Source organism: Cupressus sempervirens, chromosome 4, assembly GCF_028749045.1.
Source record: "Cupressus sempervirens isolate cs-2001-9-10 chromosome 4, ASM2874904v1, whole genome shotgun sequence".
In the NCBI taxonomy this organism is placed as follows: Eukaryota; Viridiplantae; Streptophyta; class Pinopsida; order Cupressales; family Cupressaceae; genus Cupressus; species Cupressus sempervirens.
Genome location: NC_143121.1, coordinates 381832412 through 381904500, shown reverse-complemented (window position 1 = coordinate 381904500; position 72089 = coordinate 381832412).

Genomic DNA, 72089 nt, shown 5'->3' with positions numbered 1-72089 from the left:
GTGTCTTCATTTATTCTTTCATTGATTACTAACATGCGACCTTTGCAAATGCTTAACACATATGTAGGCAAAAGAATGAGTTTGAGTCATAAATTGCTTGAGGACAAGAAAATTTGAGAGGGGAGGACTATGATGTCCCCATCAATAAGATCAATATAATTAAATAAATAATAATAATATAATATTAATAATGGTATAGTATATTAATATAGCAATTAAGTATCATACTAAGTGATAAAATATAATATTTATATTAATAATATAAATGGGTCAGTGCAAGAAGTTGGGTCTCACTTTTGGCCAAAAATTGGAATTGTTTTTCCTGTTTTTGAAATTTTTTGTCAATTGATGTCAAAATTTGAGGCATTTAGAGATTGAATATTAAAAAAATTTACAAATAAAATTTTTTGTGTTCACAATCTAGTTTTTGAATATGTAATTTATTTTTGTACCCATATGATAGATGGTTTTTTTGGTATAGATCTTTAAAAAATACTTTTTTTAAAATACCTATTTCAGGACTCTACAACTCTCGTGTATAGATACCATAATTTGACACAAATAAATGAATTTTCATAAATATTTTTAAAGGGAGTTACCTAATACACCTTAGATTGATGATAATATTTTTTCTTTATTTTTTATTGAATAATTTTTTATTATTAATTATTAATTGGCTATAAAGGTAAATTTTAAAACATCTCATGTACGTACACCATAATTTGATCAAAATTTTACTTTTTTCAAAAAAAAAAAATCTCAAAAGAATTGTATGTAGATTGATGACAAATAAATTAATTTTTCAAAAATTATAAAATAGAAATGTTATTAAAGTTTTAGTGAATGTCATTTTTTAATGTTTAAGGAATAGTTTTGATTAATAAATGATGGAAAAATAGTAAATAAACTAATAACACTATAAAACTTAGATTTTTGAAATCAAAATAGTAATACCTATAATGGGGACGACTATATAAAAATTATGACAATCCCTAAAATTGTTGATTAAATGCCTTAGAAAACAAATGGATCATAAAGTCATGGCTTGGTTGGACCAAGCCTATGCCATGCCAGTCCCCAATGCAAAACCGCATGCAAAAGTCATAGCCATTCCAAATTCTTGCTCATGTCTCAAGAATCAGGCACACGATTTGTAATTCAAAAATTGGGTGCTCAATTACATATTAACCATTGCAAGAATTGGGTACTCGATTATTTTAAAATTGGGTACCCAATTCTTTTAAAATTGGGTACCTAATTTTTAAAAAATTGTGTACCCGATTTGTAAACAGTTGGGTACCCAGTTTTTAAACAATTAGGTACTCGATTCTTATGTACTTTTTGGGCCCCAAAAGCTACCCCACAAGCCAACTTTCAATGATTGAAATGATTGAATAATAGTTTCAATCTATAATAGTGAATTCTATCATAGTTACTCTATTTTCTTGTCTTCTTCTATAATTTACAAGCTATTGATTCAAATTCAAAAATGGTGCAAACATGGGATCAAAAAAATGAAGAAAGAAGAATGAAAAATTTCTGACAGATGAGGAGATTACAACAAATAAAGAGAATGTAGCATGACATCAATGAGAGAGAATACAAAAACTTAGAGACTTGAACAATGTTTGAAAGGAGAAAGACATTGAGGATACCACGATGGATGAAGAGGCCAAAGAAGAGAACCCAATACAAGAAAATTCAGGAGCACATTCTAATCATGCATTCAATATATGTGTGTCTCCAAACCCTCAAATTTTTTCTCGTGATGAAATTGGTGATTTTCTAGAAGCATGTTATGATTTAAACAATTTAGATTTTCTTCATGAGAATAAATTGTCAAATGATCATGCACAAAAAACACCAGTGGAAATGCATGCCCAGAAAGAAATTACAAGAAAAATTGAAAATGAGATTCAATTTTCAAATAATAGTGAAAATGAAATGTCAATTGAAAATTAAAATTGCATGAATGTAGACATAGAAACACCAACTATTGAACAAAAATGTCAGAATGATAGTAAAGTGTCTGAACATAATTTTCATATTCTTAATGATGTGCTAGATAATCTTGAGGGATTAGTTTTATGGAGACAAATTAGGACACATGCTTATAGATTATATAGACATTTTTTTTATAATAAGAAATTTAGGTTTCAATGTTAGTTGATGTTGCAACTAATTAAAATACAGTCTAAAATGCAAAAAGTAATGAGAAGGTTAGGAATGAATGCGAAATCCAAGAATAAAAATGAGTCTTAAAAACAAGTTGTATCCACTATTGCTAGTGCCTTTGATGTTATCGGAAAGAGAAGTCACTCTAAAAATAAAAATGCGGCATAGTGAGCAATAACAATGGCTTTAGTTAACAAATCAACAACTAACAAAAGATTGATTAGCAACATAAGTGGATATCTTAATGTGAATTGTAAGACTTTAGAAAGAGCTGTAAAGAGAAGGGTTAACTTTGAATGTGATCCAACAAATATTTTGTGGACTTCTTGTGGTAGACTCCTGAGATGTGGTATGAAACTTACTAGTGAAGTCAAAAGTTTGGTTGAAAATTTTTTGCACGATAATACAAGAGTATTACCTAATTCAAGAGATGTTCTTAAATTGAGAATTGGATTAAAAATATGTGATCCACATCTTAAATAGGTTTTGGACATGACTCAAACTAAATTGTTTAGAAAATTTGTAGATGGTAAGGTATTACATATTACCATTAGTCACAGATCTTTTGAAAAGTGTAAACCATGGTATGTAATGATTAACAAGAAAAGAATCACATGTTGTAAAACTCATATTAAATTTCATTACCATTATGATGTATTTCAATCTATATGTGGTACCATGCATAGTAAAGAAATGTTGCAGGAATGCGGTATAAAAATACCACCTCAAACTATAAAGTGTTGCATATCATGTTTGTTTTGTAAGCCACCTAATGATCAATACTTTCTTTTCAATGCATGTCTTTCTAGTACATGTGTTATGTGTGGCAATATTTCTTTGTTTGATGAATGTTTGCATGAAAGTGCTTTGACTACTTTTGGACAACTATTAGTTGAGCTAAAAAGATTCAAAACTATTGAATACCCATCGAAGGATGGGAAGATTGGAAGAAGGTGTGATCTAGTTACAAATAAAGTTAGTTGTCATGCATTTGTTGATGAGTTTAAGAGTGTGATCATACCAAAATATGTTAAACAATCTCAATATACTAAATGGCTTGATGGAAAATTTCACATATGTAAGAATACATTTCCAATTGGTACTATACTTTCAATTGTTGACTTTGTACAGAACCACACACTTGCACCCTAAGAAGAGGTACAACCACAATATTACAATTCAATGCAAGTAACAATTAATGTTCATATCATTTATGGGCATGCACCTGATAGTACAAAGGAGGATCAAAAAACATTGAGTACCATTTTGATATAAGTGATAATAAACTCCATTCATCTGAGTTTGTTCAATATTGTTTCATGGTATTTTATGATAATTTAAAAGAGAGACAAATTCAAATGACACAACATTGGATATGGTCAAATAATTGTACAAGACAATTCAAGAATGCTAGAATGTTCTATTGGTTGAGTAGGACACATAGGAAAACTAACATCCAACATGTGTGGAGTTTTTTTGAGGCTAGACATGGTAAAGGAGAACATGATGCTGCCAGTGCATGCGTGAAGAGAGCCCTTAGTAGAGAGCAATTAAAATTTGAGGAAAAACCTAAATTCAAAAATGCACATGAGATTGTCAAATGGTGTAACAAATATTTATACATGGAATCAAATAAGAACTCTAAAATCAAATGTTTCTTCTACCTAGTTGAAGAGAAGAATATCCTTTCAAGATATGACTATGATACAATTAGTGGGTTAGTGAAATGCCATTCATTTAGGAGTTTATATTATAACACTTGGACTATATGGACTAGTGAGCCTACTTGTTTTTGTCAATTTTTTCTTGCAGGTGAATGGGAAGAATGTGAGAATACAAAATGGGTTGAAGATTGGGGACAAAAATCATTAGCACCCACTAACATGCATTTTCAAGATGATATAGTAAATGAAGGCCAAAATGTTACTTTTACATCAGAAGACTATGATCATATTTTAGACCTAATTGAACCTGGTATGCACAATTTAATTAGATTTTGTTGTGATCTCATGCTTCAATTTATATAATCTACATATTTACTCATGTGATTAAAGTGTTTTTGTACTTTGTCTTATCTTGTAGGACATGTTTAGGCTATTATTGTGCCTAGTAATAACAATAAACAAATTGAGTATTGGCTAGCTAGATGTGTGGAACCTAAGAAAAAATTGATATGTCATCAAGTAGATGATGATGGTTTTGAGTATCCAGTTGGGGTTTTCATTGTAGCTGGCACCTGGCTACATAGATACCTAACAAGAAGAAATGGTTTACTATCATTTGAAGACTACCAATCTGAAAAGAAGATTTTACACTATTCTCATTTGGTTGTGGCAATGAATATCAAATTAGAAAGATACAAAGCGAGACTTGCCAATAAGGTATAATGGACAATTTCAATGGAGGAGCACAAGAAAATGATAGATGCATTGCAAAAGAGAGAGGATGCATATGGTATAGTGGGATGACTACATTTAAATTAAACACATGTAAATTTTTTCTTTATTGTGTTACTTTTATATATATACTTATATAATTTAATTACATGTATGTTTGCACTATCAATACCAAATTAGAGAACTTATATATATTCCTCTTATTCATGTCTCAATTACAATTTATGCAAATTTAAATGTTAAAGTGGATCAGGTATCAACATCTTGTGCAATTCCACATAGTGAGTACATAAAAATTACACATATATTTACATAGTTCAGATACCTCATTAATTTATGTATTTATTAACATGTGTTTTTGTTTTACAATTTTATTTTATAGGACCTCATTTGAAGAGATGTGTTCAACCAGTTTTATATTTGGAGTTCACTTCTATAAATTTATCATTGACATTGTCTTACATATATTGTGAAATATGTTGTACAAACAAATTTAAAAACAAGAATTTAATTCTATTTGAAAGTTAAAGGTGTGCACTTGACATTATTAATTAATTGTCAATTTTAGTAATGAACTCCTATTTTTTTCCATTACTTTTACATTCAATCATGTTTAAATTAATGTTTTTTTGAAGTTTCAAATTACTATTGATTGTAATATTGAACCCTTCACTTATACATGATAATTTAAAGATCATTACTCATTGTATTGATTATATGCTATTGTTATGTTGATAATTGAGATGTATGTTTACACATGTTAACCATGTTAAGTGAGAGGGAGGGAAGGAGGAAGAGAGGGAGAGAGAGGGAGGGAGGGATATGGGGAAGGTTATAAGTACTTGTAATTTATTAGAAAGGGGTTACATTAGGACACCTTAGGAAAAATTAGCACCTCTTAGCACCCCTTACAACACATTAGTTATTGTAGTCCTAAAAGTAATCTTTTCTAATGTGTCCTAGTACATTCTAATGTTTCCAAGAGGTTTTGATGGGTCATATGTGGTCATAAGAAAACTTAGGATCCATTATGACTCCTTGGAACCCATTCATACCGTTAACACACTTTATGAACCCTTAGAACACATTAATCATCATAGCATACACTTTAGGGTTGTAATGTGTCCTATTCAATACTTATTTTTCCTAAGGAGTTTTAGTGGGTCCTAAGTAGTTCTAGGAATCCTTGAGACTAATTATAACCTCCTGAGAACCATTATGACCCATTATGATCCTTTATAGCATATTAGTCATTATAGCACACCATTTAGAGGTCTAATGTGCCTTAATGAGTCATATATTCTAAGGGGACATTAGGAATTTTTAGGACCCATCAGTAACATTAGGTCTCATTAGGACACATTAGGGTAAACTCATAGACATTAGGACCCATTAGACCCCATTAAAACCTCTTATAACACATTAACCATTGCAAGGCATAGTAATGTGCCCCAAGTAGTCCTAATATCTCACAATGGATCATGATTGGTCCTATGTGGTTTAAAAACCCATTAATACCATTTAGGGTGCACATTATGACCATTTAAAACATATTAAAATCCATTAATGCCTCTTAGATAATCTTAAGGGGCATAAAACACACTAGTGGGTTATAATATGCCCTAATGGGTTCTAATGTGTCTTAAAGGGTTCTAATGTATTTTAAGTTATCCCATGACCTTTTAGGACCCATTAGGAACCCTTATAATCCATTTTGGGCCATTAGGAATCATAAGAACCAATAATAACCCCTTTGAACACATTCACATAAGCTACAATATTATTTCAAAAGACATTATAATAGTTCCTAAGTGGTTGTAATCAATCCTAATGTTTCTTCTTGGATTTTAAACTATGGTCTTAATATATCATGAAGGGTCATAATGGGTTCTTAGTGGTCCTAGGACATCTTAGGGTCTGTTAGGATCCCTTAGAACACATTAACTATAATAAGACACACAAATGGGATGTTAATGATTCTAATGTATCATAAGGGGTCATAGTGGATTGTAAGTGGCCCCATGTCCCATTACAAAACCTTAGAATATATTAGGACCAATTAGGACACATTAAAACTACCTCAATTGGTTATTTAATTACTTGGGATGTAAGAAAACCTTAGTCAAATTTACAAGGAACCATCTAGGTACATGACTTTCCTAGGTACATAATTGTGTGAACATATGTACATAGCCTTGATGAGAAAATGTGTGAAAGGAAGGGTATCATCTATCATTTCATTAAAAAAATCTTCAATCTTTACCTAAATTTTATAAATTTGAATTTTTGGGATGAAAAATATTTATAATAGTAGGTCAATTTTATTTGTGTGAATCTCAATGTATAAATTTAATGTGATATTTGTCCAATAATCTTTTTGGTATCAATACCAGTACTCTATAAATAGTTAAAATTATTGTTCATGTAGCATTTGTACTTACAAAATGTGTCATATGTTCATGAATAAAATATGTCGCAACAAAGAAAATGGTTTGAATACTTAAAAAATGATGAAACATAATAATATATACTATATACACTAGCATGATAAGAAGTTGTAAAAAAATAGTACATGGTCTAACATGTCATAACATGATCTACGAAGTCAAAAAATAAATATATTACAGTTAACTATCGTAATACAAAGTGTATCAAAATAAATAATATGTGTCATAGAAACATAATCTAAAGGTGCTGAAAAGACCTAATATATATGATCGAATGTCCTCTTTACTCCATGCAAAGAGGACTCAGATGGATCATCCTATGTAATATGAGTTGTCTCATCATGTGAGACACCCTTTGAGGTAGATGGATCATCCTATGTAACATGAGGCATGTCTCATCATGTAAATGCTTAATTGAAATGGGTTTCAAAATCTAGCTTGCAAATAAATTAAATATTCACAACATAATAAAATAAATACCACATGAGATGGGTATCCCTTTATAATGAGAGGAGGTACACTAGGAAAGCTACCAAATGCAGTAGTGGTGAGGTCTTGTAATCTACAATACATACATTTTTGAAATTTGATAAAGAGCATATCACAATATTGACCTCACAAGATGATGTAAGTACCTCCATCTAGCTAAGTCCCATACTCTCATCAACACTCATGACAACATAGTCCCAAAATTTTGGATACATAAACGTTGAGTCAAAATTATATATACATGAATAATTACAAAGTATGTAAACTAAAAAGTACATAATTTGTACACTACATTTTTTATACACTATAAAAACATGTATATATATCATACCTAAGTAGTCACCACTATCACAGATGTGTCAACAAGTATGCTAGCATGATTATCAAAAGATGGAGTAAAAAAAAACTATATCGAGGTCTGTCTGGATGAGTACGATCCATCTCCTGTTCATAAAATCAAAACACATAAAATATATACATAAGTTAAAATTGTTCAAATATAAGTTAATAACAATGTACATACATAAAAATAGTAAAAATTATTTATCTTTAGTCAAAAGTACATATAGTATGTATTTGAGGTTGTGCCTTAATGGTAACTGGATCAAGACCTTTGTTGACATCAAACTGTGTAGCACCGAACAATCCCTAAAAAATTAGATAAAAGGAACACATGAGCACATGTTATTAAATTTGAGTTTGAATGTACATTTTTACAGTGTAATTCAAAGTGCATATTGTATGAGGGATGCCAATGTCTGCAGGTCTTGAAAAAAGACTATACTACCTCCTAGGAGGAACAATATCATCCATCCTCTACTATTTCAAAAGTAAAAATTAATATAGTTAATAAAATTACACATGTATGTAGAAAGTAAATAATTATGTACTTTATATTTAAATTTTAATTAAAATTTTACCTACTACTCTTGACTATCTCTGGGCTCTCCCTACATGAGGTCAACAAATAATGACACATCAATCTCATCACTACCATCACCATGGGAAATGTATATGTCATCATCAAAATCAGCACCCTTAGCATAATGGTCATTGTGTGCTACATCAACATTGCTTTGGAGGCCTCTGCATATGCCTCCATAGCTAGTACAAATATGTCCAAGTGGACGAACATGTGTCACCTGTGTCCACTACTATACTAAATTGCCCAAAAGGCCATCCAAATAGGTAAGAGTAGATGAAACTTCTCGATAATGGTATGGAGATGATACAATGGGTACAAGAAGAGGTACAAGGGGTTGAGGTCATCTATAGTCTCTCATTCTATCACTCAGCTTTGCCCCCTAGGCCTATCCCAAGGCATCCCTCCACCAACCCCCTAAAATGATCTGATATTAAAATAATTGGGTTTCAAACCCAATTCAAAATCAACCCATAGCTTCCTAAGGAAGTACATGGGCACCTCATGATTAGCATGTGGTGGATGGTCAAATACCATCCACCACCACTCCAAAAAGTGTGCTACTATGCATGGATGTGTGCACCATCTAATAGAAACATGAGGCTTCTTCTTGTTAATCTCCTGACTCATATTAGGGTTTACAAAATATCTTAAAAAAATTTCTTTACCTATTTTGAGGTTATGGAGCTCTCTATATAATAAGCCATCAGAATAGAAGGCATGCATGTTTTCCCTCCATAATCTAAATGAATCAATATCATAATCCAGATGTTGTATGGAGGAGGAGGACTAGGTGGTCATGGAGGTGGCGATGGAGGTGGAGGTGGAGATGGAGGGGGTAGAGGTGGGGGTATGAGAGGGGGAGGGGTGGTAGTGGGTCCATCAAATATAATTTGAATATATGTTTAAACAACATAAAAAATGACAAAATTGTTATTTAATCAAATTTAAATCTAAAATATCAATTTTATAAATGTGCAGATCTTTAAAACCATATAAATTAAATAAAAAAAGTTAAACACTTAAGTAAACTTTAATGTTAAGGCTAATTGAACATTATACCGAATTTAAGTCTAATCATAAAATAATACTCGAAAAAACTATATTAATAAATCGACTATATAAATATGGTTCTTATGTTAGATATGAACTTGTTTTGTTTATGCAAGTTTAAGGGAACATGTTTTTGATATTAAGGAAAAGGATGTGAAAGTGCCCAATAGTTTAACCATTGTTTTGTTAGATTATGATCTAGATCCTAAATGGAATTAATTTATGAAATATATTATGGTGATTTTTATTATTATTAATATTTTATATTTAATGCTAGAGTAGTTATATTCTTATTCTATTTATTTTTTAAAGTCTTGTTGAAACAAATATTACAATTATATGTTTCTATCCTAGACCCCTAACTAACCTTATAGAAAGGGAAAATATATTTTGATACTCCTATAAGATTTTTTATTCAACACTATTTATGCATTTATTTGGCCTACTAAACTTGTGAGGAAATGCACAAAATCGTTAAGAAATATAAGGATAAGATGAGATAAAAATGAGGATAATTAAGATTGTGAGGCCTCGCCCCGACCCTTCGTAGCCTTAGTTGTTACTTTATCTTTTTTGTTACTCATGACTCGAGATGTCGAGACATTATCAAATACTTGAACATATCATATTATTTCATGTTGTGTGATGTTATTTTTAGATATTTAATGTTCGTCATTTAAGATTTTAGGTATATGTATGTTGATGAATTAAGTAAAATGTAGGATTAACACATCAATTTTGGAATCTTTATGATGAAGGATATAAGTAGGATGCAAGAAACCCTGATTGATGTATGTTTCAATTTATGTGATTCCTAATACGTATATACATGTGATTTTACGGGACTACTGATGTGTGCAATGAGTGTGCAGATATTTAGCCGAGAAACCCTATAGAGGAACATAACTGATCTCTATGTGCTAATTTTGGAAACCTTGTTGTTCGTAATTCAAGTATTGTATTGAGAGATGTATGTGTGTATCTTTCTGTGTTCATTGAATGTTAGTGTTCGTAACTATGTTCTTTTAGTGTCGCTTGACACTCGTGAATTGTTTGTGCTCTTTAGCGTGCTAGTTAGGGTTAGCTATGTAACCCATGGACCTAAGTCAATCTAAGTTAGTGTCAGTTTGCTAATTGGGTCCTTAATTGAGTTTAGTCATCCTTAATTTGGATTAGTACTTAGTCTTCGATGTTAGAGTAGTTAGATGGTCCTATTTTATTCCTAGATTTTGTTTGGCTCTAAACCTTTTTCCTAAGGCTTTAATCATGAAATTATTATACCCAAAGGGTATGGGTATGGGTTAGGGGTCTTTTCCAACCCCTAAGCCCCTTTTTTTGACTTTTGAGGCCACTCAAAAAGTCTCATTTTGCCTTTGTGCGAAAATTGAATATGACCATCATGAGTTACCTCACCTCCATTTTGTGTTTAACCATGGCATGGGTTGAATTAGGAGTTTCTAGATTTGTAAGTGGGTGGGAGAAGTTATTGATCCTTTTGGGTGGTTGAGTTTGAGGCTTATTTAGAGGCCTTTCTTGGACTAGTTGAGGTTGTTACCCAATCTCTACATTTAGAGAGGAGTTCTTGAAGATTGAAGCAAGGAAAGGGAAGCTCTACTCAAACTTTTTCATTGCCATTACCTCTTTGCGAACGTTGGAATTCTCATCTCCCTTGTTCATATTTCTTTCTAGTTTCATGCTTATGCTACCTTGTTGTTGTTTCATTGTGTGTATGTTTGTGGGTATGTTGGGAAGCTTTGAAAACCATGTATTTTTGGATGATTTCCTTTCATGTTTATGTTTGCAATTTTGAGATTTTTCTTGCATGGGTGTTTTGGTATTACTCACCCTTGGAGAGGGCAGAAGTGACCAATTTTGGGAAAGGTATGTTTAGTCGGACTCCAACCAGTGTAGAGTCTCTTCTCAAGATGAGAAGATGGAGAAAGGGTAGGGTGTTATGGGCCCCTACCTGTCAGCTTAAACCCTGTATGATTATGGTATGTTGAAATGGAAGAATGGAAGTTCTTGGTATATAGCCTCAATTGGGCATCTATTTGGTGTTGTGCTTGACTTCTCCTGGTTGGAAGAATCCACCTTTCCCTAGTTTTGATTCATTATAAATCCTATTGTGTAAACCATGTACGATTATGCTTGTTTGATTGTCTCTTGGTTATGCTTGGTTGTCATCCGATCAGATAATTGTTCCTCCATGGTTCTAGAGATGTGTTGCAGAAAACATTATAAATCCCTTGATGAGGGTTATGAAAAAAATTCAATTATATTGTTGAAATTTGGGATTGATATCCTATGTATATTGGCATTTCAAACTTTGTTGGATTGGCAACGAAGCCAGATTTTCTTCCTGATTCTTTCCCGGCTGAGCCTTTGAATCAGGTTTCCCAATAAAAATGGTGATTGAGTAATGTTACTTATCATGTGATTTGATTGTAATTTTAATTTAGATGGATAATTCATGTTCTTGATATGTTAAGGTTGAAATTAGGCTTTATGAAGTTTAAATAAAAAAGAAATTAATAACGAATTTAGTCCTTGGATTAATCTATTTCAGATGTGATAGAAATTGTATTGAATCCTACCTTAATCATCTAATAGATTTAAGAGATGCACTATTAGTTTTGTAAGCCATTAGAAACTTTAGGAATTTAAATTCTAGGGTAATATTAGCAATATATTAGCTTTTCAATTTTGATCCAACTTAAAGAAGATTAATTTAACTCTACATTCCACCCCTAAGAGAAAATTCATATGCTAAAAAAAAAGGGGGAACAAGAAAATTTCCAAAACACCCACCTATAGGATGCTGGAAATTGTATGGGAAAAATAATTTATTCCCTTGTTGAAATAGAGAATATTCCTTTTGATTTCTTTAAGAAAATAAAAATATAAAATATATTCTAATTTAAATAATATCTAAATTAGTTATGAGAAATTTAATGGATATCCTAAAAGACTATCTTCATAACTTATACTCTTACCTAAAAAACTTTATGCACTAACTCCTATTTTACCTCCTTCACCCTAGGTGATTTGACATGCCTTCATGAGTTGACTTGGAGTGTAGCGCTTACCTATGCAAACTACCATGTCAGTAAATGGGCAGATGTATTTTTGAGGCTATTTGATTTTTTGGAAGGGATGCATTAAAGTTTTTCCCCTTCATATCTTTTTTTTCACCTAGTAGTTTATTCCTTTTACCACCCCCCCTGTCTTGCTAGGCATGCATCTTCTTGGGGCTGCGTGTTGCAGACCCTTGATTTGCATAGACTGTGTTTGGGGCAGCGTGGAGAGCATGGGGGACCGTGTGGGGGCTAGGTAGGTGTAGGGAGGGGTTAGGGGTTAGATTAGTAGTTAGTAGGTTATGTTTAGTTGTTAGTAGTTTAGGTTAGTTAATTTATATTGTTTTTTTTTGTGTTAGTTTGTTTCTTTTAAAGTGTTTTAATTTTAGTGGTGTTAGGGTAAGTTAGCATAGGTTAGTTAGATTAGTATATGTTAGTTAGTTTATAGTTATTTTTAGTTAATTGTACTTAGTATATTTTTTTTAATAAGTTATTGATAGATGTTAGTTTAGATTAAGTTAGGTAGTTTGTTTTATTTTATGTATTTAAATTTGTGTCGTATTAAATGATTTAGTATAGTTTTAATTGTTTATTTTGTCAATGCAATTTGGTTAGTTTAATATTAATGGTCGTTTTAGATGTTCATTTGTTTCTTTTTAAAATATATACAAATATATAGTTAGATTATGTTAGATGTAGTTCATTTAGTTTTACAATTAATTTAGTGGTTAATCAACTTAGAAAGCCATTACATAATGATTAGTTAAAAGATTAGTTAATTTTAAGATTAATATTAAATTAGTCTTCGAATATATATATTTTGAATATGGTTTAGTTGCCATTATAGTTTTAATTTTGTGACAATTGAATTTGGTATTTGATTTGCGATTGTATTAAAATTAGAATGATAAGTGTAGTTTGGTTATGAGTTAAGTATCATGTTAAATTAATATTAATTTATAGGATCTACCATCATTTAAATTAGTGTAACGTTAGTGCTATATTGATATGATTTTAACTAGTTTAGATGTATTTTTTATTTATATTTAGTTAGTTTTTATTTCATTAAATTTACATTTAGTAAGATTTTGATGGTTTATTAATATGTTAAAAATAGTTGCAATGTTTAAAGTTAAAAAATTTGATATACATATATTCCGTTTTAATTCTAGTTAAATTATTTTCCTTAAAGTGAGTTCTTAATATTGATTAATTTGTAAATTGATAATTGTCTAAGAGTTTTATAGTTGATTTTGATCATATACTTTCAATGAATCTAAACTCGAATACATTTACATTTTCATTTAAATAATTTTTTCTTATTGTTGAAAGTTAATGTAAGAACATAAGTTTATCGATATCAATCTTATAACAAAAGTTTTCAAATCTTGCTGATGTAATCATCCTCATGTTTATAATCTTAAGACATAATGTAGAGAACCTGTACTAAAACTATTATCAATCTTTTCAACTTAGAGCATGTTTAATTATTAATTATTATTCAAAAAAAATTGTGTGTTTTTGCCCTCGTAGTTTGGGTATGACAAAGATTATGGAAGGAAAGTATGAAGAAATTGGTAGGGGGACTATGAATGCAACTTCTAATGCATTGTTTTTCTAGGGTTGTTTGCCTCATAATTGTTTCCCTTTTCTATATTCAAGTAGCTAGATTAATTTTTATGTACACTTATTTTGTGACATTGGGGGATTTTATTCTCATTATAGATTATATGTTTATCTCAGGATCGAACAAAGTTAAGATTATGGCAAGGTTATGGTATAGAATTTTGTTATGTTTAGGGTTTTCATGATGGCTAAGCTTAAGATTATTATAATGATTACGACTAATGTTAGCATTTACATAGCATTATGGTTTTAGTTAGAATTATATTTAGGTTTTGGATATTTATTATGGTGCTATTGTTTAAAGGATATGTAATAGAGAGCATTAGAATGAGAGTCAATGTCACAATTAGAATGAAAGCTTAGAGATAGAATTATGATTTGATTTATATTTATGAGTATAGCTCATCCTAAATATTATCTAGATCCTAATTCTAATTATAATACTTAAACTTCTAATATCTTCTTTAGTAATTTAAATCTTAAAATATCATTTAACAATTGTTATGAATTGCTAATAGAACTTTTCTTCCCTCTAAATCTCTATGTTGGAATGTGTTATATTAATTACATTTTCTAATTATGACCAAAGTCTTTTTACTATTAGAAAAATTTGTATTATATTAATCACATCTTTTATAATTACTTTTGGATGCTTACTTGTCTTCCACCTGCAAACTACTCTTGGCTCATCCAAACATTAGCCTCAGTAGTTTCAATTATTAATAAAATATGTTTTCCTAATTCTGATTTGTAGGTGGAAGCAACTTCATAAATTATCATTTTTCTTAAGATGTTTTAATAATTTGTTGGATATAAACCTTAATTATAAACCTTAATCATAAATCTAAATATACACTTTAATTATAAAATCTAAATTATATTACTTATCATATTTATATTCTAGAATTGAATAAAAATCCTAATACTAGATCCTAATCTTAAATGTCAAATGTTAAACCTTAACCTTATATGTGAATCATAGATAAGTTTAAGATTAGGGTTTAACATTTAAGCTTAATATTTTTACTTAGAATTAGGGGAAGGGCTTGGCATTTATGATTATTTTTAGGATAAAGGTTTAGCATTTAGGATAACTTAGTTAGGCTAAGGGTTAAGAATTTAGGATAAAGGTTTAGGATAAGGGTTAGACTTGAGATTAGAATTTAAAACCTAATGTCAACATTTAATATTTTGTATAATTAGGCACATGTTTTACCATTTAAAGTAAAATTTTTGCATTTATAATTAGGGATGAGATTATAATATCATTGACAACTATAGTTCAGTATTTGAAGAGTTTAGATTTTTCATTTTAAATTATCATTTACTATAACTTAGGTCATTGCTTAGGTATGTATGTAATATTTAGTATTTAATACTTTAGATTTATGTAAATCTTTTAGTATTAGGGTTAGCATTTTAATAAAAGTTAGAGATTGTATTTAAGGGTTAGGATTTAGGGACAGGATTAAGATTAGGAATATTAACATTTAAGATAAGGGTTAAGCATTTAGGATAATAGTTTATCATTTAAGGTTAGGATTATGGTTTGACATTTATAATTAGTAATTGGTTCTTAGGATACTTATTTAATTATTTACATTAGGGTGTAGGTTTTAGAAAATTAAGAATATGGTTAGGATGCCAGTAAGGGTTATGATTAGAGTTTTGGTTAAAATTTGGATTATAGTTAATCCTAAATGCTTTTCCTTAATCCAAAATTGTTAGTTTAAATCCTATGCCTAATACTTGAACCCTAACCCTAACCCTAACCATAATAGTAACCTTGATGTAAAGTAAGGGAGTTCATTATGTAATGCCCAGCCAAGGGATCCAAAGAACTAACCTAAAGTTTTATGAAGCAAGCAATAACATGTACAATAATTTACATCAAAAACATAAGAGATTACATTCCTTATGATTCCTTAATGAGCACATTTACATTTCATTTTTAAATAATTATAAGTACTAGAAGTAAAATAAATAACACATCCACATGAAAGAATAACTACAAGTTTAATCCATTTAAATAATATACATTTGTTTTGAATGCCACTTGGCATTAATTTGGAATGCACAATCATCCACTATACATGTCATAGGGTATGAAAGGTTGAAAGAATATACATTTATAAAATAGTTTACATCATCCATTTTCGATCCATGAAACAAAGTACAATACAATAAGTAAAATCATAAATGTTCACTTTAAAATAATAATTTTAAAATAAGATAATACTCATTACTAATGAAAATCTACAATTTTATGTATATTAAAATTGAAAAAAAATTTAAAAAATTGATGGTACATATAAAATCTAAAACTGAAAAGGGGCTCCTGTATTGCTCTAAAATTGGGCTCCCATTTTCCAAATGACAAAAATGACACCAAAAATACACCAAAAAAAAGGGGCATTTGTAGTTTTTCAAAATCGGGTACTCGATTTTGAGAAAATTGAGTGCCCGATGATTTAGGGAATTGGAGACATCATTGCAACTATCAGATCTATTTCTAGTGATGAGGTTGGCCAATATTTGATGTCATGTTGGCATTCTAGATTATCACTTGGTGCTTCATCTTCAATAGACTTCTACAAGGCAAAAAGCATCCCTTCACTAACTAGCTTCAAGGGTCTCATTGGAGTGTTGGGACAAGATACTATGAGTAGTCTTGCTGAGGATCTATTATATTCATATAGATTTATATAAGAGCATCTTGGAATACCCATATCAAATGTTCAACATCGTGTCCATGGTGGTATTGGGTCACATCCTCATCCACATTCCTCTCCTCGATTAGGTAGTGCTCATAGTGGTAGTACACATCATTCTCCACCTACTAGCCACTCTTTTTCTATAGAGCAACATATACATAGTAGGACAGACCCTTTAACCAATGCAGGGCATGATCAAAGTTCATATGCAGGCCTTGATGATGTTGACTTTAGCTTGTTGACCATGAGATGGATGGACTTGTTGACACATGATGATTCTATTTCTATGCCATCTCATCTAGTCTATCCACTTGGATCATCATTATTAGGGCATGTGCCAGCAACCAATCATGCTAGTGTAGATGAAATGATGGAGCTAGATGAGGCCCAAAAAATTCTAGATAAATTGGTGGACACAATCGATGCTGGGTAGTCTGAGTATTATCATATGCTCGCATCTACAAAGGTAAATCTACCCTTTTTCTACATTCATGATAAAATTTCAATTTCAAACATTTGTTCAACTAATAATTTATGCATGTACATGTTTTAATGTGATTTGTTGCACACATGTATGTATGTATTGTAATAGGAAATTCCTCTTTTTACTCCATCTTTGATGCCCAATCATGTACATTGTCAAGACTCATTTGATGATGTCAGTAGTGGATAGGTGAGTTTTAATTCTTTTGAATTAGACACATGTGATTTTTAAATATAATATGTAAATTACTTGCAATTAAAGTAAATTTAAAAGAGATTTAATTAAATAAGAAATTATATACATTGATTTCACTTTCTCTTTAATATATATATATACATAGATAAATAGATAGATAGATAGGGGTCAGCACATCCTAGTGAGCATCCTGATAGTTAGTCTTCAAATCGCGCTATGAGATGTCATGATGATAGTCCTGCACCTGACAATCCATAGTTCTTTTATATTATACATTATTTGATCTAGACTTTCATCTAGATATATTATTTGATCTAGACTTTCATCTAGATTTTACATGTTTGATGATTGACATACATATATAGTTATGTTCTTATATGTTACATTATGTTGAATTATGTTAGACTATGTTCTTTTACATGTTAGATTATGTTGGATAATGTTCTATTATGTTGGATATTATGTTATCTACTACATGTTCTTTTACATGTTAGATTATGTTGGATAATGTTCTAGTTATGTTAGGAATTATGTTTTTGATTAGATAAATAGGTTTTACAGGGATCCTGAAACCCAATAGTTAATACATAAGAGGATGATAATAAGCGTGAAAGCCCAACCAAAAACGTAAAAGTTCATAGGCTGATAATAAGCATAAAGCCCAGCCAAAAAGAAGAGTTTTGAGTAAAGACCAAGAAAAAAGACAAACAAAACCATGGCCTAAAGCCAGAACAAAAAGCCAAAAGAAAACAAGAAACAAAAGAGTAGGCAAGAGTTATTCCTTGTTCTTTCACTCCAGCTCTTGCATAACCTGAGTAGCTTCGAAGGCCAGTTGATTCTCCTCCGCTTCCAGCTATTGCCCCCTTTGGTTCCCCTGGTCCTGATCAAGAATGGTGTTTTCCTTTGCAGAGTCATCCTCCATTCTGGCTTCATCCCTATCTTTTCCATCCTCATCATCCTGCATTTCTCTTCCTTTGATCTAGCCCATAAGAGAGATGATGTTATTGTTAATGGAGCTTAACAAAGAGAACATCCGATTTGCAAGGTTGTGATTGTAGTTCTCCAGGTTATGTATCCTTTTTTCTGCCAGACTGAGCCTGTCAGCCAAATCTGTCCTCCTGTTAGCATTCATCCCTTTCCTTTTTGCCTCAATGTTAGGAATTATGTTAGATTAGAAGGATTATGTTAGATTATAATTATGTTAGGGTTATGGTTAGCTAATTAACTTTACATAATTAATTGGATACAATAACTTAATTGAACTATAATTAGTTACAAATCATAATTTAAACTAAGCACAAGTTAAATGAAAGAGTAAAAGTAATATATAATTAGTTATAAGTCCTAATTTGATCCCCTTAAGACAATTGTTCAAATTTCTTCCCCTCAAGGCACATGTCCTAGTTAGTTGCATACAAGTTCCTAATTGAACTATAATTAGTTACGAATCACAATTTAAAATGGACACAAGTTAAATGAAAGAGTAAACATAATATATAATTAGTTACAAGTCTTGATTTCATCCCCTTAAGACAGAAGTCCTAATTTGATCCCCTTAAGACAATTGTTCGAATTTCTTCCCCTCGAGGCACACATCCTAATTAGTTGCATACAAGTTCTTAATTGAACTATAATTTGTTATGAATCAAAATTTAAACTAAACACAAGTTAAATGAAAGAGTAAGAGTAATATATAATTAGTTACAAGTCCTTAATTGATCCCCTTAAGACAATTGTTTGAATTTCTTCCCCTCAAGTTACATGTCTTAATTAGTTGCATACAAGTTCCTAATTGAACAATAATTAGTTATGAATCACAATTTAAACTAAACACAAGTTAAATGAAAGAGTAAAAGTAATATACAATTAGTTACAAGTCCTAATTTCATCCCCTTAAGACACAAGTCCTAATTTGATCCCATTAAGACAATTGTTTGAATTTCTTCCCCTCGAGGCACATGTCCTAATTAGTTGCATACAAGTTCCTAATTGAACTATAATTAGTAATGAATCACAATTTAAGCTAAACACAGATTAAATGAAAGAGTAAAAGTAATATATAATTAGTTACAAGTCTTAATTTGATCCCCTTAAGACAATTGTTTGAATTTCTTCCCCTCGAGGCACATGTCCTAATTAGTTGCATATAAGTTTGTAATTGAACAATAATTAGTTACAAATCACAATTTAAACTAAATGCAAGTTAAATGAAAGAGTAAAAGTAATATATAATTAGTTACAAGTCCTAATTTCATCCCCTTAAGGCACAAGTCCTAATTCGATCCCCTTAAGACAATTGTTCAAATTTCTTCCTCTCAAGGCAAACGCCCTAATTAGTCGCATACAAGTTCCTAATTGAACTATAATTAGTTATGAATCACAATTTAAACTAAACACAAATTGAATGAAAGAGTAAAAGTAATATATAATTAGTTACATGTCCTAATTTCATCCCCTTAAGACACTAGTCCTAATTTAAACCAAATTTCAAATTGCTGAACCAAAGTTTAGATTTCAAATACTTTAGCCAAATTTAATATTTCAAATAGTTCAACTAAATTTCAAAATTCAAATAGTTCAACAAGTTGTTTCTATCTCGTATCAAGTGGGTCATCTCATGGTTGGATAACATTTAATATTTTTCTATGATCATCAATATCAAGCCTCCACTTACATATTCCAGGTCCTTTGACTAGATGAAGAGCTAGACCAGTGGCAATAACATGGTTACTATACTGATATACCTTATTATTAGGTTGATAATCAATGAAATGAATCTCATTCTTAAGTACTTTATTTTGCTTCAAATATGTTCCCTGTGCAATAGCAGAACCTGAATACAGGTCAATCAAATAAGTTAATAAATTTGAATTCATAAAAAAACATAGATGTAAATACACATCTTATATTTTGATTTAAACATTTTCAAATCCTTAAGGAAAATTTCTTTTTTTTTTTTAAGGTCATAATAGAGTTTTTATTTTTTCTTGGTCATAATAGATTTTGAGTTTATTTAGTCATTTTAGTTGCTATTTTTTGGATACAATTATTCAATTGTGCATTGTCTTTGATGTTACACAAATGTCATATCAGTTATCAATTAGAGTCTACCAAGCTCACTCAGGCGTTGAAGGCTTGTCTGGCAGAAATTAGTTTCTACCAAGCTCACTTGGGCACTAAAGGCTTCTATGGTATAGATTAGTTTCTACCAAGCTAGGAAGGTCAGCGAAGGAAAGTTAGTTCTTACCGAGTTAACTCAGTCTCCAAAGGATTTTGTAGATTTTACAGTGTTTACCAAGCTTCACTTGGTTAACACTGGAAATCATTTTCTAGGCTAGTGTTTATCAAGCTGGGTCAGCCAATGAAGGATTTCATTGTTTTGGAAAATAAATTTTATTTGTTTAATATAATGTTTGTAGCTGACTAATGTATGGTTTATTGGTAAATGCAACTTGTAAATGAGTTGACTTGACAATTTCTAATGTATAAATAAAAGGTCAAGTTGTGGATTCTAATTAGAAACAAATGAGCATGCAAATGAGTTGATTGTGCAAAGAGGAAGAATAAGTGCATTTTGAAGAAGGATCAGATATCCTTGAGGAGAAGAAGAGTTGTATTTGATCAGAGAGTATCTATTGAAGCAAAGCAGATGTCTATATCAGCAAAGTTCAGTTGCATCTCATTTAGGTCACATATTGTTACTTTCTCACCATTGTAGCAGTAATTCCTAAATCTTTTAATAGAGTTGGTCTAATAGCCATTTTGTAAATCCTCTAACAAGGTGGACAATTCTATTGAATTGTTCTAAAGTCCTCTAGCAAGGCCACTCCTAGCAGGGTGATTAAATCCTCTAACAGGGTCACACCTAACAGTGTGTTTTGTAACCTTTAACAAGGTTAGCTTCTAACAGGGCTCACTTCAGAAGAGTGAAAATTGGTAGGTAGTTACTTGGTGGTTTTTCTAATATTGGGTTTCCACATTAACAGAGTTGGTCTAATAGCCATTTTGTAAATCCTCTAACAAGGTGGACAGTTCTATTGAATTGTTCTAAAGTCCTCTATCAAGGCCACTCCTAGCAGGGTGATTAAATCCTTTAACAGGGTCACACCTAGCAGTGTGTTTTGTAACCTTTAACAAGGTTGGCTTCTTATAGGGCTCACTTTAGAAGAGTGAAAATTGGTAGCTAGTTATTTGGTGGTTTTTCCCATATTGGGTTTCCACATTAAACCTAGTGCCTCTTATGTTCATATTATTTACTTTTGCATGCAAGTTAATAATTATGAATGCTTAAAGATCAGTAACAAGTTAATCTATCAAGTTATAGCATTTTTTTGTGTAGCTACTGAGCGACAGTAGTAATTAAGTTTTAAGAAATCTAAGGGATCTGTGGATTTTTTTTGTGGTAACTGATTCACCCCCCCTCTCAGTTACTCCATCTATAATTCCAATAGCTATTATCTCCTAAAAAAATAAGAGAAATCAAAGAAATATTGTGTAAGTCCAAAAATCAAAGTGTGAAGGAAAAATATTTTCAGTCTAGGTTGTATTTTTCTTTTACTCTTAGAATATTGAAGCACGAGGTGTAGATAGTTTGGTTTAGTTCTCTCCATTTTTTAATATTTTTACTATGGTAGAGTTTTGAGGGTTTTGTTAAATTTTATTATGTGAGTATGTTTCTCATTCACAATGTGGAAAATAGGATTTGATTTGTTTATAATCTTGGGGAAGTTATTTTTTGTATTTGAGAAGAGATTGATACCTTTCAAGATTGTGCCCACTATCAAATGAGGGCATATCAATAGCATATGAATAATCAGACGAACAAAAGCGGTTGTTGTGATCTTTCTTTTGAATTAGAGGTAGATTATTTACCTTTAAACTACTTCATATGTAATCTTCTTCCACTTGAACATGATTATTAGGTTCCCTACTGAAGTTGTTTCATTATCACATATCTTTCTTCCAGTGCAACAGTTGTTTTCTTGAATAGACAAAAAAAATCTAATGATATTTTGTTGTGCATGTTAACCTTTGCATGGTTGGTAGCACCCTTGATAATCATACATAATTTGTCTTACCAAATATTAGATTTTATTGGAGTTTTAAAATCTGTACAAAATTTATGACTTTGTTAAATTTTATTAGGATTTTATGTTATTTTCTTCTATTGAAGTTTCCCAAAGATGATTATTTTGATAGGTTTGTAAGAATGTGTTATTAAAGATCCACTCATGTTGCATGTGTTTACTATAAACATCACATGTTGTATGTGTTTACTGTAAGTGTCACATGCTCTGGCTATCTGTTGAAGTCCTTTCCACTTTGTGCATTTGCCTATTAGTTTTTAGATGCAATTGAGTTACCTATAATTTGGAATATATATATATATATATATATATATATATATATATAGAGAGAGAGAGAGAGAGAGAGAGAGAGAGAGAGAGAGAGAGAGAGAGAGAGAGAGAGATCACTGCATTTTCTGGAAGTTTATAAAAGTCTCAAAATGAAGTTTAGAAAGAGATAAAAAGTAGATTAAATGTGCTTCAATATTAAGTAGATATGAATGATTCAATGACACAAAGTAATCAAATATGAATTGAACCTCTCAAAGGTCTTTATTTTATAGTGATTGTGGATATATGCTTTTAATATAAGCTCTATTTTTTTTCTATTTGTTTATATAGTATTATATTATTATTCTAGCATATAAATTAAAATATGAATCAATGTTTTAAATTTTTATAGATTGCAACATATTTCAAATGGGAAATTGTAAAAAATTTATTTGTGTTGATACATTTATTTTGTGGATATTTTTTAGTTGGTTAAGTATTATTTTATTATATTCTATCAGAGATTGTAATATGATATGAATCATAATATTTGTGAACCATTTTTATTGGATCTTTTTGATAGATTAAGATCTTTTCCAATAGTTCGTAGATTTTTTATCCAACTTTTTGATGGAAGATTGTCACCTTTTTAATTGACTATTTTTAGCCATACAAATTATTTTGGTGAAATGATATGAAAATACCTATTTTTTGTTTCCCTTTTTCTCATTTAAAATTGCTGGTAAATTGTACACTTAGAAGAGAAAGTTACCTTAATTACTATTACTTTTCACAATATTCAAAATAGTATAATCATAAAAATATGATAAGAAAAGAAACTTAAGTTTTTTTAAGGCTTCATAATAGAAATATTTGCTACAAAATTAGAAAATAAGATGAAATGATTAAAAAATATAAATAATTAAAATAATGATTTTATTTTAATGTTTGATTTATAATAGAAATGAATACTTTATAAAATAGAAACATATCTTTATAATGATAAAAATATGATAGGAATAGAAACTTTAATTTTTTGAAGCATAATACAAACATTTGCTATAAAATTAGAAAATGAAATTTACGGTTTTCAATAAATCATTTAAGAAATTGAATAATAAATAAATATATTGATCTTTGATTTATAATAAAGTCATGTATTTTTGTCATCATAGAAATTTAAATTTTAGTTACTAATTAAATAATCAAATGGTAGAGATATGGTTTGATGATAAAATATGAGGTTATGGTTATGATTCAATTCAAGGCGTGCTTTAGCTTAAGGTTAGATTATGCTTATAGAGTATTATTCTTAAATTTTTTTAAAACTATGTTCACAGAATTTATGCTCTATAGAATGAGTAATCCATTTTAAATTTATTTTTAAGTTCATGATTTTCTAATAACTTTTGAAATTTCATATTGGCAAACCATTTTAATTATTAGAAAATAAAATGTTCTATCAGCTTACTATTAGACGCATAAAAATGAACAACTGCTAGTTATTTTATCATCTTACTATCATTTATAGTTTTAATTAGATGACAACATTCTAATTTTTTGAGAGTTGTACAACTAATTTTATTAACTCATAAGTGGAAACTGAAAAATTGACAATCTTTTTTTGCTTGTTGCTTTTTCAATAATCACATTAAATCTAACTTATTTCTTAGGGATTTCTAAAACTTTTTTCAACAACGAAAATTTCCTTCATTATTTTATGATAGTTTTAATTAGAGGACATCTTTCTAATTTTTCTAACCCTTCTAACTACTCATTGTTACATGCACAAAAGTATATGACTACTAGTATTTTAAATGTAATATTTTCATTATTTTTCATAGATATGAATTGTTTTGATTTACATCTTAATTATAATTGCACATATAAGTAGGAGATAATTTGAAAGATAATTATTTTCAAAAGGTATTAAAATATTGTAAGAATTAAATAAATAATACCATCTCTAACAACATTTCTTATAATTAAATATTTCCAATTAATTTTTAAAATATTGAATATAATTTTTAACAATAGAAAATATCATAATAAAAAATAAGAAGCAATTCTATTGAGAAAGAAAAAATAAACGGATATGGATATGTAAATTAGAATCAATGAATGCTTTGCTCACATAGAATCAGGTAATGAAGTAGTTGTTGAGGTTGAGATTAAAAAGTCATTTGAATTTGATTGATTAGTAAAATCAGGTTGATCAAAATTCCAAGAGTCTTTCCCCCAATGGATAGTGAGCTATTTTCCAAGTGTCTGGCCTACATTGGAAACATGAAAGAAAATTTGGATAAGAACAAATGTTATGACTTCATGAAAGTTGGACACTAGCTTGACTTTGGTTAAATTTTCTCATTTTCTTTGATAGGGGCATTCCGTTTCCAACCTCCACATCATCCACTTGCAACTACATTTAAAGCTTCCAAACACCACACACAATATTTTTCCCATGCATAACTAACGTTTTCAACCCTCACTTCATTGGCCACTTGTACCCTTTTCTACCCTTCTTTGAATGGCAACTTCATAATGATACAACCAAAGAAAAGCTCTTTCCAATAATGTTGGTTGTTTTTCCAAATCCTGCTCTAGGAACATTCTATTTAGTCTTCTACATTTTTGCATTCTAGTGGATAACTTGGTTGTTTTAGATCCAAGGATCAATTTCTTTGGTTGAGATGATTCATCATGACTTGTACTATCTATTGTATTAGTCACGTGCCTTTTCTTATCATTGTTGATATCATTTGTAAGCATTTTTAATGCAAACACATTGAGATAAAGTGTCACTCCTTGCTTTTCAGGATCTTTTTCATCATTGTGACTTATTGTACCCACAGTACATTATAAAGTGCCAAGGAGGGACAGTTTTTTTCCTTTTAGTGCCCTGTTCCTTTGTCAAGTGAGTGTACCTTCTATGATATTAGCCCCATGATGTGTCGATGACTTGTGCCTTTATAGGTGTGTGTACCTCTTCCTCACTCTCGATGTTCTTAGTTCTTTTTGTAGGAGAATTTTGGCCTAGTTTATTAGTTGCCTAGCACCTCACCCTATCTACATTAGGGGTGTTCTATTGTTTCTAATGCTTCCTTGGTTCATTGGAGTGAACTTTTTAATCAATATTTCATCCTATGTACTAGGCGTTTGTAGTGGGGTATGTGTATTATCAAGGTGTGCCAAAAAGCGGTGATACAAAAAAAATCTGTAGTTCTAAAATATCTCAAACCATTTCAAAATCTATTCCAACATTTTCCCACCCACCTTGATACTAAATGAAAACAATTAATATCTTTATAAGGTCTACTATATCTTTTGATACCAAACCTATATGGTCAACTTTAAAAAATCCTAAAAATGTGCTTTTGGTCTACTTTTATGTGATTTTTACTTCAAACATGTAGCCGACGACTATTTTTTAACCGAAATTTGCTGAAATGAAAAGCGCTTATTAAAAATGTTCTTATATTTCCATAAATGTAAGGTTTATCAAATTATGAGTTTATTAAGTAATTATTACTTATTTTCTAATGGATTTACATATAAATTGTTGACTAACACACTACTTGAAAAACAACTATAACTTTCAAATGGTACAACATTTTTTAAATCCAAAAGATGCAACACATTATATGTTTCTTCTAGTATAAAGGAAAAAAAATGAAAAATTGAATTTTGTAGAGTTTTGAATTAGTTAAGGTGATCAGACATGATAGTTTTTTTATTCCAATAATACTAAAGTCAAAAATTAATTATTGATTATTTATTTAGAATAAAAATACCCAAAAATATGTGTCACATCCAAGCATGAGTCTACTACTTATATATAGAATATTATTAAAAAATATTATCATTTGATTTTGATTAAGGTGGTCAGACATACATCTACTTATTTTTGTTTTGAAATTTTTGTAATATTGCATTAAAATTCAAAATTTTGACCAATCAATTTTATTTTTTTGAGATAAGTCCTAGTAGTTTGGAAACTAGATTCAATTTGCTAGAGATTCTTTTCTCTCAACTTTTTGATATAAAGTTAATAACAAGTAGAAAATTGCACGTCAAGTTGACATAATTCTGATTTTCTAATTTTTTATTGCCACTTAAGAGCATAGTTTGGTTGACCATGATCCTCCACATATCCAGTGGCTAGATACCTATGTATTTTGGTGAGATGGATCATGTAGCATATATACACTCTTCTTTTTGTTGCTACTTTGGTTACAACCTTCTATTTTAGAGGAGGGTCTGCAGATCAAAAGTTTCCTTTTGATAGAGTTCACAACTTCTTCATGCTTTAGTGGTTTTCTTCATGATCTCTCTTTGATTCTTTTTCTAGAACATTCCTCTAGTTGGAGGCTTCTGCAATCCTTCACTAGGTTTTCAGCTATCTCATTTTGGAGTAGGGTTTCTCCTATGTGGTTTTCTCTATTTCTCCTCTTTTCAAAGATTTAGTTGTGCTTGGGTACCTCATCTGGCCTTATTTGTCAGGACCCAGATCTACTTTTCATAGTAGTTTCTAAGTTTTTAGCTATCCCAAAGTTTATCTTAAAGGGGGGTGTTAGAGTAATTAGATATTTTTATAATTAACTCTACTTTTCTTAAGCTAAAATTTAGGTATCTAATAATTAATATATTTTATTAATTATTATGATACAACCTTGCTTAAATACTCTTCTTGTATTTAATAATTATCTTGTAATTATTAAATATGTAGATTAAATTCTCTTCCTATATTTAATAAGTATCTTGTAATTATTAAATACTTAGATTAAATACTCTTCTTGTATTTAATAATTATATTGTAATTATTAAATACCTAGATTAAATACTCTTCCTATATTTAATAATTAACTTATAATTATTAAATACCCTAAAGAGTTTTACGTTACCTTTTTGGGTTTTGATCTCCTTTATAAGGATGATCTCTCATTATAAACAACAACTTGAGATAATTCATTTTTTTTTATAGCAATCTTCTTTTTTGCTCATCAGAAATGTCTCATCTATGGATTTGGCAATTCCTACCTCAATAACTTTTTATCTCTCTCTTTCTATGATAGGTGTTTGCATGCAGGTGATTCTTGGGAGTGGTGGGATTGATTGTTCATCAACTTCAACATACACAACAATAAAATGGAAGAATAAGAGCATGGAAACAAGATGCAGAGATCATAACAAAGAAATGCACTAGAATGAAAAGGGCATGACAACATTTAGAGCTCTTCAACCTTGTTAAGAGATCTTTAGCCTATTTCACATGCAATGCTCCATAAGTAAAAAAATGGGGAATGATTTATGTCTTTTTTTTTGGTTTATACTGATGTGAGCATCACAATTACGATGCCAACATTGGTATTGTGATGATGTTGGGGATAATTGCCAGAAAAAAAATAAAAATGCTCACAAATTACTCCAGTTCCAAGGTTGGAAGGAGTAAGGACTTTTCTTTTATATGTTTCTTACAAAGGTTTTAAATTTTATCAAATGGATGTGAAGTCTATATTTTTGAATGGTATACTTGAAGAGGAAGTCTACATTGAGCAACCAGAAGGTTTTATTTAGCCTAGAAAGAAAAAATATGGTTTGAAAATTGCATAAAACATTTCATTGTTTGAAACAAGATCCTAGAGCATGGTATAAGAGATTGCATGCATACTTGGTAAAAATTGGTTTTGCAAGAACAAATGACAATAGAAATCTATACTTGAAAAATGAATTTGAGAGTAATATATTGTTAGCTGAAATCTTTGTGGATGGCATCATATTTGGAGGAAAAGATGAAATGTGTAAATCATCTTGTGATGAAATGAAGAAAGAATTTGAAATGTCTATGTTTTGAGTGATCAAATTATTTGTTCAAATATAAGTATATTAGATGAAGAAAGGTATCCACATTACATAATCAAAATATATCAAGGAGATACTAAAATGTGATGGTATGGAAGATTCAAGACCAGTACATATAAATAATTACACATAAGCTTTCAAAGAATGATGAGTCTAAAGAGGCAAATCAAACATTGTACATGTAAATTATGATTAGAAAATTATAGTATGTAGTTCATAATAGACTTGACATTGTATTAGTAGCTAGAATTGTTGCAAGGTCTTTTGCCAATCCTAAGAAGAATCACATGATGGTTGTAAAAATGATACTGAGATATTTGAAAGGAATAGAAGACTATGCCATATGGTATAAGAAGAATGATAATTTGAGCAAAAAGTTTACATTGATGTCGATTTGGTTGTAAATGTTGATGACAATAAAAGGACTAGTGGTAGCACTTTATTTATTAGAAAGAGACTAATTTGTTGGACAAGAAAGAAGAAGAATCATTTTTCTCAATCCACAACATAAGATGAGTATGTTTCTATAGAAGTAAATTGTTCTAACATTTTTTGGATCAAGTAATTGTTGAAGGATATAAAGGAAGAGATTATTGATCCTGTAGTAATCTATTATGACAATACAAGTGCTATAAAAATTTCAAAGAATACTGTGATGGATACTAAGCCAAAAAAAATTGAGATCAAGTATCATTACTTGAGAGAACTAGTAGAAGACAAAGAAGTGAGACTTGCATATGTGAATACTAAGGAACAAATAACTGACATATTCACTAAGGCATTACCTAAGAAAGCACATAAGTATTTGAGAGAAAAGTAAGGGGTCATTTCCATCTCTAAAGATAACTAAGGAAAAATGTTCCATTACATCAAATGTTATTATTGGGATATTATACACATTGATGTAGAAGCTCACCCTTTAGGATCTACCTAAAGGTGTGAAATGATGAAAATGAGACAATTTGGAAGATGAACCTGATGATAGAGGGAGAAAATGTACAAGTAAGATTGGTGAAATCTAAATGGAAAAGGTTAAAATCATTAAAAAGGTTATCCATAGTAGATTAAAGATCCTAATAGATCTATAAGAAATTCTCGTAACAATGTACACTTAACAATATTTGTAACCCTTAATCAAGTAAGCTCCTAATAGAGTGTATTCTACAAGAGTAGTTTGTTTGTGAACACCATTCTCATACCATAGTTTTCACCCTATTCTCATTTCTACATGATAAATCTTGGTGTTATTATTATGTGGATGACTATACTATTTATTTTGAGTTGACTATTCACATAACTGATAACAACATGATAGGTATAGCTAGACATTATTAGTAATCTACAAAAAGAAAAAAAATATTGTTAATTTGGTGATTATTGATTTACCTCCCCCCCCTATACTACCTATACAACCATCCTCTTCATCTCCACTATCACCAACCTCTCCATCCTTGTCCATGTCCTAGATCCATGGGATATACTTTGTTGAGTTAGTGAATCAAGAGAATGGATGCTCTTGTATTTATTGCCTATACTTAGGGGTGATCCCTACATCTACAACATGGACTAATTAATACCAATCAACACCCTACAACTCATGTATCTCCTACAAGAACTTCCCACAAATCAACATAGGACCCCAACCTAGATCTTTCTTTGTGAGGTACCTTATGTAATTTTGACATCTCTGTGCTTACACCCTATTTCCTACCAAATTGTCTCCAAACTTGACTAATCACATATCTCTCAACTAACACTAGGTGTTTTCCTAGGAGAGGCTTGCTACAAAATGTACTCATATCTCCATCCACCCTAACACTCCCACTATAGATATGGTCTCCATATGCTCAATGTGGTATCATTCAATTGCCTTGTCCAATAAAATGTCTTCCCCAACTGAGATGATGCATGTAACCTATGTGTTTTTAAATGTATGACTTCCCTAACTATCACTGGCTCATTATTGGTCTAGTTACTAGAATTTGATCCTAGAACCATATATGTGCTACCAACACCCATGTAGACCAACTCTTACCTTCCCAGTAAAATACATCACCTAGCTCTTGGTAAAGCTCACATAGCATGTTGGATCCCCATATAACATGGCATTTCTCTAAAAGCATATCCATAACTAGTCTTCCCTAACTACATAAGAAACCCTATTGGCTCATGTCTACTCCTAGAATAAACTTGATAAATGAACATTGAATGCATGGAACTAAATAATAATCCCCATAGGTGGGCATATTGTACGCCTACATGATGTGATGGTCTAGAATGGTATCATCATCAAATATCAATCTTCAAGTTTTGATACCATCTCCTTAGGTCATCAAAGTATGTCTCCAAAAATATCAAGGTCAACATTAATATAGTGAAAATTGTTGTACATAAGAACAATTATGAATGAACCATCAATTTACACTCATAGGCTCCCAAGAACATGGCACTCGGAGTATCCAATACACAGCCTCCAAAGTAATGGTGACCTCTCTAGTCAAGAGGTGAAATGTATTATGCTTTGAATGAAATCTCTTTATAAGCAATGTCGCTAGTCCATAGTTCACTCAAATGTTGGACATACCTAATAAGGACTACATTCCCAATTTCTCAAATATCACCCTCTCCTTGTCATCCAAGAACCTAGAAAATTTGAGGCCTATGGGTTAAGGGCACCAAATGTGAATATGTGAGAATCAGTTTTGCATCATGCAAGGAAAAATAACATGTTGGAATCCATCAAAATAAATCTAAAATGATTAAGGAAATACTAAAATAAGCTATCAAGTATATCTAGTTAATAAAAATGCAACTAAGTGACTTTTAAAATCTATGACATTACTTGTTGATTCGCTTTAATCATACAACATATCATCTTAAGGCATGTGATACAACTTGTTCTTGTGATAGATTACATCATAGAGTGTGATACAAGGTTATATCTCATGCGATAATATAGACTACCATTTTCATCACCTAATATTTCTTTGAACTATGTGTGATAGAACTTTCTATCGCATGATGAAACAAGTTTCCTACTTAAGAAATTGAAAAATCTACCTAAAATCATGAGTTTTATTTTTGATAACATACTGATGTACCATACACCCAAAGTTGATTATGCCTCTACTCAAATATGTGGGTTCACAATGGTACTTCCATCTTCTCTTTTGAAGGCTTTGCACTTAATAAATGATGAATGGACAAATGAGCTGAAAATGACCCTTTTGGGATCCTTATATAGATTTTGACATAATTTTTTATTATCTCAATTTTTCCTTGAAAATTGTAACCTTGCCAAATTTCAACGTCTTTGATCAATTTTTGGAATCAAATCAAAATAAAAATTTGAATTCATCTTGATTGTCAAAATTGTAATTTATATTTCCTCTCATCAAGTACAATAGACTTCTCTTCTAAGGCTTACCTTTTAATCTTTTGACGAAAAAAAAACATGTTTCTTTTTAATCACATAATTTCACCTAATTGTAATGTAATATCTCCTTGGTCAACCCTTAGTCAAACTTTGTCAAGCTGGGGCAAATTCTTGTAGCAAGTGCTCAACCTTGGTCCAAACTCTCTTCAAATCTCTCTAAATTGATTATCAATCATCTTGGACCCTGTCTTATCTTGATTTGATCAAACATATCTCATTATAGAAATTCCTCTATATCATTTTTATTTTGAACCCAAGGAGAAAAATAATCTACCATCAGTCTTTTGAATCTACAAATTGACTATGATATCATCACTAGACGTAGGGTATGTGTAGGATCATGGTCAACCAAACTATGCCCTTAAGTGGCAATGAAAAATTAGCAAATTGGGGTTATGTCAACTTGACATGCAATTTTCAACTTGTTACGAACTTTATATATAAAAAATTGAGAGAAAAAAATATCTAAGAAATTGAATTTAGTTTCTAAAATACTAGGCCTTATCTAAAAAATAAAATAAAATTGATTGAACAAAATTTTGAAATTTAATGCAATAGTACAAAATTTTTAGGAGAAAGATAAGAAATAGATGTATGTATAACCATGTTAATCAAAATAAAATGATAATATTTTTAAATAAGATTCTATATATAAGAAGTAGAGTCAAGCCGAGATGAGACTTTGCAAAATTTAGTTATGTTTTTCCCTTTTAGTAGAAGAAGCATAGAATGTGATGCATCTTTTGGATTTCAAAAATGTTGTACCACTTGAAAGCTATAGTTGTTTTTCAATCAGTGTTCAATCAACACTTTATATGTAACTCTATCAGAAAATAAGTTCTAAATACTTACTAAACTTGTAATTTGACAAACATTAGATTTATGGAAATCTAAGAACATTTTTAAGAAATTATTTTTGTTTCATCAAATTTGGGTGGACAAAAAGTTACCAAATACATGTTTGAAGTAAGAAAAACACACAAGAATAGGCCAAAAACATGTTTTTGGACATTTTTAAGTTGACCATGTAGGGTTGGTATCCAAAGATATAATAGGCCTTATAAAGGTATTAATTTTTGGTTTGGTATCAGGATGGGTGGGAAAAATGTTGGAATAGATTTTGAAATGCTTTGAGGAATTTTATAACTATATATTTTTTAGATTGCCACTTTTAGGCACACCATGATCCTGCACATACTTGGCATCTTAGTTTTGTCGATTCACATCAAGTTGAGATTATTTGATCTTTTGCATGAGTTATTTTTCCACTTCACATCAAACTAATTAGGGAAGGTTCTTAATCTGATCAGGGGCATATTAGTTCTCTCTCTATGTCTCATCAGTTCTAATATTGTTTAATCAAACTTAATCACAATGTTCAATTTCATTGCTTAAAATTAAAAATGTGTGTTTAGGTATCTTTATAATTCATGTTTATTCAATTCTTGAATTACTCTTATTAATCTTTATTCAATTAGGTTTAGATTTAGTTAACATATTAATCAGTCTTACTAATCTTCATTTGATCAGGTTCAAAATTAATATCTCTCAGAATAGTTTATCGTTTCATATCAATATTTTGATAGATCATCATCATTCTTTGACTCAACATTTTGTTCACACACTGACTCAAAGAGGGGAAAATGTAATCACCCATTTTTGGTCAAGAAAACTATAAAAACCCTTTCTAATTATTTAAATCACATACTAGACTATTATTAAGCATTAAACCATTTTTTCATAATTTGCAATCATCAAATAATCATTTATTTTATTATATCCTAAAGTTTCGTCACAGGTGAGCCTACTATAGTGGGTGCCACTTTTGTGGCATGGAAAAAAGCATCAATGCTAAAAAAATTCAAATTTTAGGGGTTCATGCAAACCCGAGGGTTCCAACGAACCCATAAATTATGTTTGCATGAACCCTATTTCAATATAGGTTTGTGCAAACACAATGTATGGATTCTTGTGAACCCTAGGGCTTACACGAATGTGTAAAAGCATTATTTTTGCACATGTAAACTATCAATTTTCAAAAGAGAATAGCTATGATTGTACTCTTGTGTTTGGTTGTAAGGATATTTTATTTAATTTAGATTTTATTTGTGAGAGCTCCCAAGTTTAAATATTTGTCAAAAAGTTGTGAGTATGCACTATAAATTTCTCAACCCTTAATTTTTTTTATTATGTTCTTTAAAACTTACATTTTAAATAATTATTAAAAAAATCAAATTTAATCTCCTGTTAATTTGCTTGACATTGAAGTTTTTCTCAAGCGCTCACCAATGAAAGTTCAAGTGATCTATTACTTAGTGTAGTTAAATTGGGGTATAACATGTTGTCATGAGAACTTATCAATAGAGGGTTATACTTGTCAATTAGACAAATTCTACAAAGGCGAATTGCCATAGGCTCATCAAGAGTGCATCTAGAAGTGTATATTTCTTTACATTCCTTTCTTTCCAAGCTAAGAATCTCTTTTTTTTCTGCTTTTTCATTGACAAATTTTCATGTATATTTAAAATTCTTCAACATTTTTTTTTTAGATTGGGTGGATTTCTAATGTTTAAAGAAGGGAAAATAAAATGATAATAGGTTCACATAAAAAGGATTGTTTAAACAAAAATAACAAAAAAACTAGGTAGTATTGAAAGATCTTCAAACTTGTTTAAGATTGAAATCGAACTATGTTTCTCTAGCAGGGTCAATGGTAATGTTGGTAATGGTAATCCTTGAATGCATTGGCGTCATTTTGGAGAGGAAATGACTTGGCAAGTGAATGCAAAATTTTTAACATATATTACTTAATAAAAATTTGAAGTCATGATTTTTAATTTAATTGAGTTGATAAATGTGAAATGCAAAAGTTTACAATTTTCTTTTATTTTTTGATTTTTCAATAATCACTTAAAATCCAACCTATTTCTTAGAGATTTCTAAAATTTTGTTCAACAATGAAAATTTTCTTAATTATTTTATCATCTTACTATCATTTATAATTTTATTAATTGAAAAGAACTATTCATAAAAAGAAAACAACTGAGAGTTGTACAACTATTTTTAGTAACTCATAAGTGAAAACTAAAAAGTTGACAATCTTTGTTTTTGTTTCTTGATTTTTCAATAATCACATAAAATCTAACCTATTTCTTAGGGATTTCTAAAACTTTGTTCAACAATGAAAATTTCCTTCATTATTTTATGATAGTTTTAATTAGAGGACAACTTCCTAGTTTTTCCAACCCTTCTATCTCCTCATTGTTGCATGCACAAAAACATATGACTACTAATATCTCAAAGTAATATTTTCATAATTTGCCAGAGATATGAATTGTTTTGATTTGTATATTAATTAGAATTGCACTATTTTCTTTTACTTAAAAATTGTTTAAAAGATAAATTATTTTAAAAAATTATTAAAATATTTTTAAAAATTAAATAAATAACATCATTTTTAATAACATTTCTTACAATTAAATATTGCCAACTAATCTTAAAAATATTGAATATAATTTTTAAAAATAGAAAATATCATAATAAAATGTAAAAAGCAATTCTATTTTAGAAAGAAAAAATAAACTGAGATGCAAATTAGAATAAATGAATGATTTGTTCACATAGAATCATACATAGAATCAGGTAACTAATTAGTTATAGAGGTTGAGATTAAAAAGTCACCTGAATTTGATTGATTAGTGAAATTGGTTGATCAAAATTCCAGTCTTTCCCCAATGGATAGTGAGCTATTTTCCAATTTCCAGGCGTCTGACCTATTACTTGACTTTGGCATACCTTGTCCAGCCTTCGCATCATAAACTTCATTGGGGACTTGTACCCTTTTCTACCCTTCTTTGAACGGCAGCTCCATAATTATACAACAACAAAAAACCGTCATTTAGTCATGAACGTAACTATCAAGATTCCACTTCAAACTTCTCCTCCAAACAAAATCAAGTCTAAGTAATTGATTTAAGTCAAGTCGTGCAGCTCATCTTCAGTCTTCACATCATTCATCACCCCTGGAGAAAAATGTAAAACGAATCTCAGTCTTAAAACAACACATATCTGTTACTTGGGGTTATCCGGAAAAGCATGCCAAGAATGAAGATGAATGTGACGATGCTGCTTCCTCTGCTACTCGTTTTCTGTCTCTCTGCGCTGCCTCCTCCGATGGGCGCAAAGCCTTCCAATTACTCTGATCAGCAATCCCTCATTGCTTTCAAATCTGCTCTCTCTGCGGATCCATTCAATTCCTTGTCCGACTGGTCTCCCAATCACACCTTCTGCAATTGGACTGGCGTTATATGCTCCTCTCGCCGACAGCGTGTGGTTTCATTGAACCTCACTTCTATGGGATTATATGGCCCCATCTCTCCCTTTCTCGGTAATCTTTCCTTCCTTAGAGTACTGGGTCTTGCTAATAATAGCTTGGAGGGCCATATCCCATATCAGCTTGGATGGCTACATCGCTTGAGAGTCCTTCGCTTGTCTAAAAACAATTTGGAAGGTCACATTCCATCCTCTCTTGGAGGTTGCCGTTCTTTACAATCTCTCATACTGTCCTTTAACAAGTTAAGCGGAACCATTCCCTCTGAACTGAGTCTTCTTTCAAATTTAGAAACCATATTCTTAGCAGTAAACAGATTGACAGGTATTATCCCACCTTTCTTAGGAAACATGTCTCTTTTGGCTCAACTGGAATTGGCTGAAAATAGACTCGAAGGCGGTATTCCGGCCGAGCTGGGTATGCTTACTCAACTAAACTGGCTTCTTCTTGACAGTAACAACTTGACAGGATTAATCCCCGCCGCCCTTTCAAATTGCACTCGTCTCCGAGTGTTGGGGTTATATAACAACTCCTTAAAGGGCCCGATTCCACGGGAGTTTGGAAGGCTGTCAGATTTGCAATCATTGCATTTGTGGGGAAATCAACTCACTGGAGGAATACCCAGCTCATTGGGTAATTTGACGAAGCTGCGAAACTTGAGCTTGGGTGACAATCAACTGAGTGGCAGCTTACGTTGTTATCTTTGAGGCAAAATTCTCTGACTGTTAACGACTTGCTTGGAGCATTAGGAACTATTTGTCTCACTGGCATCTTGCCCACTTCAATAGGTCACTTTTCAAATTCACCCTGTTATTTAAGATTGTCCTCAAATGAAATTGGGCAACATATAGTATATGAAGTAATGTTATAATGTTTCTGGCTTGTGCTAAGTATATTATATTTATGAATTTAAATTAAGAGAGGAAATGAGAGGAAATTAGAAGTGGATGTGATGTTTTTTTAAAGAAACATTAATCATTTTATTTGATGGTTAAATATACATCTTTATAGAAAGAAAATTCTTTTTGAAGAAAGATTAGTTTTTATTACTATTCAAGAAGATTTATTTTATAGTATATCAAGTTTTGAATATGGAATGAAATTTATTATTTTTCACAGTTATTATAAAAATTATATTTAGAAATCAAAGATATAATATTTTTCAATAAAATACATAATAAAATCTATCATGAGATAATATTATGGCAGGGTGTGATAAATGCATTAGTATAACTTTAAAGTTACATCTGTACAACTTCAAAGCTGAAATGGCACCATTGAGATGAATAGAAAAAATAAATAAAATTACACCATTAAAATAATCATAATATAGTGATATTGATCTGGTTTTCCAATCCAAACTTTTAAGAAAGGATGTTAGATATAAACAACCTTTAGAAATCTTATAATGTCAACTTTCCAAAACACTACCATTTGAATTTTTTTTAACAAGATAACATCATTTAAGATGTAGAAGTAGAATGAGCAAAATAATTGTGCACAAATTATTTTTAAAGAAATATTTAATATAATAATTTTTCAAAAAAAATAGAAAAAATAAAAAGAGTTTACATTTTTCTGTCAACCCAACCTTTGTAGATAAAACTACCATAGCTAAAATATGATCATCCAAAAAATTATATTAGTTTGTATAACAAAAGTCACTATAACTTTTAAAAGATACAATTGAATACAAAATCAGATATTTGAAACAAATTAGTTAAAAACAACTTGATATCTACAATAAAATTGAAACATCTATACAAAATAATATTATAATATTTTATTAAAATTTGATTTTTAAGTTTAATTGGATAAATCTGATAAAAATTTAACTTTAAAATTTGATTTTATAAATTAGATAAAATAAGTGTCAGTTATTCTTGTAAGGTGATATATAATAAGAATACAATTAAATTAATTGAATATAAAGTTTAATATCAAGCATTTACTAGTCCCCGTGAAACTGACAGATTAAAGAAATGTCAACTCTAAAGTAATTAAAACAAATTAAAACCTCAAACCTTAAAATTCATAGTCTACCAAGGAGATAAAATATAATAATTTTTAAGAGAGGAATATTATCTTCAATTATGCTCTTGAACTTGCATTGGTAAGGATATCTGGGAGTTTCAATGGTCTTCCACGTGGGATTTATGTACTACCTTTAGAATGACGAAATGTCAAACTCTCGAGTAATTAATTAAACAAATAAAAACCTCCACCTTCTTATCCACACATACTTGTGTAACAAAGTCCCATCGTTCATTTAAAGCAACCAAGTTGACATTAGTAGTCCTTGGGAGGAACTAATGTGACCCCCCAACCCATAAATTTTTTTTGATGATGCAAATACATTATTCAAAGCTAAAGTTTTAAACCAAATATTTTTAAATTCATATACAACATATTAATTTCTTAATTTTGATTGGCTTCAAAAAATTTTCTTAGGAAAAATAAATAAATTTCACAATGAAAAAAGCACAAAAAAGATGTTGATAAGTATGTAATAAATGTTTGATGGGCAATGTGTTGGCTCCATCATTTCTTTGGTTTTTACTTATGTCCTTTCTACTCGTGCAACATGATTTTTCTTAATTAGTGTAATTTAGTGAATGCGGTCAGAAATTTGAATTTATTTTTATAAGTGGCTTCAACCTATCCTTTGTGTCTTCATATTCCAATGTAGTACAACTATATTTATTATTATTATTTAATAGTTTTCATTTTTCACACCTTCCATTGATATTTAATTTTCCACTTCACTGATATTTAATAATCTTGTTTTAATAATAAGCCCAAGTTGACTAGTCTTCCAAAATTTTAATAGATTTTTGGTATAGTTGAAATACAATTGTAACAAGGGGTGCAAGAAAGTTCTTGCATTTAATGTGGTGGGTTCTAGGGTTTAGTGTAAGAGCTGAGTTAAGTTGTACTCTTGAGACTTTGGTTTAAGGTAATGGTGATTTTGGTAATTCTGAGATTTATGAAGTGGTAGTTTTGATCTATACGGGAGTAATAACTCACATTTGATAAAAGACTATTAATGTTTTGATTGTTCTTTTTAATGAGATGAATAGAGACTCTTTTCTAAGAATATAGCTAATATAAATGTTACAAGGAGTAGTAATATATCCCAACAAAAATTATACTTATTTAGTTTGATAAAAACTTTTAAGATTTATAGTACAAATTCACCAAAATTGATGTTGTAAGTACTAAGTATTGATAAGATGTAATATTATGCTACACCACACTTATGTTGTTTAATTTTTTTATATCAACACCTAAAAACATTTTAAATAGAAATATTAATAGAAAATTTGTAATATACTACAATAATAATTAAATTTAATATAATTAAAATTGATTATTAAAATAAATAATGTGTCTAATTATTTAGATATATTTGAGCTTATTTTTAATATTAAATTTAATATATTATTAGATGTAAGAAATGAAGTTTAAATCAAAAGAAAAACATAAACACACATAAATATGTTTGATTATTTTTGGTCAAACATCAAATTGAGTAATAATTTTTTAAATTAAGTTAATTATAATTATAGTCTTTTAATTCTTAGATCTTATCAAAACCGATAAAATAGCATTAGGCGATAATCCATTTATGTCCCATTGTACTCAATCTTTCATAATTTTTTATAGAAAAACATCAACTTGTTTTTTCCATCAAATGTGAATGGGGGAAATACTATTCATCTGCTAGAACAAACATCAAGGTTAGTTGAAGGGACAATAAGCTTACAATATTTATGAAACACAAAGTATGAGGATGCAGATGTTGCAACACTTTATAACATCACTTGCAATAATTAAGGAACAACACAGGTCTTATAAAATCAATTGCAATAGTTAAGAAACACCACACTTGGTAATTGGAGAGGAGATTCTCGTGACACTAAATATATATCATCTCACAAAGGTTTTTTTTGGCATACGTGTCGACAAGTGTAATCAATCACTACATACCAGAGAACTTTGTGTCCCTTCTGCATCCTCACATATTTTTAACCCTTGAGCATCTCCCAAGAACTTGGAGAAGACTCGGGTTTCCCATTTCTGTGGATATCACTCCGCTCAACTTGTTATCTTGTGTCACTTAAATTGTTTGTGCCCTATATCTTAAGTGTATTCTAATCACTTGGGAGTTTGAAGGAGGTGCTTAATGTGGCATATTTTGCAAATATGGTAGAAAAATATTCCTGAAAGAAATGTGATTTCAAGGACTGCAATTATTATAGGATATGTAGAAGCTAAAGTCTTTTTAAAAGATTAACAGTGTAAGGCAAATGCAATTGCTAGTTGTTAAGCCAAAATTTGATTTTGTCTTACTGATCATTTGTTTATCTAATCTTTGTAGTCTAAGATATAATTTTTTCTACTCGCTTCCTAAAAGCTCGCTATGTTCATTAAAAAAAAAACCATTTTTAGCGGTTTTCCTACATATTAATGATAAACAATGTAAAATATTAAGTATTCAATGTTTTTTTGTTGTTTTAGGCTAATATTTTAAATGAATGATGCACCCTACTCTATAATGGTGGATTCCCCAACTAGTCGAGAAATGAAAGAATAGAAATAAGTTCTTAATTAAATAAAAAAGGAACCACATTGAACCAAGTGAATTTTTATGAATTCAAAGAAAAATTGTCTTCAATAGTAGTTGTAATTCAAAATAGATTTGAGTGCCAAGTTTCTAATTAGAAAAAGAAGGAAACAGATTCACATTACAAGCCTCAGTTGTGGTGAAGTATTTACCACTTAGATGGTAAGGCTCTAATATGTTCAACTGACAAGTGACCTCTTAGCCTCTCTGTTAAATGATTGGCATAACGTCTCAGCCTATCTGGTAAAAAATTAACATGCGATGGTACTCTCAGCATCGATATTCAACAAGGTAGAATATGCAATGCTCTCAACATCTCTATTAATCGTATTTTTGGGAGACAAATAGAAGCTTCTAGAATGAAGCTTTCTATTCTGAGGAGAAATTTAGCACCTTCAAGAATGAAGCCGATTGTTCTAAGGTTAAAAAATTTGGTATTTTCTCAAGTAAAAAATAATCAGAAAAGTCTTATTTTTAAATTATTAAAAGTAAGCATTAATGTTTGACTATTATATTTTTTCTATAATAAAATTTAATGTAGAAATTTGATTGGTAGATTAAGTCAAATTGAAAAAGTGAACATTCCTATGACAAGAACTAATAATAATTTAAATTAATAATATTAGGTCAATTTAGTTTTATAATATCAAACAGATTAGTTTGATGTGTTATTAGATTTTGGTTAATTATTTTGATTTTATTGTTGAATAATTTAATTTGTGAGAAAATTATTTCAAAAATATTTATGTCAATTAAATATTAAGTTTTAATTTTTTTAAAATTTGAAATTCAATTTTTAAATTTTTTTTTTTAATAAGCACAACTAGATTCGAACTTGAGACCTCTACGATAAGAGTCTCACGATTTACCATTGTGTTGTAGGCTCTTGCCTAATTTTGGTGTAATATTATTGTAATTTTCTCACATTAAAATAATTAAATTAAATTTTTAATTCTAAGTTAATTTCTATAATTTATATGTCATTTTGACCAATAGTTATATGTGATTACATTTGGCTATTGAAGCATTATTATTTTTCAAAAGGTAGAGACTCTAGCTCTCCAAGAGCTCTTGTTCTCATCAAGCAATGTGGAAATTAGTCAATGTCAAGTTTTCTTTGTCATCATTTGGAGAGCATACAACTTTATTTTGGACAAAGTATATAGGAGAAAATAATAGATAATATTTTAATATTACTTTTAAATTATGCTTCCTAGGGCATGTGGATTTTTTGAATAATTTTAAGTTTTTCTATAAATAGTTCACTTTCTATTAATTTAATTATAAAGTTACATATTTACAAAATAAAAGGTCATCGAACACAAGGTCAACTTGTGAAAGTTCACACACTGGACACATAACTATTCATCAAAAAAATACATAAGGTGACCTTAGGCTGCAAGAGTAGTGCCAACCGAGGGAGGATCACGATCATCATAGCCCCATTCATTAGTGGGATTATTGGGAGGAGGAGGAGCCCACCCATTCCCATCATCATCATCATTTTTCTCTTTATCTTTATGGGTAAGTGCACCAAGTTGTGGTGCCAAAAGGGGGGTATAAGTGGACACCTTTTTCCTAAAATTAGCAAATTCTGGACTTCAACAAGAATTTGAAGATAGTTACACTCAAAATTTTAAGATATGACAAAAACAAAAGTCGTAGTCCTTTGAATCTAGTTTCTAAACTACTAATTTTTTTTCAAAATGGTTTGGTTTTAGGTCCTCAAAAAAGGGGGGCCACAGAAAGTGGTACTGTTTATTCCAAAAAAACATAACATAGTACAAAGTGTGGCCCCCCTAAAATTTTAACTTTTTTTTTGAAATTCTTTAATTGCTCTGGTCAAAAGTTACCTAACACTATGTAGTTTATTCCAAATTTTTCGGGTAATTTTATAATGTGTATTTTTTTTTAATGAATTTTTAAATTAGACCCATCCCAAAAACGTGAAATATCTGTGTGCTCCACCTAGAAATGATTGAAAACTAATCTAAAATCAAAACTTCTTTTTTTCAAAGTGTGTAGAATGGAGTCTAGTTTCTAAAAAACTAAGTTGTTACAAAATTTGATGAATGAGCTAAAATCTACAGCCCAATTAGTACATGGTGGTTTTTGACAAAAAATGAACATACATTCAAAAGAAATTATAGATGAAAGACTTAAAATAGTTCAAATTAAAAATAAATTATATGGTTAGATAGCTAACACAGAGACCTATAATGTTATGTAACCTGACCTTATCGATACCCAACCACGAGGAATCTTGAAGGGGAGCACATAAGAAAAATCAATCATTTTTTGTATGTTTGTTGGAAAACACTTCTTAGACCTGTTTATAAACTCCAAACCTTTGGGTTGGATCTCCAAGGCAAAACCAAGCCTTAGGCTTGGTTTTAATGCAAAGCTTTGAATAGCGCGTGCGCCCTATAGCGCGCACGCGCTATTAAAACATTATTGAATTCAAGGTAGTGCGCACGCGCTATAGTGTGCAGGCACTATTGAGACCTAAATTGCAAACCAAAACCAAGAGAGAGCTAGGGGGGTGGGGTGAGGGAATGGCTATTTGTGTGTGTGAGAGAGATAGAGAGAAAGTAGGGGATGGGAGAGGGGAGAGAGGAAGTGAGAAAGAGTAGGGGTGGCAGAGAGAGTATAGGATAGGAGATAGAGGAAATGTGAGAGAGTAGGGGTGGCAAAGAGAGTACAAGATGCAAGAGAGAGGAAGTGTGAGAGAGAGAGTAGAGGTGGCAAAGAGAGAGTACGGGATGGGGGAGAGAGATTGAAAGCAGGGGATGGGAGAGAGAGGAAGTGTGAGAGAGAGTACAAGTTGGGAGAGAGAGATTGAGAGTAGGGGATGGGGGAGAAAGAGAGTAGGTGGTGGGAGATGGAGTGGGAGAGGAAGAGCGAGAGAGAGGAGGATGGGAGTGCATGTGTGTGAAAGAGAGAGTAGGGAATGGGAGAGGGGGAAGATAGAGTAGCTTGAGAGATAGTAGGGGATGGAAGAGAGAGTAGGCGATGGGAGAGGGAGTGGGAGAGGGAGAGAGAGAGGGGGGATGGAAATGTGTATAAGAGAGAAAGAGAGAGAGTGTGAAAATGTGAGAGAGGGTAGGGGGGTAGCAAAGAGAGAGTAGAGAGGGAGAGAGTGAGATAGAGAGAGAGAGTGAGAGAGAGTGAGAGTAGGCAGTGGGAGAGGGAGAGCGAGTGAGAGAAAAAGTAGAGGATGGGAGAGGAGAGAGGGGGGATGGGTGTGTGTGAAAGAGAGAGAGTAGGGAATGAGAGAGGGGAGAGAGAGATATAGAGAGTAGGGGATGGGATAGAAAGAGAGTAGGCAATGGCAGAGGGAGTGGGAGAGGGAGAGAGAGGGTGGATGGAAGAGAAAGAGATTAGGCAATGGTAGAGGGAGTGGGAGAGGGAGAGAGAGGGGGGATGGAAGTGTGTGTAAGAGAGAAAGTAGGGGATGGGAGAGAGTGTGAGAGTGTGAGAGAGAGTAGGGGTGGCAAAGAGAGAGAGTAAGAGTAGGGGATGGGAGAGAGAGAGAGAGAGAGAGAGAGAGAGAGAGAGAGAGAGAGAGAGAGAGAGAGAGAGAGAGAGAGAGAGAGAGAGATAGTAGGCGATGGGAGAGGGAGTGGGAGGGAGAGAGAGAGAGAGGGGGAATGGAAGTGTGTAAGAGAGATAGAGTTGGGCATGGGAGAGAGTAGGCAATGGGAGAGGGAGTGAGAGAGAGAGAGGGGGGGGAATGGGAATGTGTATAAGAGAGATAGAGTAGGGGATGGGAGAGAGTGTGAGAGTTTGAGAGAGAGTAGGGGGTGGTAGAGAGAGCTTGTACAGGATGGGGGTGAGAGAGAGAGAGAGAGAGAGAGAGAGAGAGAGAGAGAGAGAGAGAGTAGGGGATGGGAGAGAGTGAGAGAGAGTAGGGGATGGAAGAGAGAGAGTGAGAGTAGGGGATGGGAGAGAGAAAGTAAAGAGGGAAAGAGAGTACTTGAGAGAGAGAGATAGTAGGTGGTGCAAGAGGGAGTGGGAGAGAGAGAGAGAGGGGGGATGGGAGTGTGTGTGACAAATCTAGAGAGTAGGGGATGGGAGAGGAGAGAGAGAGGGGGGGGATGGGAGTGTGTTTCTATGAAAGAGAGAGAGTAGGGGATGGGAGAGGGGAGAGAGAGAGTAGGGGATGGGGGAGAGAAAGTAGGTAGTGGGAGAGGGAGAGAGAGAGAGAGAGAGGGGGAATGGGAATGTGTGTAAGAGAGACAGAGTAGGGGATGGGAGAGAGTGTGAGAGTGTGAGAGAGAGAGTAGGTGGTGGTGGAGAGAGCTCATACGGGATGGGAGAGAGAGAGTGAGATTAGGGGATGGGAGTGTGAGAGAGAGTAGGGGATGGGAGAGAGAGAGAGAGTGAGAGTAAGGGATGGGATGGGAGAGAGAGAGAGAGTAGAGAGGGAGAGAGAGAACTTGAGAGAGAGAGATCTAGTAGGCGGTAGGAGAGGGAGAGGGAGAGAGATAGGGGGGATGGGAGTGTGCGTGACAGATGTAGAGAGAGTAGGGGATGGGAGAGAAGAGAGTGGGGGGATAAGAGTGTGTGTGTCTGTGAAAGAGAGAGAGAGTAGGGGATGGGAGAGAGTGTGAGAGTGTGAGAGAGAGTAGGGGGTGGCAGAGAGAGAGTATGATATGGGAGAGATAGAGTGAAAGGATGGGAGAGATAGAGTGAAAGGATGGGAGAGAGTGAGAGAGAGAGTAGGGGGTGGCACAGAGAGAGAGAGTACGGGATGGGAGAGATAGAGTGAAAGGATGGGAGAGTGTGAGAGAGAGTAGGGGATGGGAGAGAGTGTGAGAGAGAGTTGGGAATGGGAGAGAGAGAGAGTAAGAGTAGGGGATGGGAGAGAGAGAGTAGAGAGGGAGAGAGAGAACTTGAGAGAGAGAAATAGTAGGTGACCTGGGAGAGGGAGTGGGAGAGGAGGAGAGAGAGGGATGGGAGTGTGTGTGACAAATCTAGAGAGTAGGGGATGGGAGAGAAGAGAGAGGGGGGATGGGAGTGTGTGTGTGTGTGTGTGTGTGTGTGTGTGTGTGCGTGTGTGTGTGTGTGTGTGTGTGTCTATGTGTCTATGAAAGAGAGAGAGTAGGGAATAGGAGAGAGTGTGAGAGTGTGAGAGAGAGTAGGGGGTGGAAAAGAGAGAGTACGAGATGGGAGAGACAGAGTGAAAGGATGGAAAAGAGTGTGAAAGAGAGTGGGAGGTGACAGAGAGAGAGAGAGAGTATGAGATGAGAGAGACAGAGTGAAAGGATGGGAGAGAGTGCCAGAGAGAGTAGGGGATGGGAGAGAGTGGGAGAGAGAGTTGGGGATTGGAGAGAGAGAGAGAGTGTGTGTAAGAGTAGGGGATGGGAGAGAGAGAGAGAGAGAGAGTAGAGAGGGAGAGAGAGAACTTGAGAGAGAGAGAGATAGTAGGTGGTGGGAGAGGGAGTGGGAGAGGAGGAGAGAGAGGGATGGGAGTGCATGTGAACGATCTAGAGAGTAAGGGATGGGAGAGGGGAGAGAGAGAGGGGGATGGGAGTGTGTATCTGCAAAAGAGAGAGTTTAGGGGATGGGAGAGGGGAGAGAGAGAGTAGCCCAAGAGAGAGAGAGAGTAGAGGATGGGAGTGTGTGTAAGAGAGAGTAGGGGATGGGAGAGAGTGTGAGAGAGAGTAGGAGGTGGCAGAGAGAGAGAGAGTAAGAAGTGGGAGAGGGAGGATGGGAGTGTGTGTGAGAGATCTAAAGAGTATGGGATGGGAGAGGAGAGAGGGTGAGAGAGATAGAGAGAGTAGGCAGTGGGAGAGGGAGAGCGAGAGAGAGTAAAGGATGGGAGAGGGGAGAGAGAGAGAGTGTAGGGGATGGGAGAGGGGAGAGAGAGTAGGAAGAGAGAGAGAGAGAATAGGGAGAGAGAGAGAGAGTAGGGAGGGTGGAGAGTGATGTGTTCTCATATATTGCGTACGCGCTATGTGAAATCACCTAAAAATGGTCAAAAAGAAACTTTGGGGCCCGTTTCATTCATTCTCTGCTTTTGTTCTGTCCTGCACTCTATTATCCTGACAGAAATTGCGGGTTTCAACGCAGCAAACACTTTTTCAAGGTGGCAAACACTATTTCAAGCTAAAAAATACTATTTCAAGGTGGCAAACACTTTTGGAAGCTAGCAAACACCAAATTCAATCATTGGATACACGATTTGAAGACTTTTTGAATATTCCTTGTATAGAAAAGGTTAGTGCAATCTATTTTAAATATTGTTTGTTGATATATAGATACAAATTTGATTATAATTTGACATGTTTTTTAATATATAGTGAATTCATTGAAATTTGTATGTTTCAATGAAATGTTATTTCAAAATGGTTAGAAATTTGACAAGTCATTATATATATATATATTGTGTATTCATTCAAATAATTATAATTTTTATATGTATTTGAATAATTTGTAATTTACACATTTTAAGTAATTCAAATGTTTGAATAATTTGACATGTAGAAATCATCATCATGCCAAGGAAGAAACCAAAAAATCAAACAAATAAAGATAGGGAGAGAGATTTGGCAATTAAAAGAGATAAAATGAAATTACTACGTGAGCAAAGAAAATTGCAAAGCAATAATGAAGAATTGACTTTCGAAGAGGATCAAGAACCACCGGTACCAAGAAACAAAGAGGAAGAATTGGAAAGACAAAGAGAACGAATGAGACTGTTACGCTCAAGAAGACAATTGAATTGTGAAGCTACACCATCTTCTAATGTTGGAGTCATATCATCCGCTACACCATCTTCCAATGTTGAAGTCATATCATCCTCTCATGTTGAAGAGACACTGATTTGTAGATCCGACGATATACACACTCCATCATGTCATGTTGAAGGCACAACATCAACACATCAAGTAGGTGATATTCCATCTTTTGCATCTTATTTCCAAGGCACATCATCTTTGGTTCAAGGTATGCAATAAACTCAACCTTATGTTGATGTTCAAAATGTTGAGAGAATCGAAGAGATTATAACACCTTCTAGAATTCGTTTTAGAAGACCAAAATATTTGATTGATATTGATAGTAACATTTGGAAATCAATGCCTGACAAGATTAGCAAGTGTACTTGTCAAAGAAAAGTTAATCGTATGTGGAGATTATTTTTTGATGAATTAAATATTACAAGTCAATGCCAATTATTTGTTGAAATGATGAGGAATTTAAAATTTAGGCCTATCATGAAGATTCTTGGGCTATGAACGATGGATGATTCAAATGAAAAAAACATTGTAAAGAATCTAATGAATGCTTATGACAAAGTGGGTTCTAAATCATGCACCAAAGATAGTAATATCGCAAGGTGAGTACTTACATCGACAATAGTAAGTAGCCAAATGAAGAAAGCTTGACTCATGAGAAAGACAAGCAAAACATTAAAAATTGGTAGAGGTACTCTAATGAGAGCCATGCTAAGGCATGAGAGATTGGAAGATCCAACAAAAAATGAGTTATGGACATTTAGCGGTAGACTACCGCAAAAGGATAAAGAAATTAGTGAAGCCTTGAAATCATTGATCGAAGATTTTTGGAAAAATAACACACGTGTTTCCCCTAATCAAAGAGATGTTGTAAGGAGGAGGATTGGTAGCCAAAATCGCGAGCCACATGCAAAACATTTTTTGGACACAACTCAGACACAATTTTTTGCAAAATTTATTGGTATGTATCCTCAAATTCAAATAAGTCAAAGATTTTTTGAGATGGGTAAACCTTTTTATGTGAAGATAAATCACACATGCACAACTTGTTGTTGTAGGATACATATTGAATTTTTTAACCATTTTGATGTTTTTAGGCATATATGCGTAATTTTGCATTCTCAGTTTGTTTTGCAGGATTGTGACATAAATGAGCCACCAAGATCTTCAAGAGAATTCATATCCAAAATTTTATGTGAAGTAAGGGATGGCCAACAATTTTACAAGACATCATGCTTGGATGGTATGTGCTTATTTTGTGGTTCTTTGCAACTTTTATCAACTTGTCAACATATGAATAGTACACATGCAATTGGAAATGAAATAGTAGATTATGGAAAATTTAAGATAGTGACATATGCTCTAAAAGATGGGAAACATGGTAAAAGATGTGATTTAGTCATTGAAAAGATTCCAATGTATGAGTTCATGAAGATTTTTCGTGAAAACATTATTTACGAGTATGCAAGGCATACCCATAGAGCTCGATGGTTGGATTTACAATTCAAGTTGTGCAAGGATACATTTCCACTGAATACCATTATTTTAGTTGTAGATTTCACAGAGAACTACACACTACAACCACAAAATGAGGTGCAAGCAAAGTATTATACTTTTCAACAGGTTTCCATATTTGTTCACATAACATTCATGCATTCACCTACAAGTACAGAGGATGACAGGAAGATTTTGAGGGAGTACCATTTTTACATCAGCGATGATCGATCACATTCTACGAAGTTTGTACATGGTTGTTTTCAACTATTTTATGGAGATTTGGCTAACAGGGGCATCACATATCGTCAGCACATTATTTGGTCAGACAATTGTGCATCTCAATTCAATAATGCACAGATGTTCTATTGGTTGAGTAGGATGTAAAAGTTGTGTAGAATTCAATACATGTGGAATTTCATAGAGGTTGGTCATGGAAAGGGAGAGCACGATGGTGCAGGTGCATGCATCAAAAGAGCCTTAGCTTGTGAAGAACTAAAGTACAAAGATGGAGCAATATTGACAGATGCAAAATCCATCGTCCAGTGGTGTAACGCTACAATGGGTCTAGGTAAGGAAGGTGACTCTACAGTTTGTAGATTAATTTGGTTGATAGATAATACTAACATTGCACCATATCAGGATTGTTGCACACTAACAGGATCCAGTGCATTGCACTCTTTTAGAAGCTCTAATGCAGGTTCATGGAGTATCCACACACAAAAATGGCATGCTATTATCCATCATGTGCAGAGAAAAATTGGGATGACTGTGAGTCGACTGAATGGGTGGACAAATGGGATATACAGGTTTTGGACCCAATTAAAACTTTAAAATAAATTATTTAAAATAAATTAAAACTTTTTGTATAAAATTATTATTTTTTATTTCTATCTATTTGTTATGATTATTTCTATTATTTAAAATAAATTAATTCTATAATATCTCTATGATGAACTATTTATATTTCTAAACTTTACATATTTTACACCATGACCAACAATCAAACTATTATAACAATTCAAATACATTTAAATAGTAATGTAAGAATGGTTTAGTTCACATAAAAAATAAGTCTATCTTAGATATTCTAAATACATCACAAAACTTTATCGCTTCAAAAAAATTGGAATTTCTCCCATCTACTTGAGTTCCCATCAATTGTCCATAAAACTGGGAAAGGGAATAGGTGCTATGCTCCCAATCCCAACATCCTCCTGTCCACTACTAGGAGATGTGTGTAATGTAGGATTCAACTCCATCAACTTAGTCATTTTTTTCACTAGTTGATTGGGACTCTCACCATTTGTTGCCAACTATGGTGACAATGCTTGGGGTTACACTTATTAAGTAAGAATATTTCCTCATCTAGGGATTAGAGCATTGAACATATTAGAATGTGATTTATGCTATGGGAGAAGAGGTATGTTGGGCATACTAATTAATTCTAGGGCTAGTGCAATTACATCTCCTTCCACTAGTGTTGTAAATATAATTTCTATAGTTGTTGAAGGTGTACCTCCAATATTTGGTCTATATCTCTTTCAAACATTTAGATTATCCTCTCTTTCTTTCCTCTTCTTTTCCTTTAGTGCAACCTTCTCTGCAACTCGTTTTCCCCTCTCTATAGCATCTAAGATCTCATTTCTTGCAATCTTTTCCTCTCTCCCATCTTTCCTATCCCTGATCTTCTCCTTCATGTAAAGTGCATTAGCCTCAAATAACTTCTTAGTCTCTCTTGTTCCTTAGAATTTTGTATCCTTTTCTTTGGTAGCTATAGGAATCTACTGGGTAAACCACTATGTTGTTTTCTATCTAGTGGCATGTAACATTTAAAATCAACATCTCCATCATAGTCATTTTGGGCCTAGGTATCAAAACATTGTTAACTATTTATTTCATCATGGTTGCCACCATTTGCAAAGCATTAGGTGACATCCTTGGGGTCAACATGTGGTGGGGATGGAATTAAAAGGGAAACATTTTCATCCCCACAAGTATTTGGTTACCCAAGGTTTGTGACAACCTCCTACAACCAATCTGGTTGTGAATCTTGCAATTAGCAAGCTTAATCTAATATCAATGTTTGTTGTATGCTCAAGGTTTTATCTCCTATAATAGTCCACTGGATGGTTTAGGTTTTCTGGTTGGGTATTTTTAGGTGCAATTGTACCTAGTCTCTTCATATTTTGTCCATAACTCCTCAACAAAGTGTTAATTGGTTCATCTAATAAGCCATTGATTTTTAGGAAGGATTCAATAGTGATTTCCTCCCCCTCACTTTACAACTCATCAATATTTGCATCATCTATAGTAGTTGTTTCTTCTAATCCACTACTTGTGGGTTGTGGTTTAGATCCCTATTTTCCATCCTCATCAACAATGAAGCACTTTCTTGGGCCTATATCATTCACTAAAACCTCCCTATCCAAAGACCATATCCCTATCCTATCCCTATCATTATGGAAACCTTGGATCATCTCAAAACATCTCATCTAACATGTTCCAACTCCTTGCACACTCTCAGCAACTCATCTCTTACACTTTCTCAATTTTGCCTCTTCTAGGCTTGTTCCAACTAGCCCTTGCAAGTCACTAATTTGTTGTTTTCTCCAAAATTTTCCATAGAAATTCCTAAACTATTGGGTGATTAAAATACCCTTTTCCTCACTCTAAAATATACTCCAAAACCAACTACACTTGTTTTGTAAAATATCACTCAAAACTAGCTATTTTAGTCTGCCAACTAGGCCTAGTTTGGGCCATTTACAAAGCAACTCACAATCCCTTGACTTTTGGAATTCCCATGACCCAAAAAAGTCTTAAGACATGACTCAAATGCAAGGATTATTTTATTATTTTGGTCTCATGATCAACTTTACAATGGTTTTTACAAAACCCTCCTTTCTAGCCCCTTTACCCTAGGGCTTTCTATAACTCTTACTTTGCAACGTCTCTAGAACCCCAAAATGGTTCAAACACCTTCACTTTGGTTATATTAGATGACTTCAAACATAAAATGAAACTCTTGTTTAGAGAAAACACTAAATCCACCTTGGGAGCAATCACATACCCCTTTTTATGCACTCAAATTTTAGGGAAAACTATGCAAATACTTCTTAAATGGTTTCAACACTCAACTTTTCAGATGGAAATGGTTATTATAGACTCAAAAAACCAAGAAAATCCAAAACTTGAGGTTTCTCAACACTCAACAATCAAATTTCAAAACTATTACCAGCACTTACTACTAGGACAATTTCTAGTTTTAATGGTCAAACTCCCAAACCATACAAAGGACCTGCCGCTATTTTTGCATTTTTAAACACTCTTTTTGGAGACCTACAATAACCTCTCTCACTTTTTGGAGATCACACTCCATTTTCATTTTACGACGCCATCTCGGGTGATGCTGAAACTTGCAATATCGGCTAGTACAAAGTTGCCAACTGCCAAATCTCTCTCACCTTTCCTCGTGGGATTGAACTGTCTACTCTGTTAGCTCCACGTGGTTAGGTAAACACTATCCCCAACCTCATCCTATCCCCTTCAGTGCTCGAATGTTCTCAGGCACGCCAATCCAGAATGTCCCCAAGGGTCACTAAATGCCATAGGGCTGCAATCTTTGACAGGGTATATCTCGGAGCTCGTGCAAGGTATGGATACGATTCTAGTTCCTACAGGACTGTGTTGCAGAGAACTACAATAACCTCTCTCACTTTTTGGAGATCACACTCCATTTTTGTTTTACAATGCCATCTCGGGTGAAGCTGAAACTTGCAGTGTGGGCCACTACAAAGTTGCCAACTGCCAAATCTCTCTCACCTTTCGTCGTGGGATCAAACTGTCTGCTTTGTTAGCTCTGGGTAGTCGGGTAAACCCTATCCCCAACCTCTTCCTATCCCCTTTAGTGCTCAAAATTTCTCAAGCACGCCAATCCGAAATGTCCCCAAGGGTCACTAAATGACATAGGCCTGCGATCTTTGATGGGGCATATCTCGGAGCTTGTGTGAGGTATGGATGTGATTCAAATTCCTACAAGAACATGTTGCAGAGACCTACAATAACCTCTCTCACTTTTTGGAGATCACATTCTATTTTCATTTTACAATGCCATCTCGGGTGATGTTGAAACTTGTAGTATTGGCTAGTACAAAGTTGCCAACTGCCAAATCTCTCTCATCTTTCATCGTGGGATCAAACTGTCTACTCCATTAGGTCCGGATGGCTGCGTAAACCCTATCCCCAACCTTGTATTGTCCCCTTCAATGCTTGAACATTCTCAGGCATGCCGAACCAAAATGTCCCTAAGGGTCACTAAATGCCACAGGACTGCAATCTTTGATGGGGCATATCTCCGAGCTCGTGTGAGATATGGATGAGATTCCAATTCCTACAAGACTGTGTTGTAGAGACCTACAATAACCTCTCTCACTTTTTGGAGATCACATTCTGTTTTCATTCTACAATGCCATCTCGGGTGATGCTGAAACTTGTAGTGTTGGCCAGTACAAAGTTGCCAACTGCCAAATCTCTCTCATCTTTCATCGTGGGATCAAACTGTCTGCTCCATTAGCTCCGGGTGGCCGAGTAAACCCTATCCGAAACCTCTTCTTGTCCCCTTCAGTACTCGAACATTCTCAGGCACACTGAACCAAAATGTCCCTAAGGGTCACTAAATGCAATAGGGCTGCGATCTTTGATGGGGCATATCTCGAAGCTCGCATGAGGTATGGATACAATTCTAGTTCCTACAGGACTGTGTTGCAGAGACCTACAATAGCCCCTCTCACTTTTTGGAGATCACATTTTGTTTTCATTTTACAATGCCATCTTGGGTGATGCTGAAACTTGTAGTGTTGGCTAGTACAAAGTTGCCAACTGCCAAATCTCTCTCATCTTTCGTCGTGGGATCAAACTGTCTGCTCCATTAGCTCCGGGTGGCTAGGTAATCCCTATCCCCAAGCTCTTCCTATCCACTTTAGTGCTCAAACATTCTCAGGCACGCTGAACCAGAATGTCCCTAAGGGTCACTAAATGCCATAGGGCTACGATCTTTGATGGGGCATATCTCAGAGCACATGCGAGGTATTGATGTGATTCTAGTTCCTACAGGACTGTGTTGCAGAGACCTACAATAACCTCTCTCACTTTTTGGAGATCACACTCCATTTTTGTTTTACAATGCCATCTCGGGTGATGCTGAAACTTGCAGTGTGGGCCAGTACAAAGTTGCCAACTGCCAAATCTCTCTCACCTTTCGTCGTGGGATTGAACTGTCTACTCCGTTAGCTCTGGATTGCCGGGTAAACCCTATCCCCAACCTCATCCTATCCCCTTTAGTCCTTGAACGTTCTCAAGCACGCCAATCCGGAATGTCCCCAAGGGTCACTAAATGCCATAGGGCTGCGATCTTTGACAGGGCATATCTCGGAGCTCGTGCGAGGTATGGATGCAATTCTAGTTCCTATAGGACTGTGTTGCAAAGACCTACAATAACTTCTCTCACTTTTTGGAGATCACATTCCGTTTTCATTTTACAATGCCATCTTGGGTGATGCTGAAACTTGTAGTGTTAGCCAGTACAAAGTTGCCAACTGCCAAATCTCTCTCATCTTTCATCGTGGGATCAAACTGTTTACTCCATTAGCTCTGGGTGGCTGGGTAAACCCTATCCCCAACCTTTTCCTATCCCCTTCAGTGCTCAAACATTCTCAGGCATGCTGAACTAGAATGTCCCTAAGGGTCACTAAATGCCATAGGGCTGCGATCTTTGACGAGGCATATCTCGGAGCTCGTGCGAGGTATGGATGTGATTCTAGTTCTTACAGGACCATGTTGCAAAGACCTACAATAACCTCTCTCACTTTTTGGAGATCACACTCCATTTTTGTTTTAAAATGCCATCTCGGGTGATGCTAAAACTTGCAGTGTGGGCCAGTACAAAGTTGCCAACTGCCAAATCTCTCTAACCTTTTGTCATGGGATTGAACTGTCTACTTTGTTAGCTCTGGGTGGCCAGGTAAATGCTATCCCCAACCTCATCCTATCCCATTTAGTGCTCAAACATTCTCAGCCATGCCAATCTGGAATGTCCCCAAGGGTCACTAAATGCCATAGGGCTGCGATCTTTGATGGGGCATATCTTGGAGCTCGTGCAAGGTATGGATGCGATTCTAGTTCCTACAGGACCATGTTGTGGAGACCTACAATAACCTCTCTCTCTTTTTGGAGATCACATTCTGTTTTCATTTTACAACGCCATCTCGGGTGATGCTGAAACTTGTAGTGTTGGCCAGTACAAAGTTGCCACCTGCCAAATCTCTCTCATCTTTCGTCATGGGATCAAACTGTCTACTCCATTAGCTCTGGGTGGCCGGGTAAACCCTATCCCCAACCTTGTCTTGTCCCCTTCAATGCTTGAACGTTCTCAGGCACGCCGAACCAGAATGTCCCTAAGGGTCACTAAATGCCACAGGGCTACGATCTTTGATGGGGCATATCTTGGAGCTCGTGTGAGATATGGATGAGATTCCAATTCCTACAGGACTGTGTTGCAGAGACCTACAATAACCTCTCTCACTTTTTGGAGATCACATTCCATTTTCATTCTACAATGCCATCTCGGGTGATGCTGAAACTTGTAGTGTTGGCCAGTACAAAGTTGCCAACTGCCAAATCTCTCTCATCTTTTGTCGTGGGATCAAACTATCTGCTCCATTAGCTCAGGGTGGCCGGGTAAACCCTATCCCCAACCTCTTCTTGTCCCCTTTAGTGCTCGAACGTTCTCAGGCACGCTGAACCAGAATGTCCCTAAGGGTCACTAAATGCCATAGGGCTGCGATCTTTGACGGGGCATATCTATGGGCTGTCAATACTTCGACTATACTTTAAGTCAACGATTATCAATATGTGAAAAAATGGAACTCGTTGTATTTTGAAGTACTGAGAAGATGGCCTTGCCCTTCCCCAGGAGTTTCAAAAATGGGAGACATTAGGTAAGAGAGTGAAAATGTTACTATCGCTTCAATGCACATAACGCAATTGGAAATGCAAATTTTGATGGTAATCATTTTGTGATAAGGGAGAGACTAGGGATGATCATTGTTACTATCTCTTTAGTAGTGGAATTTTGTTCTCTCTTGAATTTGGTGGTGGGGGATCAGTGGTAAGACTCCTTGGATATTCCTTCTTATGATGTTAGTGACAAGTGTTGCTCTTTGAAAACACTTGTACAATCTTTTTTAAATTATTAGATAAAAACAAAGAATTGTAAGTATTAAACATGATTAGCCTTTAGTTCCTAGAAGATCTTTATTTCCCCATCAATGCATTTAGAAAGTTAACTTTTAAGAAGATCATAAATAGAAAAAATTAGAGAAGCGATTTAAACATTTATATTGATTGGAAACATGTGAGTCTTGAGTTTCCTCTACCTTTTAAAGAACGTTCCTTAGCTAGCAGACCTAATTCCACATTCCATAAGACTTTCATTGCACTAAAGATTTAGGAAACAAATTGCTCTAAGATAAAGCTTCCCGATCAATAATAATCTAGCCTATTGAGGTACATAATACTTCTCAATTAAACTTGTGTTAATTCAGTATTAATTTTTTAATTAACTACAATTTCAGTATCTGTGTACAAGGGGTGACTGAGAAAACTATTTGAGGTCCAATTTGAAAATATATTTGTAAGGATCTCGAGCAAGGTTCACAACTTCGATGATTAATACATTCATTCAGGCCATAACCTCACTACAAAAAAATAATATATAAAAAAGGTAGTGAATAACATCATGTCTATATCCAAATCAACCAATGAAAGTTGAATTAGCATAATGTGGAACAACAATATATGCATTGAGTGGGTTGTCATAAAAAAGCTTCATAATAAAATTCATGTCTAGAATTAAAAGACCTTAAAGAACATTTATGCTTGTAACACAAATGGCCATTCAAAACTGAATATGATTACAATATGTGAAATAGCATTACAAGAACTTGTAATGCTCTTGTGAACATCATGTTAATTCTTGTAAGAATCCCTAAGATGCTTGTTATACTCAAAATTTTGTTGAAATTGAATTAATTTTTATCCTATCGGTTAATTGGCTTAGGGTGATATATGCTTCTTGGATGGAATAATGAGTTCATGATTAACTCTGTATTAAGATTCATAGCATCTTCTAGTTATTTGCAAAGGAAATTTATAAATTACTTGCTAATGTCATATGGCTTGCTTGAGAAAGATGTCCATGTTCTTATTGATTGGTACTAATGACTATCCACATTTAGTTCTTCAATATCCTATTTGGCAAGCTTTCCATAGACATTTCTTTGCCATACTAAGTATTTTTGAAAACATATTTGAGTAGAAGGACTATAGTAGATACTACCAAAAACAACTTCTTTGCAGTTTTTGAGAAATACTAATAAAGCAAAAAAGAACATCTACTAGTTGGTAGACATAATGGCAACTCTCTAGCAATTGAATTTAATTTCATACATGCACATGTCTAATTTAATGTCATACATGAACATATCTAATTTAACATCATACATGAACAAACATATAATATAAAATGATAACCAATAATGTCATATACATTAACAAACACATAATATATTATGATAACCAATAATGTCGTATATGAACAAACATATCATATATTAACCAATAATGTCATACATCAAATATGTCATACATCAAATATAGAATGTCATATGTACATCAAATGTGTATTGAATATGTCTCTCAGATGCCTATATATATACATGGGGAAGGAAACAAGTCTCTATATATATGTATCAAATATCTCAACTACATCTTTTCCTTCCCACGAGGGGAAGGAACCAAGTCTCTCGACGTCCTCTGTCGTCGTGTGGAGGGAGACAGTGGAGATGACGGGGCCCTCCTGACATGCTCACTTGACCTCTTGTTGAGGCTCTTCTCCAGGTCCAACTGATACAAAGAAAGTAGATATGCATCAATATTTATTATACGTTGAAATCAAATATATGTACTCATAAAATCAATTATTTTCTTACCGCCAACAAATAGCCACTCTGTAAGTCCACCTCAAATGCTCGTGGACGATCAGGCGTGACAAGACCCTACAACAATTCAATAAATATAATCACTTATAAATAACATTAGAAATTTTGAGATTAATTATTATAAACAACAACTAAAATGAAGAAAATTCTTTCATACCTCCATCAATGGCTATGAGCTAGCCACAGCTGCGACCACTCCACTATCAATAGACTGTCACAAATGAGGAGGTCTGTCTAACATCATGAGTTGCACGTCATACAATACACGTTATATCTAACATGAAACATGGAATAAATATAATCAAATGAATTAAATTAACATAAAAAAAATGTACCTGTGTGAAGCTCATATGATGTCTCTGCTCTGCGTCTGTGCTAAAGGTTGAGGGTCCTGTGGAGAACTGATGCACATGCATATTTTTTTTGGTGAATCCTTAATAGGATTACGTAATAAATATATGTATTAATTAAAATGATTAAATTGATACATACCACAGGACTCGTCGAAGGGACAAAAAATGGGCCTGGAGGATCACTGCTAGGCCTAGGAACACTTTGACCCTAAAATTTGAATAATGTCAATAAATCCTAATTAATTAATCATTCACTATACGTATGAAATGTGATCAAATTAGTAATTTACCTGTGTGTCAATGCCAAATGTCTCATTCAGGAACTGATCAGTGACAAGCCCATCATCTGCACCATCTCTGACATGAGTGCCAAATGTGCATAGGGATCTGCATGAAATGCACATGTGACCACGATGTATAGAAGGCTCCCCCTCAACTAATGGGCTCATGGAATGGATGAGGATCTGCGTCAAAGCATTAATGGTCCCTAGAGTGTTGGCCTCTACATGTTCCTTCACAACTGAAGGAATAATCACATGCTCACGCTGTGGATGGACCATGTGTGCCCTAACTACATTAGGGTCACGACGTGCTCTAGGCCTCTCAAATGATGACCCCCCACCTCTACCCTAGGAGTCTAACATATCAAAATAATTGGGGATCTCCCCAAGGACAAACTCACAATATAATTTCTTCAAAAAATACATGGGGACCTCGTGATTGTTGCAAGGAGGGGCATCAAAAACCATCCACCATCTATCCCAAAAATTATTTCTAATAGCATCATGTATGCACCAATGGATGGGGAATCATTTAGTACCCTCTCTAACAGTATTTTGTTCACCGGGTTTTCTAAATAATGCACATATACTACCTTTTGGTATTTCCTTTTTTCTAACATCTTCATATGACAATTTATTTGTATAAAATCTTTTTTGTTCATCCCTCTTAGCCCACCAAATATCTAACTGACCACTAACTGAGGCTATCTGAGTGTTAATGGATTCGAGGGGTGATGCCAATTGAGCCCTCATTGGATTGGTTTGTCTGGATTCTTTCAACCGAGCAATGATTCCTTCTAATTTAGTTTTGCCTCTCTCTATTTCATTTCTTAGATTTTCTTGTGTGCTTGGTAGAGGTCTTGCAATTGGTTCAGGTTGTGAAATTTGTTCTTCTTCTTGATGAGGGTTTTGGTTTTGGGGTTCTTGAGGGTTTTGATGTTCTTGTGGATTTTCTGGTTGATTATGAACATTTCCTGATAAAAAATCAATTGAAATTCAAATAAATAAACAAATCTAAATGAAATTTGTAAAAACCCTACAAAAGAATATAAAAAACTTACAAAACAATATGAAAAATATATCAAACAATGCAAAGTTAGGTTTATATCACTTATGGCATCGTCGTGGGTGCGCTTGTGGTCTTGGATTTCATCGACGAGGAGGCATTTTGTCAAATGGTGGTGCAAATGTTGAGTCTTCAACTCGCATACGCGCTGCTCGCTGTAGGAGTAGAAGAAAATGCTAAAGAAAATGATGGGCTGCGGGTTTGCAACCCATCATTTATACTTTTTATTTTTTAAAAAGTGCGTATGCGCTATTTAAAATAGGAAAAAAAAATTTCCTTGTCAGCTTTCTGGCACCACAACTCAGTGCATATGCCCTTATATCCCTTTGTCTTGGGAGGCAAGATCACAAAGTCAAGCCTGGGGAAGGACCACTTAAGATCTGTATGAACAGAAGGCCACATAGGAGTAGGGGCAATAGGGGGAACCAACTAGGACTAACCAAAACTATGCCTTGGGGGAGGGGAAACTGAGTGTTAATGACCTGCAAAACCACCACTAGGTGAGTGACAAGGAGGATACAACCTAGGGATGTGAGATCAACAAATTGAAGAGTTGTGACCATGCCTACGACTGTAAGGAGGCATGTGATCTATAGAAATAACATGAGGTGACACCCTAGAAAGTGTACAAGGAGAATTCCCCCAATAAGCTAAGAGATCCTGTATGTGGGCAACCTCTAGAGTTGCTTTATCATTTTGTAATTAAATATGCATAATCACTTTATTGTATATGCAAGATTTAGTATACATTGAAACATTTATGTCAAGAGAGCTATGAGAAAACATAACAATATTTCTATCTTTCCATATAGTAAATAAGATCTCAATTCAAAAAGCATGCTAAATTTGAGAGTATTTATAGAGGATCCTAGGTGAATCCCCCAACACAACCATATGCCATGAAAAGGCTTCTCGACAAAAAGGCTTGAAAAAGTGATGAATCCAATGCTAATATTGCTAGGCCCATTTGTAAAACTAGAAAATATGAAAAAAATTCTTAGGTTGTGCATAAGAAGAGCATCTAGGGTCCAAAACACCCAAATGCTAGAGACAAGTACCCAAGGTAAACCCCTAGAAAAGGATGCATAGGAAAAGTGCAAAATTTTTGGCTTAGTGATAGCTTGCTAAACAATGGTGAATATATATCTCTATGTCTATTGAGAAGAATACAAATGCCAATGCTAGTTGAAAACATCCACCATAGGAAAGTGAGGGACCAACCAACAATTACCCAAATTGGGTTTATAACTGGACAAAGGAGTGACAGGATGTCATTTCCAATCCTTCCACCAAGCCTTCCAATTACTCTAATCAGCAATCCCTCATTGCTTTCAAATCTGCTCTCCTTGTGGATCCATTCAATTCCTTATTGGACTGGTCTCCCAATCACACCTTCTACAATTGGACCGACGTTATCTTCTCTTCTCACTAACAACATGTGGTTTCATTGAACCTCACTTCTATGGGCATATATGGCCCCATCTCTTCCTTTCTGGGTAATCTTTCCTTCCTTAGAGTACTGGGTCTTGCTAATAATAGCTTGGAGGGCCATATCCCATATCAGCTTGGATGGCTACATTACTTAAGAGTCCTTCACTTGTCTATAGACAATTTGGAAGGTCACATTCCATCTTCTCTTAGAGGCTTCCATTCTTTGCACACCCCTTGGTTGTTGTATAACAAGTTAAGTGGGAGCATTCCATCTGAACTCAACCTTCTTTCCAATTTAGAAACCATATTCTTAGGAGTAAATAGATTGATAGTTATTATCCCACCTTTCTTAGGAAACATGTCTCTTTTGACTCTCCTAGAATTGCCTGAAATAGACTCAAAGGTGGTATTTCAACCAAGTGGGGTATGCTTACTCAACTAAAGAGGCTTCTTCTTGACACTAACAACTTGACAGGATTAATCATCGCCACCCTTTCAAATTGTACTTGTTTGCTAGAGTTTGGGCTATATAGAAACTCCTTAAAGGGCCCAATTCCATGAGAGTTTGGAAGGCTATCATATTTGCAAGAATTGTATTCATGGGGAAATCAACTCACTGGAGGAATACCTAGCTCATTGGGTAATTTGAAAAACCTGTGGGAGCTAGACTTTAGTGACAATCAACTGAGTGGCATGGTGCCCCCACTATCTGGGAAAGTAGTAGCTGAGATTTCTTGATTTGTGGGGACATCATTTTGTGAGTGGAAGTAGTGGTTTGTCCATTCTAATAGTCTTAACAAATTGCACCAGCTTGGAATTGATTGATTTGGGCTCTAATTACCTCAGTGGCGTCATCCCCACTTCTGTGGGAAACTTTTTAAATTTTCTCTATGTTTTAGGGTTACTCCAAAATGAAATTTGGGGAAACATATCAGATGAGATTGTTAACCTCAAAAAGACTTGGATTGTTGTCAGTTAGTGAGAACATGCTTTCAGGGAGAATAATAGATAGTCTTAGTGAGCTTCCACAATTAAGTGAACTTTATCTTGATCACTATTAATTACTAGGAGAAATACCTGCTAGTTTAGGGAGATGCAAGACTCTAGAATTAGTGGACTTGGCATACAATGAACTAACAGGAAATATACCAGCTGAAGTTGTAGGACTTGAGAATCTCTAGTTCTATTTCAACATTTTTGGATTGTTTATTGCAAGGTTCTATTCTAGAAATGAGAAAAGTGGTTATGGTTTTAGCTATAGATGTTTCTCATAACAATTTTCTAGTGGCATTCCTAGTGCACTGGCAAGCTACAAGGGTTTGGATTATCTAAATCTTTTCAGGAATGGATTTGATGGACCAATCCCACCACCACTAGTAGATCTACAAAGCCTACAATACATGGATCTTTCTAGCAACAATTTATTAGGGACGATTCCAGTAACTTTCAAAAATATGAAAATGCTCAAGCATCTCAATTTCTCTTCAAACAAGTTAACTAGAGAGGTGCCAAAAGGAGGAGCTTTAGCAATACTTGATGCCTCAGAAGTTATGGGAAATCATGGCCTCTATGGGGGATGTTTGAATTTTCCACCATGCTCTAAATCCAATCAAAAACACCCATCAGTCTCCAAAAAGGTAATTATTCCTCTTGCAGTTGGCACTACAATTTTGATAATGTCTCTTCTTTTGGTAGCATTTTCCTATAGATCATACAAACATTCCAATACTCCTAGTCTCAAAGTATGGCCTCCAAAAGTTACATATAAAGAGCTTGTAGATGCAACAAGTATGTTCAGTGATGAAAATCTTTTAGGAATTGGTAGCTTTGGGTTAGTTTATAAATGGACTCTAAAGAATGGTACAAATATTGTTGTTAAAGTTCTCAAGTTGTAGGATGAACATGCTCACCAGAGTTTCAACAAAGAATGCAATGCTTTAAAGAGAGTTCGACATTGAAATGTAATTAAAATAATTTCAACATGCTCCAACCTTGATTTTAAAGTGTTAATTCTTCCATTCATGTCAAATGGAAGTTTACAAAAATGCATATACCCTCTCGAAGGTGGTAGATGTACATCAGATTTGAGTGATTAAATAAGGATAGCAATGGAGATAGCACAAGGAATGGCATACCTTCACCATCATTGCTCTGTTCAAGTGATTCATTGTGACCTCAAGCCTAGTAATGTTCTATTAGGAGATGAAATTGTTGGAAATATAGATGGAGTAACTAAGAGGGGGGGTGAATCAGTTACCACAAAAAATATTTCCATAGATCCTTTAGATGTCTTAAAACATAAACTACTACTACTCAATAGCCACACAGAAAAATGTTGTAACTCAGTAGATGATCATGTTAACTTATTTAGCCTTCACAAAGATTTAACATGCATGCATAAAGGAAATAACATGAACACAGGAGACACCAGATTTAACGTGGAAACCCAATATGAGAAAAACCACCAAATAACTAGCTACCAATTTTCACTCTTATGAAGTGAGCTCTATTAGGAGCCAACCCGGTTAAAGGTTACAAAACACACTATTAGGTGTGACTTTGTTAGAGGATTTAATCACCCTATTAGGAGTGGCCTTGCTAGAGGTCTTTAGAACAATTCAACTAAACTGTTACCTTGTTAGAGGATTTGTAAAATGGATGTTAAACCAACTCTATTAAGAGATTTAGAAATCACTGCTACAATGATGAAAAAGTAACAATGAAGTGACCTAAATGAGATGCAACTTACCTTTTTGATACATATCTCTTATCCGCTTCAATAGATCCTCACTAATTGAATACAACTTTGTTGTTCCTCAGGACATTCGATCCTTCCTCAAGATTCACTCAAACAATAAATATATTTCCATGCCTTTTCATTACACTCATCCATACATTTGAATTCACAACTTGACCTTTTATTTATTCCATATAGGTTTGTAAAGTCGGCTACATTACAAGTACATTAACCAATAATCATCACACCAATTGGCTACAAATATTACATTAAAAAAATAAGCTTTATTTCACAAAACAATGAAATCTTTCATTGGTCGACCTTGCTCAGTAAACACTACTTCAAAAATAATTTCCAATGTTGACTGACTGAAGCTCGGTAAAATCTACAAATTCTATGAAATCCTTTGGCTACCGAGTTAACTTGGTAACAACTGAATTACCTTTACTGACCTTGTGACCTCGGTAAGAATTGTATTCTACCATACTTTCCTTTGATGATCAAGTAATCACGGTAGACATTGAATTTCCTTTGCCAACCTTGAAAGCTCGGTAACAACTATCTACACAAGGTAAAGCCTAAGAGTGCTTGGTATACACTGTAAATCTTCTTGCTAACCAATAGAACTTGGTAGACTCTAACTGATAACTGATATGACATTTGTGTAACATCAAAGATAATACACAATTAAACAATTATATCCAACAATCTTCCTCTTTGGCATTACTGGAAACACAACATGTCATAGTAGAATGAAATTTGAAAACAACTCTTTTTCAGATAGAAAAATTCTCCCTCTTAGATTATATCCCACAAACTTCTCGAATACAATAAAAACTACTTCAAAAAACAATTTCCAATGTTGACCAACTGAAGCTCAATAAACTCGGCAAATTCTGTGAAAACCTTTGGCTATTGAGTTAACTCAGTAACAACTAAATTACCTTTACTGACCTTGTGACCTTCGTGAGAACTGTATTCTACCACACTTTCCTTTGATGACCAAGTAATCTCAATAGACACTGAATTTACTTTGCCAATCTTGAAAGCTCGATAATAATTGTTTGCACAAGGTAAAGCCTAAGAGCACTTGGTATACACTATAAATCTTCTTGCTAACCAACTGAACTTAGTAGACTCTATCTGATAACTGATATGACATTTGTGTAACATGAAGAAAAAACACAATTGAACAATTGTATCCAATAGACATGACCTCATACATAGCAAATTTTGGCATTTCCAATATTATTTTTGAAAATTCTATAGAAGCTTTGACTTCAACAGTGCACTTAAAGGATCTATTGGCTACATTGCACCAGGTACGCCACTCGCTCTATCTCTCTCTAATATTTTATTTTCTTTATTTATCATATAAAACAGTGTATGCTTTAAATAACCTAGGATTAATTTATCCTTCTTTGATTTTCATTATAGAGTACGAAATAGGTTAAAACCTTTCTACAAAAGGAGACATATATAGTTATGGAATTTTAGTTTTGGAGTTGCTGACAAGAAGGAAGCCAATAGAAGAATATGTTTATTGAAGGAATCGATCTACAAAAATGGATAGAAATGCATTTTCCAAATAGAATCTTGAATGTGGTGGATAATTTCTTTCTTAGAGAAGCTCAAGATTCAATGACGTGAATGGTAATGGAATGCCTTACTCAATTCATACAAATTGGGTTGTTCTACACAACAAAGTCACCTATAAAGCAACCAAATATGACTAATATAGTTGATAGACTAAATAGAATCAAACTTGCATTTCTTGGTATTGATAAACCTCCTCAATTGCCAATAGATATCACACCATTTACTAACAATGAAAGACATTCTACTAGGTTAGGAAATGAGGGAAGTTCATCTACATCTACATCCTAGGGCCAAAAAAATGTTATTTCTCTATTTCATGTCAAATCGAATACACACAATGTCCTCATGTATTATTTTAGATAGTATAATCTATTGTGAGCAAATAAAATAATGTCACAATATTTCTTTCTTGTGCTACTTCTATGGTATAATATTTTAACTTGATTTAATTCCTCACAACTAAAATTGTGAGTGGAAAGAACATGTGGGTGTGATGTATTTTAAACATATCCATAATCTATGTGATGTATTTTAAACATGCCAATCATCTAGATACATGGTTGAATATATAACTTAAGGGAAAGGAAAATGTCATAAAAGAGAGATAGATAAATTTTTATTTATTAAGAATTATTTTATGCTATTGCTTTTATATCTTTGAAGTGATGAATACCATTTGAAATATAATTTATTTTAGTGTGAATTTTGTCCTTCTGCTGAGATTTCCTTCATGGGGCATTACATTTCATATGAAAGACTAGGCTACAACACTAAGATCACTAGTTAATCATGTTCCCATATTGTTGTTCTCAATTATGAATTAATTGGTATTTGCTAAATGAACTTGATGTATTTTGTTCTTTGTTATTATATATAGTTCTTAATGTGATATAATATGAAAAACATATATGATTGACTATATTTGAGAGTTTCTAGTGCATGTGTTATATAAATGAAATAAGTGAGGGGTTGTTTGATAAGGATCAGAAATGAAAATATTTTTCTCTTCTCCCTTTACTCTTTATTTAAAGTGTTCTATATAAAAATGTGTTGGTTAATGAGGTATGATGAAGGATGCTCCCCTTAATATGAATACACACAATAGAAATAACAAAAATTGAGAGAATAAAATATGAGCTTCTTATTATTTCTGCAAATGCAAAATTAAGAATATGTCAACCCACATTGGCACCTTCCCTACAACACTCTGCAAGACAAGTCTAAAACTATCACCTAGAACAACCCTAGATAACCTACATGCCTTCCTTATATAGGAACTTTTAGCCTCCCAAGAAGGTTATAGACAATAAACCCTAACTCTTGAGGCCTCCCAACCTCATCTTATATTATTCTATTATACTTTATTACAAAGGATCAACTGAAGACAATTTACAATTCTATTTTGGAATGGTCCACATTTGGAGACCATAACTAGCCAACCGTTGACACAATGGGCTATTATAACTCTATTCCAGAATCCTCCACTAGCAATCTACACCAATTAATTGTGCAAGCATTTATATTTCAAGGTTTCACCTCATTTTAGGGACGTAAATTTTTTGATAGCTAAAATTCACACCAAAAATTTGCAATGATTGCACTAATACATATGATATGAAAATAAAACTCAACTGGCATGTTGATATGTCTAATATGAACCTCCACACATGAAATTAGAATAATTTGAGCACATAATACCAACTTACTAAAATTAGCAAGCTTCCTCAAATAGGAACTTTGCCAAGGAATAGCTCTTATTGGAAATATAGAAACTAGAAAATTGGAAATAGAAATATTTGTGGGTGATGTAAGATTAACTTATCACATCTCAAGTAGTCTAAGAAAAACCAAGATGATTAACCTCCTCTCATGCTAGCCATGATGAATCCTCCACTGGTCTCCTTTCCATTTTCGTTGATGTGTGGTAGCTTCAGTTGGATAAACCTATATAATTATCTATGAGATATAGTTATTTGTGTGTGTGTGTGTGTGTGTGTGTGTGTGTGTGTGTTATATTTATTATAATATTTATTAACAAATATACATGTCCCTTAAAGGGACATGTCTATTCATGGCTTATACTTATTAATATGAGGAGAGCTTCCTTTGGAACACACATACCAAATATCATGGAAGTGCTAAGTACATTTGCAATGATCCTCATCAAAAAATATCGTATTAGAGTAAATCATGGAAATTAAGATGTTGGAGATTATATCACAAAAAAGAAAGTTGGGATAATACGTAGTAGAGCTACATAGGAGATCTACAAGCCAAATGGCTATAAGAAAAAAGTAGAAATTGAGAGTCTGGAAAAACAAATGGACAACTATGATCCAAGCATCTATTTGTATTGGATTTTAAATGAGATTGAATCTATAATTAATTGAAAGCCCAAACCAATAACCAAGGATTGGTCAGTAGGTTGGTAAATAATGTTTGGTAATAGTGGGTTTGTTATTCAATGCATCCCAAATATAAATGATGAATATCAAATGGTAAACTATGTTATCAATTTTATCAAACAGACTTGTAGTTTCTTTGTTACATTCTACAAATGCATGTTCAACAAGAAAAGATCTTAGTTAGACCAACCACGTAGAAACCCAATGAATGATGGCATTATTAAAATCAGATGTGACTTTTACCTCAGTCAACTTTAATTTATAATGTTAATGTTTTTCATATTGTTCAAAGAATGTTCATTGTTGACAGTACAGAGATAGATGGTTGTGTATGTATCAATTACTCATGATGTAGTCTCCATAACATACAAATAAAAGAATAAAATTAATAAATAGAGCAAGAGGTCATGTGAAAAGATGACACTGAGTGGGGTTATGATCCCACATGACTAATCAAGTTAGACTAATGTGGATATGGTTTAGTATTTATCATACCGAGACTTTAATGTCTTAGCATGAATCATTGATATCTTATCATTGATAAAATTCTGAGTAATACTACCAACAAGTACCTAAAAATAAGTAGGATTTCCTTTTGATAGAGGAATCAACTCCCTATACACTGCTATCAGTAATTGCTAATTGGAAGAAATAATTTGGCCCATCAAACCCACCCCAACTAGTTGCCTTGTGAATGTGGACACAACTACATGTTGCGTGAATGTTTAAAGTGGTGCACATCACCCTAGACCAAAAATAAAGAATGGTAACTTTATATAGTACTACATCAATCCCTTGTACAGTAAGAGGTTATAGACATGAATGGTGGGTGGAGATTAAAGGAATGCAATGTAAGAAATATCGATGGGTCCATAATTAAGAAATTTAATCAAAACTAAGAGAACCATTAGAGCCTCAAATTCATAGAGGGTGCATTTGATTCTTGAGATAATGTCATATGAGTCCCTTACCTTTATTATGAAGTAATAATTAGAATATGTTATCATATATCAATGAGTTATGTGATATATATATATGTATATATACATATATATATATATATACATACATGTATGTATATATACATGTATACATGTATATATACATACATATATATATATGTATATGTATATGTATATGTATATATATATATACATATATATATGTATGTATATATACATGTATATATGTATATATACATACATGTATATATGTATATATATATATAGAGAGAGAGAGAGCTTTATGAATTATTATTTTATAGATGTGAGTTCTTTTCTCACAATTGTAGACTATTTAATTTATAAATCTATATAGAATATATATATAAATTTATACAATCAAGAATTATAATGTGAATCATGATAATAATGAGAAATTTTTGGTTGTTAGTAACAAACATGAGTTAAACTAACAATATTCTTATTTATACTATAAGAGTTATATATGCCTTGGTCTTTTCCTCTGCAAATGTTATTGCAAGAAGAGGGAGATTGAGATTCAGAGGGAGGTTAACATTTTAGGCAACCTTGAAAGAGAGGAGAATATATAGGATATGATTTAGTCAAACTTAGGTGATCTTGATTATATTGATTTAGAGGGAGTAAACCATGATAAGATGGATTCTCCAGTGATCAATAAATTGTCTCAGTCAAGAGCACCATGATTCATAGATTGTCACCATGTGATTTTAATGGGTCTAACCCTTGTGTACATCTTGTGGAAGTGATGACTTCCAAATGATCATCACTTATATTTGGAGAATTTATTGTAAGGTGATGATCTTATAATAACTTTTATTATGAGATCAAATAAATTGAGTAAATGTTGAATGTCTTGCATCTGAACATTCTGGTAGACCATTACTTAGAGTATTTGGTGAATATCCTTGATATTTTAGGAGGCCAATACTCTTGATAGCCAATGTGATATCAAATCTTATTTTGAGTACTTGGTGAATATTGTATGATATTCTAGGAGACTAATACTCATGATATCAAATGTCATATCACACCTTAGTTGAGTACTTGGTGAATATTAGATGTCGATATTCTGGGAGACCAATACTCTTGATATCAGATGTGATATCAAAACCCTATTTGAGTAATAGGTTAATAGCATATGTTGATATTCTGGAAGAGTAATACTCACACTAGTACAATTTGGGAAAATAAATGACTACGTGATTAAAACTTTTAGTCATAAGACTAAAAAAGTTAGTCATGTGACTATAAGTGATCAAATTCTAGTAATATTTTGCAATTTATAAGTACAAGTGACTAAAGAAATGACTAATTTGGTCATTAGGTAAAATCACAAGGTTAGAAAAAGAAAAGCGACTAAATAAATTATTAAATAAATGACTGAAAAATCAGTCACTAATAAGTAATCACCTAAACAAATAACTAAATGAATGATCGATAAAAAAACTTATTATTCACTAATGGAGCTTAAAATATTCATCCAAGTATTTTGCAATCAATATTATAGAAGTGCATATTCTTAGTTGTTGGGGGTGTAGTGTTTTAAAATAATTCAACATTTTAAGATGTTAATAGATAATGAACAATTATCTTTGTGATAGAGGGAGTTAACCAAAAAAAGTCTCCTTGTATCAATGCTAAACACAAAAGAGATCTTTAATTTATGTGGAGTTGTCCTTATGCTCATCTAAATTCCCTATCCATCTTCTAAAAAAGTAACTTGATCTACATTTTATTAAGCTTTATTTTTTATTTTTTAATTTAATATTTATAATATAATTTATAAAAGTACCATTCAAAAATATTATTTACATATAAATTAATTTGAAGATAAATAAAAAATAGAAATAAATTATATTTTTTTAAAGATGAAATAAAATTATATCTTATATTAATATTTATTGAGTAATATACTTAACACACTTAATATAAAGTGATATATATTTCTTTTACTCAGGCACAAAAGCCTTTTACATGAACTCGAGAGTAATCTTTAAAAAAAAATGAAAGAATATTTACAAAAGCACTAAATGCAGTCTCCTTTCAATCAAGTTATATGACATTGGATACCCTAATCACAATTTAATATCTCATTTGCCATCTATTCACTGTGCTTCACATGAATTATATCAGATTTGATTGGGTCACACCGAAGAGGGAGGTCCATCTCTAAATCAACTAGTTACAGAGATAAAACCAATTGATTACTCACATATCATCATAGAAGCATGGTGCTCTATCTTCGCCCACTGCCATGGGGTTTTGAGTGATTTAGATGGTTGAAGATTGTTGAAGATTTTACACAATTCTCATTGCAACACTAGGTATGCATTTGCTTCAAAATACTTATGAGCTCCTCCTATTAATTTAGGTCCTTTTTCTTTGTATAATTGTTCAAACATATGTCGACCCTCACATTTAGAAGCCCTAGACTTAAATTCTTATTCTCTTTTGCATCATTTATGTATTTTTTCACCTACCTATCAAGTTGTTAACTTATTGTTGAGTTTCAAAATTTACGGTTGCAATATCTTCTCTTGTCTATAAAGTTGATGCATTTAGTTTGTATAGATATTCATTGAGAGGCCCTACACGTTATGTCTACCAGTTCCTTGGACTTATTTCTTTCATGGTTCATAAGTGGTGATTGATTATGTGTAGAGCTTAATATACATTTAGAGGCCCTACACATTATGTTTGCTAGTCCTTTGGACTTATGCTTATTTATAGGTAATAGGAACTGTCAATTTTTAGCAGTAAGAAACAAGCCTCCCCCAT